The sequence below is a fragment of the Bacillus rossius genome (assembly GCF_032445375.1).
Source record: "Bacillus rossius redtenbacheri isolate Brsri chromosome 9 unlocalized genomic scaffold, Brsri_v3 Brsri_v3_scf9_2, whole genome shotgun sequence".
NCBI lineage: Eukaryota > Metazoa > Arthropoda > Insecta > Phasmatodea > Bacillidae > Bacillus > Bacillus rossius.
Genome location: NW_026962013.1, coordinates 13,705,813 through 13,777,901, shown reverse-complemented (window position 1 = coordinate 13,777,901; position 72,089 = coordinate 13,705,813). Strand labels below are relative to the sequence as shown.

Here is a 72,089-nt window from a genome sequence, read left to right as displayed (position 1 = left end):
GGCTTATAACTGAAACACAGGCTACTTACTAAAATATAAAAATGATTTCAAAGCCACTAATTTTTTTTTTAAGATTAATAGTTTTATTTTGAGATTATATGGCTACTATAACTTTGTTTGGTAAATATGTATTGTACGGATTAGCGTCAAAAAAAATCGTACAAATATGAAATAACTTTCATTATATGCTCTTTTACGTCCTCTTTTCAAAACCGCCTGCGGAGATTAAAAATTCCAATTACTTTTGGAGATATCGCCGTTCTTATTTTGCAATACAAGCCCTATGTAATCATTCAACAGACGCCATTTTATATTTTGCCGTGTGTGCATGAATGCCTAAATAACAGAAATTTTCCATTATGTAAGGTTAGTTACATGATAAATACTTCAAAATAAACGGAAATTAAAAATAATATCAATTAATTTTACTTGTATAGTTTTAAGTATTTATAATGTAACTGACCTGACCTAACAAAACGGGACAAAGGTAGATTAGGTCAGGTCAGCTACAGTATAAATACTTTAAAACTGAACGGACATTAAAAATAATAAAAATTAATTTTAATGGTTGTTTAGTTTTAAAGTATTTATAATGTAGCTGACCTGACCTAACAAACCGGGAAAAAGGATGAACAGTAGGAACTCACGTAATTTTCTTTTTACATGATGTAGTCGTTCAACTACGTGGCGAAAAAAATAAATAATAATACTTGTAAACAAGCAAAAATGAAACGCGGGAAGCCTACGATTCACTCATCCTTCTGGACATACCCGAATACTCACGTTGGCAAGCCTTCTTTCAACAGACGAGAGGCAAACGCCCGATCGTGCATCTTCGGTTTTTTTTTTTTTTTTTTTTTTTTAAATAAATATGCAACTCATGAAAACTAATGGTTAATTAGGTTATGTTAGCTACATTATAAATACTTCAAAACATTGTGGATGGTTGATTTGGTTAGGATAGCTACATTAAAAATACTGTGAAATCAAATAAACGGTTTCCTAGCGCTGGATAGCTACATATTAAAATGTTATTTGCTAAGCAACCATAAAATGATTTTACAGTTTTTTTAATGTAGCTATACTTACCTAATATAACCAACCATCTACAATGTTTTAAAGTATTTTTAATTACTTCTTGCTAATTTTAAGAAAAGAAGGCTTGCCAACATGAGTATTCGGGTATGTCCAGAAGGATGTGTGAATCGTAGGCTTCCCGCTGAACGCCGCATCAGTGCACAACATGAAAATTAAAAAATTCCATCTCTCCTAAAGTATTTGGAATTTCTGATCTCCGCCGGGTTTAATGAAAAGAGGAAGTTAAAGAGCACAGAATAAAGGTATTTTTGGATTTTTAAAAATTTTTTTTTAAAAAAATCACCAAAAAATGAATATTAAAAAATTCGATATCTCCAAAAGTAATTGGAATTTTTTTATCTCCGCAGGCGGTTCTGAAAAGAGGACGTAAGATAGCATATAATAAAAGTTATTTCATATTTGTACGATTTTTTTTGGCGCTAATCCGTACAATACATATTTACCCTTTGTTTAATTAGGTTGTACTATCTTATGTTTCGTAGCTCCCCATAACACTATAAATTGCTAATAAAGATATCAATGTTAGGCAAAAACCATTCAAACCACAAACATTTGTTACGATCTTGCTCTAGTCAAGACTGATACCTAATTTGCAAATAAAGCAAGCACCGGATATGTACATTTTCATGTGTTCATCAAAATACATGCATATATTTATTTGTGAATAGAAGCTAACGTAAAATTGCCAATTCATGAACTAATTGTGGCACATATGAATAAAACATATTAATAGGGACACCAATACATTCTGTCATATTAAATATAACATAACCAAAGAATAAAAAAGTAAATAATATGTGCTTGCAGCAACCCTCTTGTTTATACTCTCAAACATATTTTTAGCCATCCAAAATCTATGAGTGGGCATGTTTTAATAACTTCTGTAAATGTTTACAAACTTTGGTACTTATGCCTTTTTTCCCAACTTGTAACTTGCCACCTCTGCCCCCCCCCCCCCTCATTCCGTCCTTACATTTAATTTTTTAAACCCTTTGCAAGTTATTCCTTCTCAGTTCCTTGTCCTTCCATAAAAATCTAGCTAGCACGCAGAGAAATGAGGCTTGCTTCAGACTTAAAACAGAAAGAAATATCAAGAATTCAAAGACCAAATGCAGCAATACGTGCACATCTTGCGCAGTTGTGGGTGCAGTGTTAGTCATGAAATGTTTCAGCTACAAGCATAGGAAATAACATGAGAAAACAATGTTGTTAGGGTTTTGAAAACATGTTGTGATAGATGATAATTAATTGTCTTCACTCACATTGCTACTTCAAGGTCATTTACAGCAGCCAAAGAAGAAAAGTTAACACAATACTGCTCAACATAATATCGCACAAACCGATCACACACAAATTAGCCTATAGCTAGTTTTTTCAGATAATTTCTGTGTGCCTGCCTATAGTCATTCGCCAACTCAAACCCCTGCTGGGCGAATGGGCAGGCGGGAAGTTACATAATGGGGCACATGAAACAAGAAGAGACTGGAGACGTAGAACATCAGTCAGGACTACCCCCCCCCCCCCCCCCCCAACACCAAAGGTTTAAGTGTGACTACTAAGTTGGTGGGCGACACAAAGGGGAAGACGAAACAGCTTCCTGACACTGTAATGTGTGCACTGTAGTGATGCCGTCTATTTTTTATTCCTTCAGAATACACAAACTAATGATTAAAACAAAAAAAATTAAGCATGGATAACCTGAAAACGGATAATCCAAGCCTGGATACTTGTTTGCATAGCACCTAAACTAGGTCTTTTAACGAACTGCCGAACAAAAATTAAATTTACCAGCTAACATCAAATAGTTTCAATAAACCTAAAGTTGGATTCTCAATAATCTTTACTGTCCATCCGTCAATCACGTCATATGCAGTCAATCATAAAGACCCAAAAATTCCATTCATTCGTCAAAAGCCCCCAAGCTATTACTTTTGACGTAATGACGAAATTATAACCTCCGAAGTGTTTGCAAGGTATTGCCTACAACTTATATGACCTTAAAAAGTTTTAGTTTAATAGTTTTTTTACCATGTTGAAATTTATCTATTTTACCTATGTTTAAACTATACTGTTCACACAAAAGCGAAAACTAATTGCAATATTAAAAATTTGAACAAAGGAAATATAAATGAAAAAAAAAAGGAATTACTAAAACAACGTACTTAATAATTATAGTAACTATACATTTTATAAGAAAGAAAATCAGCCGGCTCAAAAGCTACCAAGACAATGAAAATATTGACATCATCTTACCCAATACTTTGTATATTGGTATGTTCCTTGCACTGTAATACTACAACTATATTAGGCGTTTCAAGAACAAGTATCTGTAACATCAACTATTGCCCCATTGTTTCTATGCAAGGCAAACACTACTGCCGACTCGAAGACGTCAAAAGGACGTTTGTTTTAATACAGAGAGAAAGCAATACAATACACATTAAAATTAAGCCGTAAAGTTAAAAAGGCAACACTTAAACTTTCAAAATAGTCTTAAAACATAAAAATACTGAATTCGTAGGTATTACCTTCGCACAAAGTACTACAACCGACAGACTGGAATCAAAATGGCCGATCGAAGGAGGGAAACAGTTTATCGAAGAATCATTCGTTAAGAGGAAGTTAAACTGTTTCCGGTGAACAAAGCAAGGATTTAATAAGAAATAAAGAGTTTGAATGAGTCATAAGAATAAACAATCATATATATAATATGTTTTATTTAGTAATTTTAAAGGAAGTACTAAAGTTAAAATTCTATTTTTTTAATATTATTTTCTAATGATGTGGTATATTTCAATTCATTGCATAAACTTAAGTATACCCTGACTGGAGATACGTTTTGGATATGTTGATAAAAAGGCCACTTGTATTACAAAGCATCCAAAGGAAAAACGATTAAACCAGAATGTAAAGTAAATCATTAGAATATATTTTTTAAAAAACATTATTAAAATTTATTGAGATACATTTACACTCTTAACGTTTCTGTCAAAATATTTTTATAAAAATGTGATTTTAATCATTCCAGCCTGCTTAAAATGGTAAGATACAAGACTAATGGTACTCTAATGTTCTCTACCAAGGTTAACAACATTCATGAATCGGTCATAACAGTTCTCTGAGGAATTGCAATTTTATGTCCACAAAACCTACTTGAGCATGCTCACAATGCTAACATTTCAACCCTGAATGCTGTGAGTATAGCAAACGACAGAAATAAATTGGTGCGAATTTTTAAAGGCCCTGTCATACTGACATGCTATCACTTTTGCATTTTCAACAAAGCTGTTAAGATATTTTTGGAGGATTATAACGACACCAAAGATGTCATTAACATAGCTATATCCATTCGGCAAGTTCGATGACTTGATTGAAACTAAATTCATAGACATGCCATTATTGTTTTCACAGGTTGGCATAGCAGAAACTGACAGGGTATAAAATTTCTAAAACTTGACTTGAACATCCTCCATGCCGGCAAAGAGTCGACTGCTGCGAATGCGCGCTAACCCTGACGTCTTCCCGACCATGGCCTCTAGGCCCGTGCTCCGCACCGATAGTACCAGATCCTGTTTTCGGAGCGCACCCCTAGCCCAGCGGGAATGAGTCAGGCGAGCGCCTCGGGCGTGACCTCCTTAGACTCATAAACTTAAGGGCATGAAACCCCAGGGGCTCGACCCTATAAAACAATTAAGGGACAAGACACTATGATGCAATTATTAATTCACAGGCATTAAACAAGTGCGTCGTAGCCACTCCGTGCGAGCACCGCACGCACAGAGAAAACAACGACCCTCATTAACAGTCACCGCGGCCACTGTCCTTAATTAAAGTGCCCGTGACAATGATCAAGTCGGATTAGGAGAAATCCCACTAATACAGTTCGCAGGGAGACAATATGTTAATAAATTTACAGTCGCCAACTTGATGCCCCAATTCAAATAATTAAATACTCTAAAACAATTGTTAAGTCTTAAGCACCCAATTACCAGGTGCTACCTTTTAATTGGGCACCTGCAATGTGTTTTTAGCTTATAATAGAGCAAATTAAGTTAATGCAAGTTTTTGGCGCCGACTCACAAAATAGGTTAAAGTTTCCCTCCCTTGCGAGGCAGCCATGTTCTGCAGTCTCCAACCACTCCGCGCCGGGTCAAGACGTGTGTCCGTGAGCAGCCTTCCACTTAGTTCCACCGATCGTTCATTCTGTAGTCACTTTAATATTTAAACCTTTTCTTGTACTTCATTGCTGCTCACATCGACTCGGCGTGTTGCGGACCTGGACTTATCCCGACCGCTTTCTTTAGTGGTTCCGCACCGCGTCGCGAACCACGCCATTTACGGCACTGGCCGACTGCCGCCAACACGATTTCGCTAGACCGCTGCGCATATGCCTGCCGGCTGCAACCTCAAGTAAGTGTAAAGTGTAATTTAGGATCACGCTCACCAGAACCCCCCTAAGACAGTTAACTTTCGGTACTGGCCATCTGCAGAGCACTAGTAACCGCGCCCCGCCAGACTGCCACGGCAAATTCATAGTGTTATGTTAGTGTCGTGTTTTGTTCTGTAATCAGCGTGTGTTAATGTAACTGTACAAGGGCTCAGATGCTGCATAGCACATTCGTATATTTTTTGTAGCGGTTCTGCCACCACGTAGTGTGTGTATAGGGAGTACCGCGTACCCATGCGCACCACTGAAGAAGTCTGCGAATTAAACGCAAATTAACATAAACGGTGTCGCTTACGCGATTATTTCGCACCACCCCATCCTCCACATGGCCGAGCAGCCTCACAAACAAGTAGGGAAGTTCAGGATAGATTTCAAGCCACGTACCTGGCGGGGCACGCAGGGGCAGAGTACCCACGACCCATCACCAATGGCCTAGTGTGCTACTAGCCTGCCCCCCTCCCCCGGACAACAGCAGCACCGCGACGCCCGTAGCGCCCATCAGGTACTTCCCGGGCATTCTACAGAGGCCGAGTGACGGCAACCCCTACACCTGTAGTACGCTCAACTTGTAAAAAACACAAACAAACGAAAATGGGGCAGAGCGAACATTTGTAAAAAAAAACTATGATACTTCAACATACTAATCAACATAACTAAAACTGTGTACATGCAATCTTAACTAACTAAAACCTAATTATAATGTAACAACACAAATTCAAGCAGGAACTGTTAACTGCATACCCTAACTTACATTACACATGTTCATGTGAGTGGTGATGTTCCATAGAGGTCTCAAAGGTTGACACTGCTCCGTCTGCCTCCCTGTAGTAAATTGCGAGTCCGTAAGGAAAATCAGTGGGTCTCAGGGTTCGATTCGGCCATGTGACCAGAGGCAGAGGCATGCCAACTGAAAGACTCTCTGGGTTGCAGTGGCGGATTCATAGGGGGGGGGGGGGGCGCAGGGCAGCCCAGCACCAAGCATGGTTCCTGGCAAGGGGAGGGCGCGCACCCGGCCGCCGATGTTATACAATACACATTCATACACTTACCTTTAACGACTTCATGTCTTGGAAACAGTTTGAATAAAGTTTTATTAAGCTTTGCATGTGACTAGAATCTTTAGTTTTTCTGTAGTGATTTTGACATTTGTATACTGCACAATTGGCCATTTCAACTACATATAGCACACAATTATGCACCAACAACAGCATATATTCGGGCGAGACGTAAATGAAACAGATAGAACTTGGAAAAAGATCTCTGGCTGCATTTAAGCAACCAAGGTGATGTAACAAGGGAGTGTGTGGAAGAGGTAGACCTGCGGCCCCCCCCCCCCCCCCCCCTTGAGATTTTTCTGTTTCCGCCACTGCTGGGTTGTTAGGGCTACCGAGGAAGCCGTATTAAATGAAATAAATACACGGATAAATTATAGTCTTTTATTAGCTCTGGCACAAGGTACTCTGTGCTATCATACTCCTAGAAATTTCTGTTATTGGATAGATGTTTGTACTAACGCGGTCCCTTCCAGTGGCGGCACTGATTACATTGCTAGTGAAGGTCTCTTCGCGATGGGTGATGCGGTGGATATTTCCACGTTGAACAAAGTCTCTAAAGCTAATACTAATGTACGTACGTGGAATCCTAACACTTTACTAGAGACATTAACACTTTCGTACTGACTGTACATGTGGTGTGCGCATTGGCGTAGCTGTGTTCATAAAGTTGGGGGGGACAAATAATGATTTTGATGTCATGTAAACCCATTCCCCTCCTACTAAGAACGGGGGGGGGGGGGGGGGGGTGTCCTCCACCGGAAAATTTTATTTTTAAAGTGCAAAATAGTGCTTTTTTAGCATTTTTTTGTATCTAACCATTGGATACATCGATGTTAAAATTATTGTTTCCTTAAGATAAAATTTGATGAGTGAAGAATTTACAAATAAAGTTGGGCAGAAGGCAGGGAGGGCAAAAGATCTCTTCTTTTGTACTCGAATGGAATTAAATAGTAACATTTTACAATCATAATGATATTTTTATAAATTATTTTCTACAAATAATTCATTTACGATATTTTCAATCTAAATTAAAAAACATGTACACTTGGAAACATAAAAAAAATTGGTTGTCTGTAAAGTCGGTTTATGGACGATAGTTTAACGTGACAATGTCATAACCAAACAGTGGCGGATCCAGGGGGGGGGGGCACCAGGGGCACGTGCCCCCCCCCCCCCCTCCCGAAAATCCAGTAGTCTGCTATATTGATATTGCCGATAAAAATGAATGTTTCTGCAAACTGCACTGCAAGTAAAGTCTTTGCTGTAGAATTATGTTCCTATAACAGAAACCAAAAATACATTCCGTTTAAAAAAGCGGCGGCGGTAGTCTGCGTCGTAAGAGCGCACGGGAAACCCCGTCTGGCGCCGGCACCCATCAGGCTGGCGGGCGGCAGCGAGACGTCGTATGGCTGTCCTCTTCCTCCCCTCTTTCCATTCTACACAACCTTTTAAAAGTCTATCCTTCCCTCCTCTTGTGCAACCTTCAGCATGAGAAAGTGTCAACATACTCCTCCACCCGAAACCACGTGGTAGGGTACAGTAAATGAATATGTTTAAGCCCTACACGATGTCTATTTATCGTTATTAAAACTTTATAAGTTATGGCAAAATATACAATTTACAAAAACAATGACTAGTTATATTTTAATCACATATCTACTACATTTTCGAAATTTCTTAGACGAAAAAATCTAGCAGGGCTGTAAAAATATTTATTTTACAGCCTCTCCTTTCCACTCCCTCCATATTCTAACATTCCTGGCGCGTGACGCATAGCAACCATAAGCCTTGCAGCGTGAGAGAAGAAAAAATAAATCGAGTAGCGCCCGACTACCTCCCCTGGCTAATCACCTGGCTGTCAACTCGTCAGTTGTCACATGCTTCACATCTACAGGTGGGTGAGGTTCGCTCATAAATGGTATAAGTGACGCAATGTGTTAAGGGGAACGAGGGTACACCACCTATGTCACTGGAGCGGAAGTTTATCCCTTCCACCACGCACCAGGCTACCTGCTTACACGTCTCGACAACACACCACGACGGTACGACATTGTTGAAGCAGACGGACTTGCAGCCTTGTGAGAGTGTTCTACGCCTGTGCTTCGTTTAGACAATTTATGATGTATTTATTCTGTGGTTATTGAAATTCTTTATGGAGAGATTATAGTACGTAATTAGAATTTATATGTATTTTTTTTGTTTATACTTAATTAGTTTGTTATTTAATAAAAATGTTCAGAGCCAAGTATTACTAGTTAGTACATGTAAAGTAAATGAAAATTAAGTTATATGTTGATGATAGTGCTAGTGCATGGATTGACCTGTAGCCATTTTTATACTTTACCCATAATGTGCATTATGTATTACTGTATTATGTGACACGAAATTATTTTTTTACAGGATTTACCAAAAAAAAACAAGCGGACGAACATAAATAAGATCGACTCGTACTTTCAACTGATTCAAAAAAAGAGTAGACGACATCAGTCACAAGAGGACAACTCTCAGCATCATCATGATGAATGCCTTCATGCTGTCACTAAACACGGTAATAACGAAAATACAAGTTTGTTTAATTCTATCTTGTCACTCATGGTTCTCATACGAGAGTGTAAAATTAACATTATAAAACTCTGCATTGATAAAGCCAGTGAACTGTAATTGTTACACCACCATAACTTACTTCTTATAGTTATTATTTTCCTTTGACAGTTTGACATAATGGGCATATATTAAATTAATAATTAATAATGCTGGGATGCTGTAAGAATTTAAATTAACATTCCAATGTGGCCTAATTACACTCATTTCTAAAGAAAAGATCAACAAATTTGTACATAATAATCTATATAAATATTAATTTATTGTTTCAGGACCAGTTACGAGTGAAACAGTCATCTGTGAGCCTTCTACATCTAAGGTGTTCACGACAGACAGCAGTGCACACAGTGAGTCCACAACCTTCGAAGCAAATCCAAAGGATGTTCTTACAGAGTCAGCACCAAAGAACCTGAATGATATAGCTGATATAGGACTCCATGCTGGGAAAAAAGTAGATGATTTCACCAAGTGTCTGCTCCTTGATAAGCCTTGGCATCCTACAGATGACTATTGCTACCCGTACTCAGTACACTCAAAAGGTGAGGGGAAAACTGTTAGACGGTATCTTTCTAAATCGCACATTGATAAATACCATTGGCTGGTATACTCTGATGTCAGTAAAGGTTTATTTTGTAAATACTGTGCTCTTTTTGCACAAGAAAAAGTAGGACACAACAAAGGTGTAAAAGTTAACAGACTTGTAACGGAGGCTCTTACAACTTTCAAAGACCTCACAGCAAAAGATGGCTACTTAGAAACGCACGAAAGAAGTAACTACCACCGAGCTTGTGTTGCATCAGGCAAGGATTTCCTCAGGACATACAAAGCTCCTGAAAAAGAAATTCTAAATCAAATTAGTTCTCAGCGACTACTTTTAGTTGAAGAAAATCGTGCCAGGCTACGCCCAATAATAGAGACGGTAATATTTATGGGGCGTCAAAATATATCTTTTAGAGGTCACAGGGACGATGGGGAACTGTGTTTAGATTCCGAATCAAGGTCTGTCACCAACGAAGGTAATTTTAGGGCATTGCTTAACTTTCTAATTCAGGCTGGGGATACAAAACTAAGGGAACATTTAGAGAATGCTTCTTCTCGTGCTACTTACATCAGTAAGACTACCCAAAATGTCATAATCAAGTACTGTGCAGAAGAAATTTCTAATGTGATTATTGAAAGAATCAAGAATGCTAAATACTCGTCAATCATTTTTGACGAAACAACAGACAGAGCACATGCCGAGCAAATGACGCTTATAGTTAGATATGTATATAACAGCACTGTAAGGGAAGATTTCCTATTCTTTGTAGATGCATTTAAATCATTGCAAAATCCACATGTAGATAATCAAGGTCCAGATGTAGTACGAAAAGAAGTAAGGTTAACAGGAAATGCTTTAGCCCGGATAGTTATTGACTACACAAAGGGCCTTGGTCTTGATCTCAACTACTGTGTTGGTGTTGGTACAGACGGATGTGCAGTTATGACTTCCGAGAAATGTGGTGCTGTGTCAGAACTTCTCCGGGTTGCTACGAATGCCAAGCATGTATCGTGCTACAATCATGCATTAAATAATTCTATCTCAAAATCATCAAAGATTCAGAGTGTAAGGAATGCTACAGCTGTTATGAAAAAAGTTATTGCTTTCTTCAGTCAGTCTGCTAAGAAAAATGCTGTCTTGAAAGCTCATGTAGGCTCCCAACTTATACGCTTGTGTGAAACTCGCTGGGTTGAAAGGCATGATGCTGTTATCCTTTTTTTTAATGCCTTGCCAAAAATTGTAGAAGCCTTGGCAGAAATCAGCGAGTGGTCCGAATCTGAGTCTGCAAAAAAAGCTGTGCTCTATGCCAACTCTGTATCCAGCACAGAATTCATTTTTTCATTAATTAGCTTGATTGATGTACTTAAGCATACTCTGCCACTTAGTCGTCACTTACAGTCACCTTCGCTTGATTTGAGAGGAGCCTCTGCTGCTGTACAGGATACACTGGCTACACTGCGTACACTGAGACATGATAGTGAGAAATGTTTTTCAGTAGTGCACAAAGATGCCACATGTACAGCTACTCAGCTAGGAGTTGACCTCACAATGCCACGCCTTGCTGCAAGACAAATGCACAGAGCAAACTACGACACCAACAGCACCGAGGAATTCTACAGGAAATCCATTTACATTCCACTGTTGGACAATGTTATAACTGACCTGGAGCAACGATTCTCACAGAAATCATTACAATGTTATGATTTGCGCCTTTTTTTGCCTATTTTCATATTGAAGGATGGTGACCGTGACTTCGAGTCAAGAATAGGAGCTCTTGTTGATTTTTACAGCCCTCTTCTTCAAGAAGGTGTCCGAGATGGCAGAACTGTTGCTACTGTTCTAGATGGTGAAATGTGTATTTGGAAGGAAAAGTGGAAGAGAGAGAGCAAACAAGGCCACCCATTTCCAGAAACTGTGCTTGATGTGATTGACTCTTGTGACATTGATTTATTTCCAACTATTCGACGCTTCTTGGAAATACTTCTCACTTTGCCTGTTAATGTTGCAAGTGCAGAGAGATCTTTCAGCAGCCTACAACTTGTTAAATCATGGCTACGAACGCGAATGACAGAGGAAAGGTTGAATGGCTTGTGTATGTTATTTGTTCATCGTGATATAAATGTTGACGTTGATAGAGTTCTATAATGTTTCTCTAAAGTGGGTAAACGAAGGATCGCTTTGGATTTTATTTTGTAATAGGCATGCATTTTGCCTAGAATGGTTACCAAACAGATTCCTAATCAGTATTCAATAAAATTGTTTTTTGTATTTATATTTATATTACTAGTAGTGACTCAGTGACTGAAAGTGATGTATTATGTACATATTAGATTGTTTAATGTGCTTTAAAATGTGTAAATGTACTATTCTGTAAAATTAACTTTTTTTACATAATGAAAATAACTTGTCATTGAAACTGAAACTAATAAAACATATTAATATAATGAATTTCTTGTATAATTATAAAATCTGTTGATTGGATGTTATGTGTAGTGTCTGTAGATTAAACATTTTTAGTATTTTTTTTACATATATTCTCTAGCTACTCAGAAATCCTAGAGTGCCCCCTCCGAGGTGACCTTCTGGATCCGCCACTGTAACCAAACATTGATGAAATGATTGATCCAGAAGAAAATGAAATATCAGATTCGGCCTGAGACTGAGCCGTAATAGGTTTTTGCAACCAAACCATTTAGATGATAAAAATATTATATTCTTTGAGGAATAATTATTTAAAAATTTGCTATCTTTTGTATGATAAAAACTACCTCTGCATACTTTTATGAATAAAATTGAATCATTTTTATTGAATTATCACTATTTTGTATGGATACAGAGAAGTGAAAAGAAATCTACAATTTAATTAATAAATTTACTTTTATTTGCATTCATTAATTCAAAATATATATTACTTTTGAAGTGTCGTGCGCGCCGTATTTATTTTTACAAGTACAAAAAAAATTCAGCCGCCGGGATATGATCTGTCAACCTATTGATTGGTATTCAGCGATGCTAACCGCAAAGCCACGAGGCCATATTGGAAACCATTGTTTCAGATGTTATAAATCAATAATATTCCACGCACGATATTTGTTTGAATATCTTTTAATTAGCATATTCTCTGTTGGACTCGAAATATTTACACGCTCGTAAGCTCATAACTATAATACGGTGTGTGATTTAGTTGATCAAATAATAACTCATGACAAATAATTACCAATGTCAAACTAAAGCGTGAAAAGTATCATACCAGCAATAAATATTTAGTTACACAGCTAAAACAATACCCATACAACACTGTTTAAATATACTTATTTACACTAGTAATTAAAATAATACATACTTGTAATAATGCCATTTGCATGCGAATATACTCCCGTGGCGCGGTGCACAACACTAACCTCGAACCCCGCTATGTTGTCGTCTGCCCCGCCCCCAAGCCGTGTGTGGCGATATGCGCAGGCGTGATCCAACCGGCGCGACCCGTCTATCCCTGCAGCATGGCGGGGTGAAACCTGAGCAGTACGCCGCCACGTGCCGCCCGAGTTCTCTGTACCGTCCGCAACATACCAGAGAGATGCCACGCATGCGTAAACAGGACACATCCGTAGTTGGACATCCGTAGTGGGACAATTTTTCGTGCGTGCGCCAGCGTTCATCGATTTATTAGACGTCACGTCAAAAATTGTTTATAATTCATCAAATTTGCCTTGTCCACATAATAGGCTACATATTATGTCACGACTACTTTGACTTATTAACCCTACACATTTAAAATCTCCAGCACACGTCACTATTCGATACCTTAAATAACACTGCACATTTTTTTGTATTAAAGTCTTCACTCACTTTATAACAATGTAAAGATTTAATCAGGGTACAATCTCCTGCAGAAACTATGGTCACAGGGGTGACTTGGACTTGGTGAGAGGCGAAAGCTCTAAGCGCTCGGCCACCGCGCGGCACACAAATTTTTTGTTTTGTACTTTTGTGTGTAATTGTTACGCTTGCGGTTTCTATGTTAGTTTCCTTACTCATTTTTGAACACATGCACCTGTGGCATTGCTGTCATAATTCAATGTTATACTATCCATCCTGTTAATGAGCGACACTATTTATCTTATGACAACTATTTATATTAAGTAGGTACTTAAGTGGAGAGATCCCTTTTGAAGGACTGTATCTAGGCGGAAAAAAAGTGAGAGGGTGTTTTAAATGAGGTGAACGGTGTGCCGCGCCGAAAATAAAAGTCAGGGAAAAGGGAAAACAGGAAATCCCTGAGAATACCAGCTTTCCGAAGCATCATCCCGGCATAATTTCCACATCCGAAATTCGGATGACCCCACTGAGAAACGAACTAGGTAACTTAAAATAACTGCATTTCTAAGAAAAGGACAACTTTTTATGTACATGAATACTTGTTCCATGTTTAGTAGAATTTTTTATCTATGCATAGCCGTTAAATAGGTTATTAAATTTGTGTGAACTTTCTAAAAAGAAATATTTTTATTTCAATGTTTACAAATCCTTAAGTTAACCTTTTAACTTTCTTATCTCTTTTATGTTTAAGGATGAGTTACTACCAGCAAGGGACAGAAACTTAAGACTACAAATTATAAAATTACAGTTAAGAGTTAAGTGTTAAATGTAATGGTTTAATGGTAATTAAAAACCGCCTCCTACCCCCCCCCTCCAAACACAAACTTTATCTTGTCACTTTATTACAAAGAGAATAATTAATAATCAAACTTATAATGTGTTGTACCGCCAGAATTTTTCTCATGATATATTGTTACTCACCTCAGTTCCACACTTATTACTGGTTCACTTCCGTTCGATGAAGTTTCAGCATGAGCACCTTCACACTGTCTTTTGGCTATTGAAAAATATGCTAAAACAGTTTTTTGTCTTATCATTGTCGATAAAATGAAATGCTAATGCACACGTAAGTAGTTTGACTCTACATCTACAACTCTCTGGTCTACTGCTCAACACATGTTTCTACACCACTACTTCTAACACCCAACACGACAGCAAAATAGCGAAATACTTAAGGTTATTCAAGGAATGTGCAAGTACACTCACAGACGATATGTATAGGTGTATGATACACGAGGAGGGAGGGAGCTAAGCTGCCTAATGACAGCCGACATTAGGTCTGGTAGCAAAGTGGAAGGGGCGTAGTCCTGCAGGTATACTCTATTTCAAATAACATCGGTACATTTTGACAGTTTAAAGTAGTCACTTTACTATTTGTTTTTGAATTTTATAATTTCGATGCTGGACATATTTCTTGCATATGAACCTTAGGCCTAATACATGGTTCCCGATTCGCTTGAAATTGCTAAGATTATTGATTTATTCAAATAGCATAACAGTAATGCGGAATAATATTATAAAATAAAAATATCACGGTCTAGAAAGTTGGGGGGGACAGTCCCCTCCGCCCAAAAAGTTCAGGGGGACACGTTCCCCCTGCCCCCCCCCCCCCCTCCGGTTCCAACGCCCCTGGGTGTGCGGCACTATACTGGACATTTCCATGTTGAACAAAGTCTCTGAAGCTAATACTAAAATACGTACATGAACTCCGTCTCTTTCTTAAGGCGTATATGACATTGTGTTGACTGTGCGTGTGATATGCAGTAATATACTGCCGACATGGCGGACGTCTCCACTAACATGCTCGTTTGCACGTAAAAGTCCCGTTTCCACGTGGCGAGGAGGCTGCCGGCCTCTGTAAGCTCCCGACCATTACTGACTCGTCTCTCCAGCGCCGGGCCAGAGGGAGACGCTAACTCCAGCCAAAAGTGCAGAGCGCGGTAAAACAGAAACTGTCAGTTTTACGACATAGTCGCAAATTAAGCAATTTTTATTTATGAGATAATTCTTTGAAAGCAGTTACAAGTTTTAGTTTGTCCCTGAAAAGAAATACATAAACCCTTTTGCCTAGTTCAGCGGAAGCGTCTTGCCACACCCGGCGGAGTGATATCGCCTACTTGGCCGGTAGCGGCGTTAACAAAGCCGAGCGCTAAGCGTAATGGACATGAGGCCAGCTGGCCAACAGGCAAGCCCTAATTAATTTAATGAAAGTAATGTATGTCAACGACAAGTTTTGCAGTTATTATATAACTTAGCCCAATCAAACATTATCCAGAAGCTTGGCCTATACCCCTGACATTGGATATGAAGGCCTCTTGGTGTGAAGATGCTAGGTTTATATGCTTATCATTGTTTTGTTTTTTTACTTGAACATATTGCAAACTTAGTAGTGACAAAGACCTAATGATTTTGAGACACTTGACCTATATATTTGTACTTGACACTCTAGTAATCATAATTTTGCCTAATATAGCCTCCATGGTAGGCATGATGATATGTTTGATATGTTTATTCAGTTGTGCAGTTATATTGTATAGAGTGCTTGGTTTTAGTAATGAATATTAATAAACTCGTAACAATTAATTTAAATAATGATTTTAAGCTTAAATACTTTCAGAACTGACAATGGGTCAAACCAAGGATGTAAATCAATTTAATAATTCAATATAGTAATAGGTAAATTTATTGATAATTTGTAAGTTAATAACAACAGAATGTCAAGATGGTGGAGAAAATGACCTCAGTGGCTTACTGGAATCTAGTAGATGGGTGAATTCAAGCCTGTTTGGGGAGATTTCATTATATTAATTAAGGGTGGTATTCCAAGACGTTTGATTGAGGTAGCGAATATGCACTGCCTTGTTGGGCAACTGCTGTACCCTAACTCTCGGATCATATTCCAAAACGTGTCCTAACTGAACCCCTGTAAGGTATCAGATCGGCAGCCGTTTTAATAAACGAGGACTTGTGCGAGGCTATAAACAGTTGTACTTCGTGGAATCCATCGTAATTTTAGCTTATTTTTTAAAACTATGGAATTATAATGTGAAATAAAATTTTTAATTTTGGTTTTACAAGAATAAACTATGAATTTGTGGCCGTATTTAAGTTTGCTATTTTTTAATATATTAGGGGGGGAATTGTAATCGTAAAAGTTCCGTTAAAGTTCATTAAAAAGGAAAATATATATACAGTTATGGATCAAATCGGCAACAGATAGGACACCAAAAATCAGTGCCCTAAAAATAAGGGACTGGCCGTGTCCTATCGTGCACTTGGAATATGGTTAGGGTACAGGTATTGCATATTCAACACCTAAACCCTTATATTTGTGTCTTGGAATACGGCCCTAAATAACAATTTTTTTAGCAAAAAAAGGTTCTGGCCCCCCAGCCAAGGATCGAACCGAGGATAGGAATCGATCGAATCAATTAATATATATATAAATAGGTATTCTAAAAATGATATTTGTAATTATTTCCTAATTTTTTGGTTGATATTTATACATTTTCAATATGACAGCCAAGTTGACCAACAATATGGCGAATGTTAGGACATTCTGGTGATTAAAACTACTACACTTAAATAAATATAAAATTAAACCAAGATGGTGGCAGGGCACTCTAGCAGACGATGGATGTTATTTGCGACACTAGTGTTTTTAGTAGTAAGTGTTAAAAACATAAGATATCGGCAGCACACATTGGTGCATGATGTGTACAATAAGCGACACTAGCACTTCTAGTAGCAAGTTTTATAAACCAAGATAGCATTTCGTATTCCAACAGGTAGGTTACTGCTTTTTTCCTTCATATTAAAAACATCACGAGGCAGTATGTGTTATTTTTGTATATACCTTATTTAATTATATAATACTGGTATAAGTATAGATGGAAGCGAGGTCTAAGGTGTAAGTTTCCCATGCCTGAGGTCCGAACTGTATGGTTGAAATTTCCTGGTTTCTAATTTATTTTGCATTAAAAATTAAATTAAAGATGTATATAAGGGTCGAACCAAAACTGGTAAGTATTTGGAACATCGAACTTATGTGCACTCTAGGAACAAACAGCAGAAACAAATATGGCAGACTTTACATCATCCAATATGGTAATCTCCAGCAGACAAAAACAGTACGATGGCCTCCAGCAGACGAAAACTTTACAGCAGCCTCTAGTGGACTAAAACAATAGGGCGATGTGATGTCATAATCTTATATGGCGCAAATTCTCGAAAGCAAAGTGGTGGAAGGTTCTAGAATACAAGATGGCGGCCGGGGTCAAGTTCATTCAAGATAGCTGCAGTTATGTCACTATCCAAGATGTCAGACACCCTGCGCTAGGCACCTGAACTACAACTACATATTGTACACTATTATTATATATTATACTTAATAATGTAATGGCATGTTGCTCTAACATGGTGTGGTTCCCGCACACAGAATTATATATGTATAATGATAGTCTAACCTACCTATTTATTTTACTGTTTACCGGATTGGTTGGAGAGGATTATTGACCATGATTTGCGCGATCCCTCGATATTGGCGCTATGTTGCATGTTCCGGTATCGATTCATCGCATTAAATAAGCAGAAAGAACATCAATATTTTGTAAATATATTCAAATATTATCCAATAGCTCTGCTGAAAGAAAAATAGTATGTAAAACTATCTTTATACAGTTGTATATTTCTTACCTTTGTTTTAATTTTACTCTATATTATTATTTTTTTTCCTTCGTATTTCATGCATTTTCAAAACCACACACTATTATTGATTTTATTGCCTTTTTTATGGTCAATGTAATTGTGATAATTTTTAAAAGGGTTTATGTGTGCATTTGTAGTCTTTTTTTGTATATCACTTTGGTAACATCCACATCCAAACACACCATACACTATCATATTATTTAGGGGTAGGTAACTGTGGTTGAGTGATCAGACTACACGCCTCCCACCACCTGATTCGATTCCCAACGAGGTAGAATATCGAATTTTCGCAAGCAGTTACATGGCCGTATGCCATGGGTTCTCTCGAGGTACTCCCATTGTCTCCACCTATTAATTCAGTCAATGCATAATCCTCATTTCATCGCCCCTCATTTCCTCTATTGCTTATAGCATATTTTCAAATAAAAGTATATATACATTCACTTTTTTTGGCCTGTCACAACAATATCGTGTACCAGCTGATTTTAATTTTAATTTTTCGCAACATCCATTTCAATTTAAAGAAAATGCAGTACCATTGCTATTATTTTCCACATAAATCACCTCGACTATATTATGTATGTTCATAATATGTAGTAATAAATGTGTTTCAAAATAGTGTGCACAGTGTTTCATAATTAAACTCAACTTATTAGACATATATTTAAAATGTTTTATTTTATTTTTGTTTCTCATCGCTCATACATAAATCTATTACATAGTAAATAATATATGGATAATGTGAAACTATTTACACTAGCTGTCTAAAACGGGTATTTATATACATACATATAAAAACCAAAGCATTCATGAACTTTAGCTTACACAATGAATAAATAATATTAATGTACGAAAAATATATGTTTTTTTTTTTGGTATTTTATCAGTCATAATTATGAAACATAGTCATTAAACACTTATGTCAACTCTCTGAAAAGAAGATATCATCGACCTCGATCTAAATCAACAAACAATTAATAGTGTTTTTTTAAATATATATTTTTTAAACAATTTTAAAAGAATGATGATCAGTAAAAAAGTTTAAAAACTGACTAGAACATGAACTTGAAGCACATGACCCACATGGCAGGAGTGAATGTGGAATGAACTGAAGCAAGGCGCAGGGCCGCGCGGCTGGCGGGGGCTCACACGGCCTCGTCGCTCAGCAGGCGAGGCAGCAGCACGTGGTTCTGCTTGGGGCTGCCGCAGCACTTGGGAGACCGCCTCGCCGGCAGGATGACGTCCTCGCCGTGGTCGTCGAAGGCCAGCTCCGTCTCCAGGATGCGCAGGGAGTCGCTGCCCTTCTTGTGCATGCGCGGGGAGCGGTGCGCGGCGCGCGGGGACCGGGGTAGGCGCGGCGCCCTCTTGCCCATCTCCTTCTCGATCCAGCGCAGCATGGTGAGCACTGCGTCGGGCCCCGCCAGCCGGAAGTTGGCGGCCGTGCGCACCACCGGCGACGAGTCGACGCGGAAGGTGCAGGCGATGCCCTGCAGCGCCATCATGGCGCCCTCGTTGCCGGCGTACACGACGCGCACGCGCTCCGACCAGTCGGCGCCGAACGTGGTGCGCAGGATGTGCAGGCAGGCGCGGCCCTGGTCCCAGCGGACCGGCGGCCGGGTCTCCAGCGCCATGTGCGACTGGTGCGGCTCGAAGCCCGCCTCGTCGAACAGCTGGCGGGCGCGCCGCACGATGGCCTCGCGCCGGTCGGGCGGCGTCTCGCGGTAGTGGAAGGTCAGCACCACGCCCTTCTGCTCCACCCACGCGCCGTCGCGGCCCACCTCGCGCGCCAGCACCTGCGCCAGCTCCTTCAGCTTCTCCGAGTACTCGAACGGCACCGGGTGCACGAAGCGCGTGCCGTCCGGGTGCAGGATCTCGATGCCGTGGCTGCCCGCGTACGTCACGTTCTCGATGGCCGCCATCTTCTTGACGTTCTCCAGGCCGCGGCCCGAGATGATGGCCACGCTCACGTCGTGCATGCTGGACAGGCGCTCGAGCACGCGCCGCGTCTCCGCCGGCATGATGGCGAGGTCCGGGTGCGAGGTGAGGTGCGCCAGCGTGCCGTCGTAGTCCAGGATCAGGCTCAGCTTGCACTCGTCGTCGATGTGGCTGCTGAGGTACAGGTCGAAGTCGTCGAGCGTGAGGCTCATCTGGTTGGAGAGCGGGTCGTCGTCGTCGGGCGACTCGATGGCGCCCATGGTGGCGAGGAACGAGTTCATCCAGCAGTTCACGTCCATGAGCTTCTCGCGCTGGCGCAGGTGCTTCATGCGCAGCTGCCGCTCGTCCAGGGGCATCTGCAGCGCGCGGTGCAGCGTGTTGGCCACCTCGTTCAGCTCGTAGGGGTTGATGAGCAGCGCCTCGTGCATCATGCCGCCGGCGCCGGCGAACGGCGAGAGCACCAGCACGCCCGGCTCGCCGATCTGGCACGCCACGTACTCCTTGGCCACGAGGTTCATGCCGTCGCGCAGGGGCGTCACCAGCGCCACGGCCGAGTCGCGGTAGAAGGCGGCGAGCTGCTGCTGGCTCACGTTGCCGTAGATGTAGCGGATGGGCGACCAGTTGGGCCGCGAGAAGCGGCCGTTGACGCGCCCCACCAGCTGGTCCATGTCCTCCTTGAGCTGCTGGTACTCGCGCACGTCGGTGCGCGACGGCACGCAGATCTGCAGCAGGGTGAGCTTCTCCACGTACTCCGGGTGTCGCTCCAGCAGCCGCTCGAAGGCCAGCACGCGGTGCACCAGGCCTGCGCACGACACGACACGACACGCCTCTGTACCCTCACACTCCTCCACTACCTCCACTGCCTCCTCACACTACTCCTTACACTCCTCCACTACCTCCTCACACTCTTCCACTACCTCCACTACCTCCTCACACTACTCCTCACACTCCTCCACTACCTCCTCCACTACCTCCTCCACTACCTCCTCACACTCTTCCACTACCTCCACTACCTCCTCACACTACTCCTCACACTCCTCCACTACCTCCTCCACTACCTCCTCACACTCTTCCACTACCTCCACTACCTCCTCACACTACTCCTCACACTCCTCCACTACCTCCTCCACTACCTCCTCACACTCTTCCACTACCTCCACTACCTCCTCACACTACTCCTCACACTCCTCCACTACCTCCTCCACTACCTCCTCACACTCTTCCACTACCTCCACTACCTCCTCACACTACTCCTCACACTCCTCCACTACCTCCTCCACTACCTCCTCACACTCTTCCACTACCTCCACTACCTCCTCACACTACTCCTCACACTCCTCCACTACCTCCTCCACTACCTCCTCACACTCTTCCACTACCTCCACTACCTCCTCACACTACTCCTCACACTCCTCCACTACCTCCTCCACTACCTCCTCACACTCTTCCACTACCTCCACTACCTCCTCACACTCCTCCACTACCTCCTCCACTACCTCCTCACACTCTTCCACTACCTCCACTACCTCCTCACACTCCTCCACTACCTCCTCCACTACCTCCTCACACTCTTCCACTACCTCCACTACCTCCTCACACTACTCCTCACACTCCTCCACTACCTCCTCCACTACCTCCTCACACTCTTCCACTACCTCCACTACCTCCTCACACTCCTCCACTACCTCCTCCACTACCTCCTCACACTCTTCCACTACCTCCTCCACTACCTCCTCACACTCAACAGCTCAACACAGAGGCTACATGCACACGGCCAACCCTAAAGTCTGCACCACACGAACTCAAGCTAGACTTACGTTAACAGGCTGTCAAGTATCTACTTTTAGGGTCCAACATTTGCCAACAGAACCGCCAAAACCCGTGACATGGTGAACGAAGTTGAGAGACAGTTATTGGAAGTATCATTTGCCACTTTGTTATGTGCGTTATTCAATACAGCGTTTAAGTGGTCAGATCACTCGCATCTCACACGAAGCCGGGACACGGGTTCTATTCCCCAAGTGTGCAGATCAAGTAATAGATGCAGAGAAGAAACAGTGAAATTGACGCATTTATTATCGAATTTCTTCATATTTGTATCATCTGTTTTCGACTGAAGAGACACTAGTGTATTTCGACGTGAACGGTGGTTATTTATAAGTGTACTGATAAAAATAAGATTTCATTACATTTTTTAAAACTTAATTACGACCATTTACTAAAAAACAGGCAAAAACAGATGATTACGCTTTGTTGGCATGCGAATAACAGGATATAAAACGTGGCTCATAAAGCGGCTTCAATTTAGACATCTAATGCTCCGTGTTTTTGTACTTCCCTGATATCTGGTAAAGCTCGGTCATCCATTCGTTCATGCTTCAGCGGTACAAATATTGTAGGGATTCTGTTGTGGAACAGTTTTTAAATGAATCTTGCAATTGTAAAGATTTATTAAACACGATTTTATTGACATACACCATCGCTGGTTACACTGGATGTCACAGAGAAACCTTAATAACGGACACAGAAATATGAGTACACAAACACACAGAACACAAGCCAAAATCAGCTAATGACACATGTTAAATTCATAAACAGTTGCTGGCTGTGTTATCCAAGGTTGTTGTTTGGAACTACCGTTATTTTTGCAACTGTGTCGTCGTTGTCAACTCACCAAGTCCATCTGTGTTGTGATATTTTTGTGATTAATTAAATCCACGGAATTCTCTGTGCTGTACATATACTTAACTTTTGCATCAGCTGATTTTGGCTTGTGTTAGTTGTGTCTGTGTATTCATACTTTTTGTCTGTCCTTGAGGTTTCTCTATGACGTACCTACAGTGTAAACCAGCAATGGTCTGAGGTATCTCAAACATTTCCATTTTTTTTCTCTCGATTTTGAAATTGAGTCACAGTGCTGAACGGAATTTTTAACTTGTTATTATGATTTTGCATTTTTAAAATTTTTGAACATGAATAAATTTAAATCACAATAATATTCGTTATATAATCGAACAGCTTTTCAGTTTTTTTTTAAGTTATAGAAACATAATTTCATTTTTTACGCATAAAATATTTTCGATTACGGCATTCATATTATTATTATTTTAGTTATTTAACTTTTTTTAAAAACCTATTTAATCGGGCATGAGCTCTTCGCCATTTTGAGGAATCCGTTGAGACGGAAACGGATGTCGTTTTCGTTAGGCACGAATTTTAATGGCCGATCGCATGCAACGTCCTGTATGCAAAGTATCCGATGGAAACTTGGTCAAACAGCACACGGCTGCGTTAGTGTGAGGTTTTCCGGTGACGTCACGGCCATCCAACTTCATGCGACACAGCGCGCTGGGAGCTGCCGGGCTCCCGAGTTTAACTAGGCCACTTTGCAATTTCAGCGCACTTGCACGCCTTCTAATGCTCACCGACTTGACACTACACATCACGCCAGTTAGCCCCGCCGACGACAGGCTCACCTAAATTTCCTCAGCATCACACAACCTACCAGCGCGCACACACAGGCCCGTGTGACCAAACTTATCCGACAAGACACGCGCCTCCGCCCGTTGATCCAAAGTGATTCTACGAAAAGTGCGGGGTGCATCTTGGGCGAGTCATAGAAACCTACTACTGGCTCGCTGTAGGAAAGGTTTTGATGGAGATTAAAAACTGACGAAAACTAGCTTCTACTGCGCAACTTAGGCCCCCCCCCTCCCCCAAATTCCTTCTTTGCGATAGAGAGGGGAGTGACGGAAATTCTCTGTCTCGCTAAGAAGGAGGGAGGGGGGGAACCAAAGCTGCGCAGTAGAAGCTAGTTTTCGTCAGGTTTTTAATCTCCATCAAAACCTTTCCTACAGCGAGCCAGTAGTAGGTTCCTGGACTTGCACACACACACACTAGATGCCCCGGTTGGCGAGACAGGGTGGATTGGGGGGGGGGGGGGGGGGGGGGGGCTCACCCTTGGTGTAGTCGAGCCGGTCCACTCCCAGGACGATCTTCTCCTGGTCGGAGATCTTGAGGAACTTGGGCGTGGTCTCGGCCAGCTCCTGGAAGCGGTCGAAGGGGATGCCGATGGGCAGCGCCTTCACGTGCACCGTGCGGCCGGCGATCTCCACCAGCATCTTGCTGCGGTCCACGCGGCAGCCCAGCCGCCGCGAGCAGCAGTCGATGAAGTTGAGGCAGTAGTCCTCCACGTGGAAGCCCACCATGTCGCAGGCTGGAAGGCAGGCCCGCTCACGTGACTACCCTTCGGGACACGGGTCCTGTTCCCCAAGTGTGCAAGATCGAGTAGTAGAGGGAAGCCTGCGATTCACGCCGAGTATTCCACGTGCCCGAACATTACCGAATAGGTACTTGCCATCGGGTGTCTTCGGAATTCTTTTGTTTAGGTGAAAAAAAAGTCTGTTTTAAATGCCGGACATAAACAAATAACAGTAGGAAGTTTCGTAACAATAATACAAACTAAGCCATTAAAACTAAGACTAATATTTGAGTAAATATACGAACATTCTTATCTTTTACATTCGTCTTGCGATTTCATCGAATTAAAATGCGATGTAATTAACTTAAAATTTATTTGTTGTTTGGATATTGGTGTGCAAGAAATAGGTAAAAAAAAAAAAATCCGTGAGTTCCTACGGTTCATCCTTTGTCCCGGTTTGTTATGCCAGGTCAGTTACATTATAAAAACTTTAAAACACGGCAAAATAAAAAAAATGCGTTTTTTCACCTAAACAAAAGAATTCCGAAGTCACCCGAAGGCAGGTATTCGGTAATGTTCGGGCATGTCGAATACTCGGCGTGAATCGTAGGCTTCCCAGTAATAGATGCCTAGGTACGCAGAGAAGAAACTGTGAAATTTACGCATTTATCTTCGAATTTCTTCTAATTTGTATCATCTGTTTTCGACTGCAGAGACACTAGTGTATCTCGACGTGAACGATGTTTATTTATGAGTGTACTGATAAAAATAAGATTTCATTACATTTTTTTAAAACTTGATTACGACCATTTACTAAAAAACAGGCAAAAACAAATTTTTACTCTTTGTTGGCATGCGAGTAACAGGAAATAAAACAGTGGCTCATAAAGAGGCTTCAATCTAGACGTCTAGTGTTCTCTCTGTGTGCGCACTTCCCTGATCTTGAAAATTCGTTCATGCTACAGCGGTTCAAAAATTGTAGGGATACTATTACTGAGGGATCTTCGGGCTATGTTGAACGAAGGGTCGTAGGGATACCACGAGTGAAAAACAGATACTATAAACATGGGATCGTAAGGACGGATTACTATTTTCACTTCTACCTCGTCCCTCACCGCACTGCCACGCCCAAAAACAACTTCGGAAATGGCGTCTGACCACGCCTAGTTTTTTTTTCCCAGTGTTATTGCTCTTAAAACTACTTTTTTCAAATAAATCCTATCAAATTTTAGAACAAAAACTGAAACGCCTGGCATCTGTGCAAAACGCACACTTTTTTTTTTTTTTTTTTAAGTTTTAAGTTTTACCGTTGATTAGAAGTTTTCTTTTAAGTACCTTCAATGGCGTGTACCTCACACAACAATCACAGCCCCTGACAACAAGCAGCTCCTGAATACTTAAGTGTTTAGCGTATTGCATAAGTACCAAGCGCAGCAGTTTTTTTTTTCGTTCTAAATTTTATGATGGAATTTCTCGATAGAATTTCTCGAAAGATGTAAGTTTAGGAGCAATTACACTGGGCAACCTTTTCTATCATTTTTTACACGAGTAATAATAATTCACATTCGAAAAACCACATTAGTCTTTCACGTCACAGAAAAAAATGCATGGAAATATATGTTGTACGTCAGCAACAAGTTTTGCATTTATTGTATAACTTTGTCAAATTAAATATTTGCCAGATGCTTCGCGTTCCATCGTGAATACTTGGCCTTTTATTTGCATTAAAAATAGTTGTTGAGCTTCAACTTCAAAGGCGTATATCAGCCTTGGGGAGCGAAGCACTAGACATAAGTCGTGTACAAGTTTTCAACATAATTATTCATGTTGAACGTGCAGCCAAAGTTTGTCGAATTCAGACTCTCTCTCTCTCTCTCTCTCTCTCTATATATATATATATATATATATATATATATATATATAATTTAGCTCCCAATGTTACTTTTTTAACGTTTTTGGATCATAAAAGTAAAAAAAAATGGATTACAATAATTAATATTTCAAGGTTGGAATTTAATGCTCCTGGCTATACAATGAAAGTTTTCTTTCTTTTTTTTCTTCAAGAAAATTCCTTTAATTACTTTGCCTCTCAAATATTCTCACAATTAAGAGTATATCGACATCTAAGTAAAATTAAATACATTTTCCTTACAAAAATTTAAACATTCTTTTTAGTATCCAGTGCCATCGCTTTAAACTTATATGTGCGGCAGTTATTTATGCAACAAGTATGCCATATTTATAAATTATATGTGTTGAGAGATGGAGAAAGAGGGAGAGAGAGAAGGAGAGAGAGAAATCTAAGCCACTCAAAAGTCTAAGAGTTAAGCCGTGTTTAAAATTTTGTACAAAATAATTATCTGGCGCGGAGACTACAACCACCCCCCCCCCCCCCCCAAAAAAAAAGAAAGAATAATTATGAATAAATGGACTTGCGCACTTTTTTTTCACAGGTTACATTATCAAAGTACTTAGTTTGACAGCTGAATATTTTCTCACAATATCTGAGAAAAGAAACCCTTCAAGGCTAGGTCAGTACTTTAGCAAGTAAACTATTCTACTTTATTTAGCAGTTTAATTTATGTTCACATGAATCTGCCACCACGGTGCACTCGTTCGTGGTAAAGATTTTACCCTTTTTTTCCTTGATATCCAAAGGGGTTCTAGAAAGCCTTATACATATTTGAACTGTGGCCCTCGCATTCTTAAGTATTAAACTGTTAAAATTACCACAAATCAGCTCTGAAACTTCTCCACTTTTGAATCTGCGTAAAGCAGTACAACAAATTATTAGTGAAATTCCACTGATTCGCAGTAGTTTTACCAGTTTAATTTTTGTAGTGCAAGGTAAAAATAAATATCTTGAAAAATAACTCAATCCCACAAGTTATCTCTGGTGTACGGTAACATCAAGCCAACTCGCCTCTCAAACGTGCCCACGACATCAAGACTATACGAACCGAAATAGAAAATGATTTATTATTGTTAGCTATTATTCGCTTGGCAGTCGATAAACAAACTTAATGAGTCTACGCAAGATACTTAAGTACGTCACGGTACACAATGAAGTTATGACTATGTTATGTCATAGGTATTTTTTTCTAACTGTTTGATGTTCTAAGTTCAAGGCTCGATTAATACAGGCAGATAACATTCACGTATGGTTAAACAAAAATATGTTTGCTCGGGCGTCTTGTCGGATGCATGAAACGGGATAATGTTAAATGTAATTAACTCACGGCGACGGTGTATAATGTAGAAGTATAGCATGTCTCATCCTTAAATTGCAGAGTGCATTTTAATGTCCAATGCACAATTCCTGCCATTAGCGGTGTCCATGTTTCGGCGTGCTCTGTTGCCAGATGTACGCCATAGTGCACAAAAGTTTTAGAAAACTTTATAATGTGACGAAAATTCATCAAAAAATATATCCGAACAAGTTAATTTTTTAAAGGGAAATTTTGGATGAGAATTTTGGAAATACAATTTTTTTTTATCAAGAGCATCATCTGATAATATTCAACGTAACCGAAAGTCTCGCCATCTTGGTTTCAACAGTTTTCAATTTTTTTAAAAACCATTAATTTAACTAGGTAATATAAAGTTTGGCTCCGTTTGAGCACAGCATAAAATTCAACGGAAAGCCTTGTTATTTATCGTGACCGACTGATGAAAATAATTTTTCCTGTGAAATAATAATTGGTGTTTATTTTAGCATGGCAACTGTAATAATAGTGTTAATCGACAATATGTTATGGTACTCCCAAACTTAGTTAATAGTAAAAATGTAAAATATATTAAAACTTATAATGAACAATCCGCCGCTTTTCATCACTGGGGCGAAGCCCCTCAGCGCGGGGGAGGTACAAGCCTTTTGAGGGGCTCTTGTCCTCCCTTTTGGTCCTCATACAGTTGCGTGAGGGTTAGAGAGGGAAAAGCCCCCTCCTCATCTCGTCTGTCAGTGGTCTTTCTGAGCTTGCAGCGCAAACCCAGCGGATAACTTGGAGGGAAAGAGTGTCGCCACTCCCTCCCTTGGCACCCTTTTGATTTACACGCCCTCCCACTCACAGTGGGAGAGAGTGTAGGCAGGCGTCCCCACCTGCACAATGGTGTGCAATTAAGATTTTCATTGTTAACGAGCCGGGTAGTAACAATCTGGCAACAGAGCTGTACTGCAAGCTGTGTGCGAGACCACGATCACTCAGATACTTTGCCTCGGCGACCTCCGTAGCGTAGTCGGATGCACACCGGCTTACGGTGCGAAGGGTCCTGGGTTCGAGTCCCGGGTAAGGCATGGGTGTTAATTTACATACAGAGAATTGATTGCTGACGATATGATATGATTTCTGATAAGGACAAATTACCCTCTGGCTGTTGGTTCAACTCCGTAGGCCACCCTAATTCAATAAAAAAAAAAAAAAAAGGTACTTTGCCTCGGCGTGTCTCGGCACCTTAGTGAAGCTCGCGGTGGCCTGCGAACTAACTGCGCTAGTAGTAGGTGTCCCCTTCATTAACATTGTGTTTGATGGGAGCTTCGTATATACTATGACATTATTCCTCATTCCGTTTCATTTTTTGAATTTTTTTTCCAGATTAATATGTTGTCATTCTTTTGGGTGCTGGGTAAATGCCTAAACTGCATCAATGCCTTAACATGTTTCCGCATTTATGTCAGTTAATTTGAAGTGGTGAGAGAGAATGCCTCGCTCTTGTATTGCGCCTGACTGTAATGAATGTTAGGGCTTAAAATAGTCACTTTTTTTTCGTTTTAATACCTACCCGGTTAAAAGATTTTATTTTGTCGTTTTTATACCTACCTGGTTAAAAGAAAAAAAATGTTTTCGTTTTTATACCTAACCGGTTAAAATAATTTTTTTGTCGTTTTTATACCCACCCGGTTAAGAAAAAAAATGGCAAGCTGAAATACCGGGAAAAATAAAGAGTAGATATCTTACTTATAAAAAATAAGAATTGCTGACTTCAAAATCATATTTGAAATATAGACACTTGTTTGATGATTAAAACGTATTTATAGCAAACGAATATTCTTGATTTTAAATTCGCAATTAACATTTCAAGCAATCTTTTTGATGGCAGATCCCGGTTTGTTTGTGTTCTGTATTCTCAACACTCCAACTTTTAGCTGACAATTGCAGCAAAGTTACAAGTTATTGCTGTGCATTTAACCCCTAAAAAAGCTCCAAAATAAATTAAAATGCTAAATTGTAACCAAAGTTTAAAAACCAAACATACTTTCAAAAAAAATTCCCACTCTTATACGAAACTACCATCAAACGCAATGTTAATGATGGGTTCAACTACTACTAGCGCCGTTAGTTCGCGGACCGCCCGTGAGCTTCACTAAGTGGACGGAGAACGAAGGCAACTTGCCAGACCTCATTACATGACAACAGCAAACGGGCGCGATGCGTAAAGGTGGGTTAACGATTGAAGATTGAAAATTAAGAATTAAGACTTAGTCGTGTACTTACCATATGACTCTATGTAAACTAGTGGAATGCTTTATGATTGTCGTGTGTGAATTTTGACGGGTCGTGTGCGAACCATACGATGACTTAAGACTTAACAGAAATGGTTATATTTTATATTTTTCGTTAAGACTTAAGGGAACCGACCAATCACAACAAACCGGAACCTTTCAGCCGGAAGTTGGTTGGTTGATACTGGACCGAGCGAGGCAGTATTTTTTGGTTAGAATTCGTATATTTGTAATTACGAATTAATTTAGACATGAGTGAACATTCTTATGAAACAGAATTTGACATTTAAGTAGAAGATGATCTAACGATGGAAGAAAAACAGATATCCCATTTGTCAATAACCTATTTCAAACCTGCTTCTCCATTTCGAACAATAGCCGACCATGTGTTTTGTGCTGTGATTGGTTGGAATTAACGACTTCTATGTCGATCATAAACTGGAAAATGTAGTTTTGACTTAATCGTGTGCTCGATGTTAAGTTATAATTCTTAAGGAAATCAATCGTAAACCCATCTTAAGAGGGAACTTGGAGGGGAATGGTGGAGGGGAAGGGGGTTTCTCCAGCCTCGCTCACCCAGCATGCCTTGCAGGATCTCGTCGTCCCACGGGAACAGCCGCATGATGTCCCATGACGGGAAGGGAATGTGCAGGAAGAAGGACAGCTTGGCTCGCAGCTTCTCCTCCTCCAGCACCTGCGCACCGAGGACACACAGTTGACGTGTGCTGTGCGTGTACAGCGAGCGGTAAAGGCGCTCGTCATTAGAGGGTCAAGCTTAAAATAACTTTCGCTAGGTTTTACGTTAGTTTAAATTTTAGACACGCAAAAAATTTCTCAATAAGTTGTTCTAACTTGGGAAAGTCGGCAAGCTTGACCGCGTGCAACAATGACCCGGAAGAAATGCTAATATCATTAAAATCATAGGCGTGCGCACGGTAGGTGCCACAGGTGCCTTGAACCACCATGAGGGTTAACGCTATTTTATTTTTTACAAGTAGAAATAATACACACTTACAAAAAACCGTATTATTTCCAAAAAAATATGTTTCCAATCGTGTCGAGTTACAGATATGTGCTCATAACACTATCAGTATATCAATTATCAATCGAACCAACTATACACACGGAAACAAGCCAGGTGCAATTTATTACTTGTGTTGTACACGCGGGCCGCGGCGACGAAACTTCTGAAATGTAAATACTTCTCCTAGTTGTCCTCGAATTACATGGAATGCGCGCTCGGTGTCCACTGTTCACTCCACTCGGCAGGCGCACGGAATAATAGCCGCCGTCCGCCAGGTAGCACTACTGTGTAGTGTTTACTCTTACTGTTTACTCATCAGTTTACTGTTCTAATGAGTACCTACACGAGTACAGCCTGTGTTTGTTACGTGGATCACTCATTAATTAATTATTTTATTTTCACTAGTTGACAGATGTTATGGTTCGTTAATTGCTGTATATATCTGTCTGTATGATGTATAAATGGGTGATTAAAATTAAAAAGCCGGGTCCCGAAAAGGATTACTCAATGACTTATATGACAAAACATTTTTGTTGTATTCCAAAAGTTAAAACTTTTGCCCACTCTTATTTGTGTATTTTTATTATTTTAATATTTTACATATTTGATGTATGTTACAAAAACTCCCTTGATTTGTTGATTTTAAAACTTAACATTTGAGAATGTTTTTTCTAGCATTTATTTGGCGTCTTCAGAAAACATGTAAGTACGGTTTTTCAAAGCCACCAGCATGAATTCCGTGCAAACAATTTGTGCAATTTACTTTATGGCTCAACAAAGCTTAAAACTGTAAATAGTTTAGTAGTTTTCCTGGCGATAAAAACGTTCAAAGCCATAATTTGTCATAAAAAATGTTAAAATTTTTACATCTGCATATTTAATGTTTTTGTTCGGAAACACCTTAAATAGCACCATTTTGCGTTTTCAAATCAAAATTTTTCCGGGGGAGAGCCCCCGGACCCCACGCTTTAGGCTCGGGTCCGTGAATGATAGAGCTGTTGTGTAATCTGGCACCACCACTACTGAAGTCCTGCGCACGCATATGATTAAAACGTATCTTTGATAAACAAAGTTACATTAAATTCCTAAAGGCTACTTTTTTTGGAATTTTTTTCTCAACACCACGTGCTACACACCTACTCACTCACTGATGTATATAAATTCTAATTCACTGCTAGATGAGCTAGAAAGTTGAACAATAACCCGACGAATACATTATAAAAATAAATAACTAATATTTGAAATTTGTAACATCCAAAAATATATTTTAAAAATGCAAACCACCTACGTAATGCGCGCAAAACTTTCTTTAGAGGTCTATTGTAACTAAACATTCCAACGCACAACGAAACGGAACGGGAGGTTGGCAGCCGTGACGGCCACGCACCTGGCGGATGGTGGTGGCGGCGACGAACAGTTGGTAGTCGTGGATCCAGACGACCGGGTGCGTGTCGTACTTGCCGCACGCGTCCAGGTCCTTCACCACCGCTCGCAGCGCCTGCAGCGTGTGGGTCGCGAACTGCGCGTTCACGTCGCAGTACGCCTGCGCACACACACACAGCCCCACCCAGAGCTTAGAGAAAGTTACAGATGGAGCATAAGCTCTGAGCACTGTGGCCAGTTTGTTCACGTAAGAAGATGGCGGCCATTTGTTTATATAGCATATAGAAATGTAGGTAGTTTACTACATACTCTTGTATACAATCATTTTTCTCGAGTCAACCGTCTTTATTTGTTTAATATTCATGCACTTTTCCACCACCATACATACATCACTTATGAGAAAATGCGATTTTCTTCATGGAACAATATGGCGGTGACCTGCTTCCCCCTTACGTCCCCTGGCTTCAGCAGAGATACCTACAAACTGTGTTTATGCTCCATCTGTAACTTTCTCTAATCTCTGGTCTCACCTCCATGCCAGGATCTCGAACAAGCCCAGCTTGGCTACACGAGGTTACAGAGAGATTGTTTTAGAAGGACTATTGTAATCCCTATTGGGCTACTTACTACGTGTAATCATTAGGGACGAGATTATATGGTGAATTGCGATAAAACCTTAAATCATGTCAAAACACCACATAAAACCGATTTTTTAAATTCAAGGAATATCGTTATTTCCTGGAAAAAAATGGTACCAAAGTGCAGGGATCATAAAAAAAATAATATAATTATTTTTATTGTACATATTTCATTGAATTACTTTGAAACCACAAATTCTCGCTAGTTTATTTTTATTATACTGAATGTATTTGAAATTTGAATTTATTACAAATTTTTTATCGTTAAAATGCAACACACAAATTTTACCACTATTTTGGCGGAGTATTACAAAACAGTTTTTATAAAAATAAAAAAATACTAACACAGAAATCCTCTGTTTTAAAAACTAAATTGGACTAAAAATAAAACCATAAAATCTTGTCTCTAACAATCATGGTCGATGCCCTCTAGTGAAATAAAAAATTAAAGAGTTTTTTTAAGGACACCTTTAACACTACCAGGAGGTAGAAAACCACGTGTAGTGTCACAAAATACAAGAAAATAGTGTTAGATATATAGTTAATTTTGTTGGTTAGTTCAATTCTTAAAGATAAGCTCATAATGTCCAGAGTTATCTCTGGAACACACATCTAACCCAAGCATAGTGACCATTCGAAATTTATAAAACTAACATTTAATTTGCACTAATTACATTTACTTCATAAGTTAATAGTAAGACAGCAAAAGGCGCCTTTTTGGACTAAAGACACTTCTGACGAATTCTCCACAGCCCAGATCGCCATGTAAATGTTATCAAATGAATTATAATTCACAGACCAGTTCGGGAGGGTAGTCATTCACTCTGAAATTAAATTTCATATGCAAATATTACGTAATTAAATATTTTATTTCAATTATTTTAATATAATCTTGTTTCAAACGATTTAAAGAGATTTAAAGTTCCAACAATCTGTCTATAAAGCACATCAGCTTATTTTGTGGAAATCAAAATTGGCCGGGCAGTGCGCTTTGTTATTTCAAGGCGTGAACACGCTAGGTCTTACCCTCCCCTTGTGCTGTCCGTATCTTAGGAATGTGGACTTCGACGTGGTTAAGTAGGCCAATGATATCAGTGCTATGAAACAAAGTGAAGGCGAGTTACTTTACTGCCTTTCTTTTTCTTTTTTTCTCCCTCGGACTTTAATACACGCGTAGTTGGGAGAAAGAAACGGAGGGGCTGACCGGACAAACATTTATTTAGTAAAGAAGACAACGAGATAAAGCACACTCGCTTCACGTGCATCGAGTACGTTTTCAAACGTAGGAATTGAAATTTTCACGAATTATAAACGAAGAATAATGTAACGGGAAAAAAGGGTGGTTGTCTGTAAAGTCGGTTTACGGACGATAATTTTACGTGATAACGTCATATGAAAAAATTGATGAAAAATTGCATACAAACCACATTAACTTTTCACTTCACTTTATAAGCAGTTGACAAAACAGTTCAACGTGTAGGTTGTGTGCTGCCGCTGTCTCTCTTCTACTCGGACGCATCGGCCGATGGAGTGGAAGAGAGATAGATGCGTCACAAGTCGATCGTGCCTCTCTATCGCTTGTTCCGCGCTGTCGCTTGCACGCTCGGCTCAGGCGGAACGTGACAATGAGTCATGCTTTTTCGTGCGTGCAATCGGCGTTCATCAATTTATAAGACGTTATAACGTCAAAAATAAAAGACAGATGTTCGCTCGTATTGTTTTATTTTGCAATATTTGGAAAAAAATAAAAATTTCCCCACACTTTTCTCAGTTATTCGAACAACTCATCTCACAAACTTAAGCATCATGCGAATCGGAATCGTAACCAATGTCACGTTAAGTGTTATACAGTGGTTTCTGAAATATGAACGTTCTATGCTTTCTGTCACAATGCGAAGAAACACATTGCCCGTTTCAGATTAATTTATTCTATTTTTATTTTAGATAGTCAACTCTACAGTAATAGTAAACATTTACTGAAGACTGTTTAGATTCTGAAATGAGTTTCTTCCGTGTTTTCCGTATTCCGTGATTGGCGGGGAAAACTAGGGAAACTACGTTCTTTAAATGTTTCATCAATTGGTCATTTCAATTTAATACATTTTTTTTTTGGACACACGCCTATGGAGTTTTGCACTGTTTGTCATGGGAAGAAAAATATTCGAGAATGCAAAATAGAAAAATATAAATGAAAACAGAGAACAAGCCTAAATCATAAATCAGCTTATGTAAAACAGCTGATGAAACTATTTTAAGTTTGAAAGTGTTCGTCTGTGCTTTCATCTTTGTGTTGTCCATAATGCATGTCTAGCTTCATCGTTGGGTCCAATTGTTCGACATCAGCTGATTTAGGCTCGTTCTCTGTGGGTTTATGTTTTCATATTTATTTTCTTTACTTTGAATTCTTGAACAATTTTTCCATGACAAACAGCGCAAAACTGCAATTGCGCATGTCCAAAAAAAATTGTATCAAATAAAAATTCCGCACTGCATGAATCATTTAAAGAACGTAAAGACTAACATTGCTTATATATATATATAAATATATATATATATATATATATAAATGTATATATAGTTCAAAAACGAAATGCTGAAATAAAACTACTCATTTTACATCAGCGTATGATTTTCGTAAACAAGAAAACACTCGGATATCTTGAGCAGGGGCGACTGAAATGCTGCCCCTTGGAAGGGCGGCCCTTCAGGATATTTCAGGCAATGGTTTGTTTGTACAGCGACTGGAAGGGCAGCCCATCCAATTTCTGAAAACATGTTTAAGTGTTTAAATAATCCTGAAAACTTGCCCCTTGGAAGGGCAGCCCATCAGGATTTTTCGGACAGTAGTGTTTTTGAAAGGTTGTCTGAATTGTTGCATCTTGGATGGGCAGTCCTTTAGGATTTTTCTGACAGTGGTTAATTTAGGTTAGGTTAGGTTAGGTCACTTTAGAAACTAACCACTGTCAGAAAAATCCTGAAGGGCTGCCCTTCCAAGGGGCAACAATTCAGCTCCCCCCTTGAGCAAGTTTCAAATCACATGGGTTTTCTCTCTCTCTCTCTCTCCCCCCTCCTTGTGTGTTTGCTCAGCGTATGTGTGCCCGGAAGGCAGGGGCCAAAACCCCAGTTCTCAAAAAAAAAAAAAATAAACTTTACGTAGCCATAACTGTTAAAGTGATCTGTGCATGTCACATTACTTGCAATGTTTCTTATCAATTATAGTATGAACAACAGACTAGTTGTCTTTGAAAGATTTGTGCAATGGGAGTGCATGACTTGATGTAAGCAATGGCGTATGTCCAAAAGCTTACATCAAGTCAACAGACTAGTAATTACCGTCATATCAGGAAGGGAGAAAAACAAGGGTTTTAAAAAAAAAATCTGGAAACACGGTTGCATTTGCTCTCCTACAGTGTTTTGAATTTAAAATCCGCGGGGAAAAAAAGAACTAAAACAGTAAAAACCTAGATGAAGTACTAGCAGAGGAGAGACCGCTGGCTTCCAGCCACGGCCTTCGGGAAGTCCCCGCGGAGAGTTCCCCCCCCCCCCCCTTCCCGGCGTGGCAGCGTCAACAGCCGAGAGTTTCGAGAGTTGCGAGAGTTACGAGAGAGAGGCCCTAACGCGAGCGCAAACAAGCTCGCGTCAGCTCGGCGCGACAACAAGTGTGCCCGACACTATGGGCACGCATCAGGCACGCCGGCGGTCCACACGGCTGGTCGGCACGTCCACGCCACACCACCGTCCACGCCACACCACACTTCGCGTAAAGGCCGGTCCGCACGCAACGTTTTCAGCAAACGATTTACCTGCGCAGGTCACATCGTTGTAGACAAGAGACGTAGCGCGTAGACAGGAAAACTGCGCAGTTTTGTGAACTGCGCGGAGACGGAACACGGAGAAGGAAAACTGTGGCCAAGAGTATTAATTTATGTCCGCGCAGTTTAGTCGACCTGCACAGACTTGTCGTAGCGTGTGGACACTTCCTCCGTCTTCTCCGTACACGGGGCTCAGTTCTCCCTCGGTATTTGTGCCGGAACAGTGTAATATGTTCAACGATGACCGATTTTCGACAGTGTTCACGTGAATGTCTAACAGAGTTCATTGGTCTGTACAATTCCTTTCCGTGTTTGTGGCGGGTCAAATCAAAAGAATATAGCGATAGGGACAAAAAAAGTCAAGAGTATGAAGCACTTGTGCAAAAATACAAAGAGGTGAACATCGCGGTTAACACATATAAAATCACAACAACAAAAATTAATTCTTCGAGGTCTTTGGCCAAAGTAAGGAATTCTCGCAACTGATAGGATAAAACTTGGTTGCAAACTGTGTTGTGTGGACACGGCTAAACTACAACCTTTTGTTTGCACAGTTTTACCTTTGCAGTCAAAACTGTGTACAAAACGTTGCGTGTGGACCGGCCTTTACGCTGGACTCTGAACACACGCACCTTCGTATCGCTTCCGTGACCGTCTCCCAGTTCATCAACAGAACTCTCGAGCCAACAAAGAACTCTCAACCGAAGAAACCACAAGCATCCCAGCCGACAGGTCTCGCAAATCACACTGTTCAAAAATTTTCACCTTCAATTCACGAATAACGCTGGTTACAAATTTTCCAAGGATCTTGGCTATCTTCGTGAATTTACGGAAACTAAGTTTACTTACTTTGAACATGGATATCCTTGGTATATCAACAAACAATGTTCGCAGGCTTTCGCGGCCATTGTATGAAGTAGCTTGGCTTCTGGGTTGTAGCTGCATCCTTGGTGAATAATTCACACCGACGTTTCGGTCGACATTGCAGTCGCCATCTTCAGGTAACAGTACAATAGGTAACTGCTCCCTGATGACGGCGACTGCAATGTCAGCCGAAACGTTTGTGAATTATTCGCCAGGGACGCGGCTACAACCCAGAAGCCAAGCTACTTCGTATGAACAAATAATTCTAAAACTGGTTTGATCTACAGCAACAACTATCTTCTTTTGTCCAAGTGTGTGTTCACCTTTTATTTCAGAACGAAACATGCAAATCGGAAGTTGAAATACGGCGTAGTTTCTACGAAAATTCAGTTATTTGTCATTACGAAGAACTTGTCGTTTATTTGAGTTCAAATCTTCGTAGAATAGTCCGTAAATATACTTTGATTTCTAACAGTGCAGTAGCCAATGAGCGGGTGGCATTTGCCCGAGTGTGTAGGGGATTGTGGAGTCTATCCTAGAGGTCACTGAAACCGAGAATTTTTTCCAGTCCCTACTCCACACATCTTATACATAGAGACTGGAAAAATTCGCGAGTTCAATGACCTCCAGGATAGACTCCATGATCCTCTGCCTACTTGGACAAACGGCGCCTGTTCATTGGGTGCTGAATTTTGAGGCGTCTCAAGTGATAACTTGTGATTGGATACTTTTTTTTTATTGATTGTCTCTAATTGGCCAAGAGTCCTACATATTAACAGTGCACCAATAGCAGAAGCAGCACAACAGTATAAATATTTGAATTTTAGCATATCACGAAATGAACCCGCGATTTTTTTTTTTGGTCTTTTCTTATACACACACAGAAAAACATTCGGATTTATTATTCGGATAGAGGCTGGGATGCATACCACTATACTGTTCGAACAGCTTTTCTCATCGGACCAAAGGTAGTTCTGACGCGTCCCGAAGGACAAGAAACCAACGTCAAACCGGCCGGCACTGTTGGCGTCTGCGGGGCGGGACCTACCTTCCACGTCTCGGACTTGAACACGGCCCTGTCAGGCATGGAGTGGAACAAGGGCCAGAAGGTGCCGTTGCAGCAGCCGTTGTAGTAGTCGTCGAACATCTTCTCCTCGATGTTCACGGCGACGATCTGCGGAAACACCGGCGATCAATTGGGGAGGACGTTTCGCAAAACCCGTTCTGGGTCGCATACCGCGTCCGAGGCGAGTATGTCACCGGCGTCTCGGTCGACGTTGCAGTCGCCATCATCAGGGTTGAGGTACCTATCAGGTAACTGATGATGGTAACCCTGATGACGGCGACGGTAACGTCGACCGAAACGTCGAAAACAAGCAAATCATTTAAAAACTGATTAAGATTGTTTTGCAAAACAACAATTGTTTCTTTCACAAGTGTTTATACCGAAAATCAGTTACTTGGAAGTCCAAACACGGCGTAGTTTCTACGAAGTTTTCAACTATCTTGGAAATTAACGGACACCGCTTTATTTATTTTCAAGCGAATTCTTGGTTTCGAAATATCCCTTTAATTGACTGCAACTTCTATAAGATCTGAAATAGGGTTGAGGTACCTATTAGGTAACTGATGATGGTAACCCTGATGACGGCGACGGTAACGTCGACCGAAACGTCGGTGATATACTCGCCTTGGACGCGGCTACAACACAGAAGCCAAGCTACTTCATGTACAATGTAGTCATGGGCGTAGATCATTTTGAGGGGGGGCGGGGGGATAGATCGGAATTAATAAGCGCCTCACTGGGGGCTTGCACTTGCAAACGGGGTGGATAAATGCAAACGTCGAAACTACTTTTTTTATGGAGACATTTGTGTACATTATAGGTAAAGTTTTCTGCTTATTGCACGCATGCAGGCTAACGTAACGGGCAGTGTACAGCAGACAAGCAGTGTCCAGAGATGACGTGTGTCGGTTAACTACGCGCCCCTTCCCCCCTTGATCTTCCCTTGAGATTTGCGCCCTGGTCATATATAGTACTACGTACTCGGAGGAATACAGGAGCTAGGCGAGGAAGATGATATGCCTTGCGGGAAGCAGGAGAGGGGGGGGGGGGAACTCAGACGCTGCCAAGAGTCCAGTAAACAAGGCCCCGGATCGACGCGATGATAACAGATCTGTGCACCGTGGGTAGGGCGTGCGTCGACAGATGGTGTCACGCCAGCTGGGGTCACAGGTCACTTTACCCCCCCCCCCCTCCCTCCCCAGACAGACCAACTCCCTCGCGCTGTTGACAAAAAAACTCAGCCCTGGAGTACGTAAGTTCAAGTTCAGCGAAACACACGGCTCTCCCACGAGTGCCCACGGCCTTGGCTGCGACGCACTTGTAGTAGACTTCGCCCCCTCTCTCTTTCAACAAGCCTGGAAACCACGCTTTCTATCTGACGTGCCGTTGACATGCTGCTACTACTACTGTTATTGAACCTTGTGCGCCGTTCAACGTGATGGAACAGACAATGGTACACAAATATATATCATTATTTTACTGCGAGGCCTCGAATAAATGACACCTGTCCAGCGAAACGCACTAACAGAATTCCCTGATTTTTCAAGACCTTCTACAATTTTTTTCCCCCTGGATAAAACATGCAAGATGCAATGTTTCTATGGAAAACAAAATCAAAATCAATTTTCTCACTGCCTTTTTTCAACAAAGAAAGATTAAACACTGATACAATGTGCATGATATATTTCATGGTTTAGTGAGACACAATGAGCCTTTGACTAAAAATTTTCATTTAAATTCCCCGACTTGACTATTTCCTGATTTTTTCCAAAAATTAAAATCCCCCTTATAATTCAAGGTTTTGTCTGTTTTTCGTGTCTGGACATCATAAATAAAATTAATATTTTCTAGTGATGCAAGTATTTTTTCTTCAATTACACACTTTTATTAGAAAAATATTACTGTTATAAGTTGCGCCGTTGTAGGAACGGACTTGGCTCCGCCTGCAACAGTGAGCGAGAGAGACAGAGTGACGCGTGCAAGAGCCAACCGGCGACGACCCGCTGGCTGGCCGCGGCGCGGTGTTGCCACGTCCAGCAGTAACGCTCCATGCAGTGTCGTGGGCGTACGGCCAGTTGCTGTGTGCTGACACACAAGGATGGAAGGTGGTAGAAAACGGTGCGTTTTGCGGTTGCAAAGCAGAGAGGAGGTAACTCGAGTGCGCGAGTTATTTCGAGCGTGAGAAAGCAAACAATGGGCCGTTGTTACCTGCTTCGCAAGCAGTAAACAGAACCTCAGAAGCAGTTGGAATTGCAAAGACAACTGTTATACGGATCTGCAACGAGAAAGATTATGCCGATACTCAAAACCAAAGACTGTCGACGCCACGGAAACATCGCAATAGACGCAAGCCTGTGAACAGCATTGACAACTTCGATCAAGATGCTATTCGACGGCACATATATCAGTACTACACACGTGGAGAGATACCAACCATAACGAAACTACTTGCATCGTTGGCTGAGGCAGGTTTATTTTCTGGAGGAAAGATATCATTAAAGATGATAATAATACATTTGTTGGGGTTCAAGTACAAGAAATACAACAGAACTAAGATATTAATGGAAAAAACAGACGTAATTGCATTGCGATGCAGGTTTCTGCGGGCAATGTCAAATTTTGACTTTGAAAAAGTGATATTCATCGACGAAACGTGGGTAAACATGGTGTCTCGAAGCTATGGACCGATGACTCGTCATCCGCACTGCTGCGACAGCCGACAGGCAAGGGTAGTTGTGTTATAGTGTGTCATGCAGGTTCCGTTCATGGATTCGCTAATGGTGCACTGTGGGCGCTCCACTCAAAGAAAACGGGGGACTATCACGAAGAGCTGGATTCCGCCGGTTTCATGTCGTGGTTTGAAGGCAAACTGTTGCTAAATATACCCGCCGCGTCTATAATTGTCATGAATAACGCCTCCTATAATTCGGTCCAGGTCGATAAAACTCCAACAACATGCAACAGAAAAGATGACATTATCCAGTGGCTACATCGCCACAATGTTCCCTGTACCAGTGATTTGAAGAAAGCTGAGCTACTACAATTAGTAAAACATCACAAACCGCAACACACTGTTTACAAAGTAGATGAAGTGGCTCGCATTGCGGGGCACCAAGTCATCAGGTTGCCACCGTACCACCCTGTTTACAATGCCATAGAACTTATCTGGGCTCACGTCAAAGGGCTCGTTGCAACACGTAATACTTTGCCGCCATTTTCCCAAGAAAAAGTATTGAAACTTCTACAAGAAGCTGTTAATGAAATCACTCCGGACAAGTGGCGTAAAGCTGTCGAACACACCCAACAGACTATTCTTCACGACTGGGAGCAAGAAGGAGCGAGGGACATTGCTGTTGAGGTGATTATTGTGAACCTCGGGCAGCAAGACAGCAGTAGCGAAAGCGACAGTGACTTCAGTTCTGTTGACGAATCTCCTACAGCTGGTACCAGTTCGCAGTACGACGATCTTGGTGTGTCGCTACTGTGTGACTGAATGTTCACTATGAGCACGAATTGATCCGGTTACGCATATGTGTTATCATAACAATGCACGACAACAATTTTAGTTGTTATTTTTTCTTTTACATGAAATATGCAAATTTGTTGGTATAAGTCGCCACCAACGCGTATAAATGGCCAGGATATTGGTTCATATATTAATACAAATTGTTTTTTTGTGAATAAACATTTAACTTGTTTGGCCATAATGTGTGTCATGCAATTATTTAAAACACAATATAAATATTATTTGTCAATAAACTACGGAAACGCCTTGCTTGTTTTGTTTTTAGTAGTAAATAGTGGTTCATGATGAACGTTATGCAGACTAAGGCGCGTTCTACAATCACACGTATACGGAAACGGATCATATTCCCGGAAACGCAACAAACTCTGTTTTCTTTAAACTATACCCCAGACGGGAAGGCTAACCTCGGCAATGTTGAACTATTACGTGTCACTTGATGTAGGCTTTTGGACATACGCCATTGCATAGGTTAGTGCTAAGCAATGGCGTATGTCCAAAAGCCTACATCAAGTCATGCACTCCCATTGCACAAATCTTTAAAAGATAATATTACGAGTCAGTCAATACGTTCGTTATATTACCAGCTGCGTGTTCGTGTCCGCATCCGTGAATGTGATTGTAGAACGTGCCCGAGAACAGTGGCGGCTCAGGGTGTGATGTCACGTCGGGGTGGCACAAAGACGTGGCAACGCTGCCTGTTGTGTCCAACGACTACCTGGACTGCCTCCCACCCTTCTTGACCTCGCCGACCAATCATTAAACTTCTTCGCGCGAAGTGCGTCGTTGTTGGCAGGTCTTGCAGGGAGGGGCCAAGTCCTTTCCTACAACGGCGCGACTATAGTATTTTAGTACGTACAGCCCATGTTAACGAAATATTTTCTTCATTTTTCTCACGTAATACGTACTGAAAGAAAAAATTTTATATCTTTTTTAAAATTTATATTTGATACCAATAATATAATTTTTTGACGATTGTTTGAGAGGTAATGGAAATGAAATAGAATTCTGAAATGTATCATTATTTTGAGCTAGCGTATTTTGAATGGTGTACCATGATATTACTGCCGAAAATAAATACATTATATTTTTTTAACTCCCCCCCCCCCCCCTTTTTCTAGTACAGCCACAGTTGATACATTTTGTAAACAAACGGCCGCCATATTAGTACGTGTAGTACATTGAAATCCCCCTATGGGTCTCACAACCCTCGCTCGATCTGTTTATTTCCCTAATATCTGATGAGAGCCACACCCTAATAGTTTTTAAGCTCTCTGAAGTTTTCTATCGCTCGTAAAAAAAAATTAAAAATGAAAAAAAAACACATTGCAAGTATTTACATATTTTACAGTTATGGAGTATTTTAAATAACGCTGACCTACCCTGATATTCCATTCATTTTTAGTTAATATAACCCCCGGCCACCACATTCGATTACGGGTCCTGGACCCAGGATAGGAGACGCCGCCCCCCCCCCCCCCCAACATAATTTTACAGCCACGCGCTACATTATAATTGCATGGTTATTTCTTACCTACATCCTTTTTAGAATGTTATTTAACCTGAAAATACAGGGGGTATAATTATGGTTACTATTTTTACAAGTTCAAACTAAGCTTTCATTATAAAATATTCAATATTTTTTTCTAGTTTGTAAAAAAAATTATAATATGTATTTAAACATTTAAAAATAAACAGGGCTGCGCCCAGGGGTCCACCCAGCCCCATCCTTGTGGGAACTATGATATAACCTAACCTAACCTAACCTAACCTAACCTAACCTAACCTACGCTCGTCGAGACGGAACGCCAGGTAAGCTACGGGGACAGGAGGTTGAAGGGGGGAGGGGGGACGCACCACAACTCCGAAATACCACAAGGGCCGAACGTACAAAAACGCCGAAAACCGTAACGCCGAAATGCCAAATTGACCACAACGCCGACAGCTAGAAAACTGCTGTGTACCACAACGCCGAAATACATTAACGCCGAAAAATGTCATTGCGGGACTGCCTCAAAGGTTAGGTTAGGTTAGGTAATGTTAGCACACAAATTCATTCTATTGTTTTTCATTTTGCTCCAGTGCGCCCCCCCCCCCCCCCCCCCCAACAACATTTTTCGGCGTTACTGTATTTCGGCGTTGTGGTACACATCAGTCTTCTAGCTGTCGGCGTTGCGGTAAATTTGGCATTTGGCGTTATTGTAGGATCGGCGTTGTGGTAAGGACCCGAAGGGGAGGAGGGCCGGCTCACCTGCTCGGACTTGAGGCCGGCGGTGGGCGCCTTGTCGCCGGGGTCGGACTCATGGATGGAGGTGAGCTACGAGGACGGGTGGTCGGAGGGGAGGAGGGACGGCTCACCTGCTCGGACTTGAGGCCGGCGGTGTGCGCCTTGTCGCCGGGGTCGGACTCATGGATGGAGGTGAGCTACGAGGACGGGTGGTCGGAGGGGAGGAGGGCCGGCTCACCTGCTCGGACTTGAGGCCGGCGGTGGGCGCCTTGTCGCCGGGGTCGGACTCATGGATGGAGGTGAGCTACGAGGACGGCTGGTCGGAGGGGAGGAGGGACGGCTCACCTGCTCGGACTTGAGGCCGGCGGTGGGCGCCTTGTCGCCGGGGTCGGACTCATGGATGGAGGTGAGCTACGAGGACGGGTGGTCGGAGGGGAGGAGGGCCGGCTCACCTGCTCGGACTTGAGGCCGGCGGTGGGCGCCTTATCGCCGGGGTCGGACTCATGGATGGAGGTGAGCTACGAGGACGGGTGGTCGGAGGGGAGGAGGGCCGGCTCACCTGCTCGGACTTGAGGCCGGCGGTGGGCGCCTTGTCGCCGGGGTCGGACTCATGGATGGAGGTGAGCTACGAGGACGGGTGGTCGGAGGGGAGGAGGGCCGGCTCACCTGCTCGGACTTGAGGCCGGCGGTGGGCGCCTTGTCGCCGGGGTCGGACTCATGGATGGAGGTGAGCTACGAGGACGGCTGGTCGGAGGGGAGGAGGGCCGGCTCACCTGCTCGGACTTGAGGCCGGCGGTGTGCGCCTTGTCGCCGGGGTCGGACTCATGGATGGAGGTGAGCTACGAGGACGGGTGGTCGGAGGGGAGGAGGGATGGCTCACCTGCTCGGACTTGAGGCCGGCGGTGGGCGCCTTGTCGCCGGGGTCGGACTCATGGATGGAGGTGAGCTACGAGGACGGGTGGTCGGAGGGGAGGAGGGATGGCTCACCTGCTCGGACTTGAGGCCGGCGGTGGGCGCCTTGTCGCCGGGGTCGGACTCATGGATGGAGGTGAGCTACGAGGACGGGTGGTCGGAGGGGAGGAGGGATGGCTCACCTGCTCGGACTTGAGGCCGGCGGTGGGCGCCTTGTCGCCGGGGTCGGACTCATGGATGGAGGTGAGCTACGAGGACGGGTGGTCGGAGGGGAGGAGGGATGGCTCACCTGCTCGGACTTGAGGCCGGCGGTGGGCGCCTTGTCGCCGGGGTCGGACTCATGGATGGAGGTGAGCTACGAGGACGGGTGGTCGGAGGGGAGGAGGGATGGCTCACCTGCTCGGACTTGAGGCCGGCGGTGGGCGCCTTGTCGCCGGGGTCGGACTCATGGATGGAGGTGAGCTACGAGGACGGGTGGTCGGAGGGGAGGAGGGATGGCTCACCTGCTCGGACTTGAGGCCGGCGGTGGGCGCCTTGTCGCCGGGGTCGGACTCATGGATGGAGGTGAGCTACGAGGACGGGTGGTCGGAGGGGAGGAGGGCCGGCTCACCTGCTCGGACTTGAGGCCGGCGGTGTGCGCCTTGTCGCCGGGGTCGGACTCATGGATGGAGGTGAGCTACGAGGACGGGTGGTCGGAGGGGAGGAGGGACGGCTCACCTGCTCGGACTTGAGGCCGGCGGTGGGCGCCTTGTCGCCGGGGTCGGACTCATGGATGGAGGTGAGCTACGAGGACGGGTGGTCGGAGGGGAGGAGGGATGGCTCACCTGCTCGGACTTGAGGCCGGCGGTGGGCGCCTTGTCGCCGGGGTCGGACTCATGGATGGAGGTGAGCTACGAGGACGGGTGGTCGGAGGGGAGGAGGGATGGCTCACCTGCTCGGACTTGAGGCCGGCGGTGGGCGCCTTGTCGCCGGGGTCGGACTCATGGATGGAGGTGAGCTACGAGGACGGCAGGTCGGAGGGGAGGAGGGCCGGCTCACCTGCTCGACTTGAGGCCGGCGGTGGGCGCCTTGTCGCCGGGGTCGGACTCATGGATGGAGGTGAGCTACGAGGACGGCTGGTCGGAGGGGAGGACGGACGGCTCACCTGCTCGGACTTGAGGCCGGCGGTGGGCGCCTTGTCGCCGGGGTCGGACTCGGGGATGGAGGTGAGCTACGAGGACGGGTGGTCGGAGGGTGGAGGGACGGCTCACCTGCTCGGACTTGAGGCCGGCGGTGGGCGCCTTGTCGCCGGGGTCGGACTCATGGATGGAGGTGAGCTACGAGGACGGCTGGTCGGAGGGGAGGAGGGACGGCTCACCTGCTCGGACTTGAGGCCGGCGGTGGGCGCCTTGTCGCCGGGGTCGGACTCGGGGATGGAGGTGAGCTACGAGGACGGCTGGTCGGAGGGGAGGAGGGACGGCTCACCTGCTCGGACTTGAGGCCGGCGGTGGGCGCCTTGTCGCCGGGGTCGGACTCGGGGATGGGCTCGGCGGGGTCCATGCCGTGCAGGCCCGACCAGCCCACCCACAGCCCGTGGCAGTCCACGACCACCGGGGCGACGGCCGTCACCAGTCCGCCGGCGCTAAGGGGGAGAACCACACACGCTCAGTACGTCATGCACACTGCCGCGTCAACATCATTAGGCGTCCCGAGTATTTAGCGCCAGTCAGGGGCGTAGCCAGGGGCGGGGAGGGTTTAGTGGTTCAACCCCCCCCCCCTTAGCACAAATCTTTAATTAATTTCTTATTAATAACTCAAACAAATATCATATTAAAATTAATAAAAAATATACCATTACAATATTTAAATTTAAGTACCGAAAACTGCTAAAATAGCACTATTTTACACCTTAAAATCCAAATTTTCCCGGGGGAGGACCCCCGGGCCCCCCGCTTTAATACTGGGGGGGGGGGGCATGCTTTTTAACACCCCCCTTACATAAATCCTGGCTACGCCACTGGCGCCAGTAACAACAGCCAGACCAAAAAATATTCCACGGTATATCTTACTTCCAGCCTTTTCTTTAAAACACTGTTTACGTATAATCCTTTGAGTGTCATATCGAACTACTCGGCGAGTAAACTGCACGACAAGCTGCCTCGAAATCTAAATGAAACGTTTTTATCGAATGGACAGCTATTTAAAGAACAAATTAAATACTTCGTAAGGCTCAGTTTTTTTTTCTCCGTCATTTCTATTTTGAGAGCTTTTCCTAAAATTTTAACTCGATGCTTTCGTGCATTTTTTTTTGTTCTGACGCGCAAGTTTTCGTAATTATCACCACCTGCGCAACTTTTTACACCCATGACATTAATTAGAACTAAGTTAATATCTGTTGAAATTTTTGTGGCAGAAAAACAAGTGCAAGGGATGTATCGAGTTAAAATTTGAGATATAAGCCATTAAATGAAAGTAATGAAGAAAAAACGAAAACAAAAATCAACATGGCGTGTCAGACCGAGCCTTAAGTGGCAATTATTTCCATCCTGTCCGTGAATATTAATGTTATGATCAATAAAATATTATTAAAATGTAATTTTTGACTGTTTTCGATGCATTTTTCTTTCTTCTTTTGCACACAGAGTTTCTGACTAGTTATACTTACTGCAGAACCAATGATAGAAGATTATAAGAAATGTTTATTTGTATGCTTAACTAATAGGTTGTCGTATTATAGTATTTTTTTATAAAATGATGTGTTCAATATATATTACCAACCTGTTTGCACAAAAATATCTAATGGAGGAAAGATACAGAACTACCCTAAACTAAAATATTATCGATTAAGAGCCCCACCCTAGAAGACAGTTATAAACATTCAGCTATCGGGTGTACGAATTTCATGTGGTTCGAGTCAAATATGACATGTTGCACAAACGGCAGCCAATGAGAAGTGTACTTTTTTCTTTTGTTAGTACGAGTAAAACTGTGTAGTCCAGTGCGATGGTCCCAACTTGCCGTGAAACTGCAACGTCTGTAGCTATTGTGCATTCCAGCTGATCTGAAAGTTCTGGAATCGACTTTACATATGTTGGAATCGATTTAGTTTTATACCTAGCACCGAGACGTCCCTCACTATATTTTACCATTGGTGTAAGAAAACCCAGTAAAATAAAATGTAAGAACTAATTTTGGCTGAAAGTGTAAACATTTCAATAGAGAAGATGTGTTGATGTGTTTGGCTCAAATGGGTTCAAAAATATATAAATCGCTGCTCATGTAGGTATCATGAAAACCACTCTGATTGCTCACATCCTCGTGTGAAGCTTGAGACACGTGGACACCGAGTGTTGCTGCGTGTTGTTTCCACTCGCCGATCTTCCCAGAGGGGATCATAGCAGCGTCACCCGAGCAATTCTCGGCAGTTAGCTCCCCGTGGCTAAACTGTCTTGGCCCAATAAGCAGTGAAGACCCAAACAGCGCGCTCACGAGGCGGCTAGAGAAGCTGGCGGTAACGAGGCGTGAAAACATCGCGTTCAATTCCCACAGGCATGCCACAAGTGCATCCGCGATCGACGATGGTTCAGACACTTTCGAAGAATCGCTCTTCCTCACGCAGCCGTTGACTGTAGCAAGAAGTAGTACCCAGGGATCCCTCCTTGCGGACTTATCCTCCAAGATAACAGTTTCTCAAAGCCCTGCAGTTGATATTGTTTACTATGAAGCTACCCGCACGTTCCCTCAGCTATTGGTGAACTATTTGCAGGGGAGTTTGTAGGAAGAGGAAACTGAGAGAATATATCCACCCCCTCCCCCCGAAATCCTAACAAATACATCATTACCACCAACAATAGGGAAAAAAAAATTGAAAGTAAACAAATAGCAGATAAAAAGGTACTATACCCGCTGAAATGAAATTCCGCGTACGCTCTTGACTAGTGGAGAAAATCGTGTTGAACAAAATAAGGTCACATTGAAGCTGTGCCCTTTCGTAAAGTTGTTGAGCGCAGGTACCGTCGTTAACACTGTGGACTCTAAGCATCAAACATCCGTAACGTTCACGTGATCACAAATTTTACAGTTTCACCAGTGATGCTTACATGACGCAATAGCAAAAGTGTAAGATGAGATGCGGCGTGACATCAAAATAACAAATCAGACTAGCATTTTACATGGCCACTTTCGAATAGCGAAGACCGTATAGAACGCGGTTACTTATACTACTTGAAAGACTATTCTGTTTTCCAAAAGTTTATACGTATACATATATAATCACTTAAGCTCAATAGCTACTTGTTTGGCATATCGAATTCGGTATCAATAAATACTTTAATGAGGTTTATTGCTGTCGTCGGTGTATCATGTTAAATGTCTGGCAATCAATGGATAAGAAGTCTGCACGTAGGAAGGTTTGTTACGTCACAACGTACGTTCAGTGTATCCAGGGATGTGTATGGTTTTATCAAATGTGCGTTCTGGTGCCTTCCGGAGATTCCTATGTTCCAGTTACGAGACAGGCACAACTGTCGACTACTGTCGACAACTGTCGACAACTATCGACAACTGTCGTCGAGAAAGGGGAAGAGGAGTGGAGGGAGAAGGTCATCCTGAGTTCGAACTGAGACCACGAGGCATGTTTGTCCTTGATAAGAAGTGCGTGCGCGCGCGCTCGTGTGTGATAAAGTAAACCACAGTAAGCCAGTACTACGGGTGAACCGTCAGGATCTGACACTTGCATCGTGCACGTCCCACGACTGGGAAACAAGTTTTTTTTTTTTTTTAAACTGATAAGTAATCATAAATAATTTTACGCTGGTTTTCTTCCGACCCTGACTTTGGGATGTAATAGCACCGCCCGATAGACGTGGAGTTAATGCAAACCGCCATTAAATATAGACATAGACGTCTTATAAAAATACAATTCCTGCCGCTTCTGGGTATGAGGCATGTCGGGCTATAGTGGTTAAATGGGGAGGAAATCCATTATTGTAGCCCACTAAGGTTTAAAATAATCCTTCCAAAATAATATCTCTGTAACCTTATGTAGCAAAATTTGCTGAAATTATCTTATTCTGTCTTTGATTCTTTTTTTTTTTCTCTTTTAAGCTTGGAAGGGAGGAGTATTGTAGCCAAAGCCAATCTTCATAGGGCTTGACCACAATGTGAACATCCAGCCTGAAGCAGCACTAATAAGTATGCGCACAAATTTACTTAAATTTTCCCAACTCCGCGCAATACATAACCTGGATTTAAGATATTTATGTATTTATATAGTGATATATTTAAAATCACGATGTAATTTAATGTAATATTTAGGCGCCAAACCTGAATTTTATAATAGGAGGTTTCTAAAGTAAAGGTAGATTTTATTGCCTTTTTTTAAAATTTTCATCTCGTAAAGAAACTTTAAATAGGGCAATTAAAATTATGTATAGTATTTTGGCTTTGTGTTTCTGAACGATTTGTTTTCACGTAGCTTTGCCATGCTTAAGCTTAAAGAGTAGGTAGACCTAATTATAAAAATCTAAAGGTAAATAAAAATAACTTTGAAGAACTGTAAGATATTTCAACTTGTCTCCTACAATTTTTTTGTGTCTCTGCTGAATCTAAGTTTGGGAACATCCAGTGTGGTAGGGAACAACGCGGAGTTGGGAAAATTTAAGCAAAGCGCGCATACTTATTAGTGCTGCTGCTGGCTGGGTGTTCACATTGTGGTCAAGCCCTATGAAGGATGGCTTGGCTACAGTCCCTGGCTACGTCCCTGGTTACAGTCTTCAGCTACGTCTCTGGCTACAGTCTTCAGCTACGTCCCTGGCTACAGTCTTCAGCTACGTCCCTGGCTACAGTCTTCAGCTACGTCCCTGGCTACAATCTTCAGCTACGTCTCTGGCTACAGTCTTCAGCTACGTCCCTGGCTACAGTCTTCAGCTACGTCCCTGGCTACAGTCTTCAGCTACGTCTCTGGCTACAGTCTTCAGCTACGTCCCTGGCTACAGTCTTCAGCTACGTCCCTGGCTACAGTCTTCAGCTACGTCCCTGGCTACAGTCTTCAGCTACGTCCCTGGCTACAGTCTTCAGCTACGTCCCTGGCTACAGTCTTCAGCTACGTCTCTGGCTACAGTCTTCAGCTACGTCCCTGGCTACAGTCTTCAGCTACGTCCCTGGCTACAGTCTTCAGCTACGTCTCTGGCTACAGTCTTCAGCTACGTCATTGACTACGTCCCTGGCTACGTCCCTGGTTACGTCCCCGGCACGCACCAACTCCCGAACTGCCTAACTGCTTCTACTCCCGACACCCGCACACGTGCGTGAAGCGTGGAGCATGGCGGCTCCTATAATAGCATCTGGCACGCGCGCGAAGGTCGGGCTTATCACGAGCTCGCTCTCCGCGGCGGCGAGTGGAAGACGGGACTGTTCCGAAAACAAGGGACGCGACCAGGCGCGACGAACAATCCACTCCGTAGTTGACGGCGCCGAGCGAGCCAAGGTGCTGTTTGGCCGTCATTCTCAGTCGGTGTTTACCGGGCGATGCTGGTGATTTGTAGTCCGGCGTCTAAGTGACGCCAACTGACACCAATGGCGTTGTGCTAATCAACAACCATGTTCGTTCTAGGATGTTTTTATGACAGCTACTAGCCACCTCGCAAGGATGCCATCTACAAGAGTGGCGTAATTTGTATTTAACAACTAAGGACTTATAATTGTCAAAAGCTAAAATCATGGATTGATGGACCGCGTATGAGGTGGAGGTATTTATTTTTTTTATCTAAATCAAATTCCCTGGTAACCAATATTGGTTGGCGCATTATTTTATATTTTAAATTACATTTTATTCAATTTTTTAAACCAAGGTAAAGATAATAGACTTTCGACTTTATTTGGTTTTATTATGCTTTTTAATGTGCGCAGTTAATACTGAAAAGTAATTCAGGGAACAGTTTACAAATAACTTTAACCCTCGAAGGTAATTAGACAACACAAAGCTTAAATTTCCGGGTAAGAATACGAAACCAGTATTACTTCAAGTTCAAGCACTATTTTGCAATGATACAGTTGTTTTCATTATATATATATATATATATATATATATATATATATATATATATATAAAATTTTGTATGGATATTTCTGTTCCATTACATTTACACACAAAAAAATAGCGCGTGTAACTCAGTAGGGTAAAGTAAGGTAATTTCGTGACACAGGTAATTTCGTGACATTTTTTATGACGTTTGTAACGAAAATACCAGCGGTTTTTTGGAGCTGCATTTTGGTCTGGTAGTTTCAGCGTTCTCCATTAGATAATGTGGTATGTATCGTTCGTGTCTTGGAATGCGTCAACGTCACAAAACAAAAGTTTTCGTAAAAGTGAGCAAAGTGTCGTTACATTTGAGTACTCTTTTGCAGGTTTAACTTCGAATATTCATAAAAGGATCCATGTACATGGTATGTTAGCATTTAATACACAGTTTTGTAGAGAATCTAAACCTCTTACAGTGTGAATAATTTTATGATTTTCCACGTCTGTATACAGTTGTTATTGCTTATGTTGTTCATGGCGTTTCTTAGCATTTTTGTCCTTGTTAAAGATACATTTTCAAAGCCTTTAATATGAATTGATCTTGTAAGTTTTCTAAGCTTGTTAGAACAAAATTATTATGAGAGTTTGTGTTGTAAATTAAGTTCACAATAACTTAGTTTCACTTAGAAAGCTAATTATAGTGTGTCACGAAATTACCTATATCACGAAATTACCTATATCACGAAATTACTTATTGGCTACCACAAAAATATATTGGCTCTTATTTTATTTTTCAGTTGAATGATGAATAAAACAAGAAGTAAATACAGAAAATATGACTCAAGACAGTTAATTGCAGCTGCTGAATTCGTTAAACAACAAAATTGTTCACTTTATAAAGCCTCCAAGGAAATGGGTGTGCCATGGAGTACACTAAGAGACTGTCTAAAAAATAGCACCTGTGAAAACAGAAATGAACCTCTGCCAAAACTAGGAAGACCATTCGCTCTCACTTCAAACCTATAAATTAGTCTGTATAATTACATCATAGAGATGCAAGAGTTAGGATTTGGTTTAACTGTTTCTACAGTAAGGAAATTAGCACATGAACTCGCAAAAAATGCCGGCCGTGAAAATTTATTAAATTCCGACAGTGAAAGTGCAAGCAAATGGTGGTGGACATATTTCAAGAGTAGGTACAATCACTCATTAAGATCTCCAGAAAAACCTTGCAGCATACAGGGCTTCTATGGCAAATGAAGAAATCATTGGGGATTTTTATATTAAATTAGAGGAATTACTGGACAGATTGGATATCAAAGAAGCACCTGATAGGCTATGGAACTGTGACGAAACAGGTCTTTCGTATGTCGTGAAAGCAAACAAAGTTGTAACAGCAGTGGGAAAGCGATATGTTTATAAGAGAGTTTATGCAGACAGGGGAGAATAACATACACTTTTGGGATGTGCGTGCACAAATGGGACATGTATTCCGCCTATGATTATTTTCAAAGGTGTCAGGTGGAACGATAACCTAAAGAGAGATTGTTTGCCTAATGCAATAGGGAAGTTGTCTCCAAAAGGGTGGATTAACAGTGATCTGTACTTTGAATGGTTCCAGTTCTTTGTAGCCTCCATTCCTCCTGCTCGACCAGCCATCCTCTTCATGGATTCACACGCATCGCATATTAACCCTGAAGTTATTTCGTTTGCGAAAGAAAATCATATTTTCTTATTTACTTTCCCAGCCCATACAACTCATTTGTTGCAACCGTTAGTTGTATGAGTTTACAAATCCCTAAAATCACATTGGGGTCAACATTTAACTCCTACATGAAGGGAAATCCAACGGAAAAACCAAATAGAACAAATTTTCATACTATTATGAATACTGCCTTTATTGAGAGCTTCTGCACTAAGAACATTACAAATTCTTTCAAGAAAACGGGAATTCATCCATTCAACAAGTGTGCTATTCCTAAGGAAGCTTTTGAACCCTCCAAACTAACAAACAAGCCTCTACCTCAAGAACAGCCGGAAAAGGATCAGATATTGGTAGCTGACAAGATCTTGGTCCTGCAATCAATGTCAAGAGACACCCTCATTAACAAAGGAAAGAGAAAGCGAGACTCAAGTGCAAGATGCCTTACTCCAGTAGGAGAAATTACCACCTTGGGGTCAATAAAATACGCATCATTGAGACCTGCCACTTCAACTTTAAATGCTGCCCTACCAACATCGAATCCTGTAATGTCATCATCGAAGGATATCTTATCAACATCCAAGGCTACCCCATCAACATCCAAGGCTACCCCATCAACATCCAAGGCTGTCCCATCAACTACTAAGGCTACCCCATCAACTTCCAAGATTGTCCCATCAATTTCCAAGGCTACCCCATCAACTTCCAAGACTGTCCCATCAACTTCCAAGACTGTCCCATCAACTACTAAGGCTACCCCATCAACTTCCAAGGCTGTCCCATCAACTACTAAGGTTACCCCATCAACTTCCAAGGCTGTCCCATCAACTTCCAAGATTGTCCCATCAACTTCCAAGGCTGTCCCATCAACTACTAAGGCTACCCCATCAACTTCCAAGGCTGTCCCATCAACTTCCAAGGCTGTCCCATCAACTTCCAAGATTGTCCCATCAACTTCCAAGGCTGTCCCATCAACTTCCAAGGCTGTCCCATCAACTTCCAAGGCTGTCCCATCAACTTCAAAAGCTTCGACACCAACATTAGAACCGTTCATATCTGGTCCAGAACTTCGCGAATGCAAGACAAAATCAAAGGAAGTCCAAATTCTTTATGAAGATTGGATCTGTGGTATGTGCGGGAACAGTTATTTCAGAGACGTTCAAATAAGAAATGGCGCTTAATGGGTGCAATGCTGTTATTGCTTGATGCCTTATCATGAAGAGTGCCAACCTGCTGATTCTGAGGAACTAGTTTTCATGTGTGATAATTGTGCTAATGCTGAAAGTGAGTTGAGCGAGGTAAGCATCTAAAAAAAAACTAGACTAAACCTAATTTTTCGAAGGTTATTTGAACATTTTTTTGAAGAAATGAAGAAAACAGCAATTAGAATGCATGTTACAAGTTAAAATTATATTATTTGTTATTATAGTTGGTATTTGTTTGAAAATATTTGCATTGTTATTGTATCACGAAATTGCCTAACCCCTATCACGAAATTAGATACCCATATCACGAAATTACCTGTCAAACCATTTAAAATTTGAAATTAAATTTTGTGTTGAAAATATGTATATAATTGCAAGTTTATTACTTATAATGTTAGTATTACACAGAAGTTAAACAATTTTGGCCAAATACGACAGTAATGGTTGAATAAAACAATATTTATTAGCGAAAAATTAATTTTATCACGAAATTACCTTACTTTACCCTACATGTGACAGAAGTGAAACTTCTTTGGCAAGTCAAACCTCGACTCGTAAGTATATCGTACGGGAAGCCTAAGATGTACATCAAGTTCTGTCCCTGCCCGAACACGCCCGAATATTCACCTTCGGCCAACCTCGGGTTCATTTATATTTCTCTGTTTATTTTAATGTAGCTATACTAACCTAACTAACCGTCCATAGTGTTTTAAAGTGTTTTAATGTAGCTAACCTAACCGACCACTTATAATATTTGAATTCATTTTTCCTGCGCTAAAATAAAACAAATCCCGAGGTTGGCCGAAGGTGAATATTCGGGCGTGTTCGGGCAGGGACAGAACTTGATGTACATCTTAGGCTTCTCATAACGTAAGGGGTAAAACTGCATAGAGAAAGAATACACTTTTCTAATAATTATCAATTAACAATAAATATTACTCACTGTTGAAATACTCACACCATAAAGAAAAACTGCACGTGTTACTGTTTCTTCAAACAATTCTGCTATTTGAAAAACGCCAAATCTCTGAATGAAATATGAAATTCATAACAGTTAGCGTAAAATTAAGTAATGTCTCAACAGTGCTCTCTACGCTGTTTGTTGACAAGGAGGAACGCGAGCGCGCTGATAGCAAATATAAAAATTCAAGGCACTCACATCTGACTGTATGGGATACCTATATCTATTTTCTGAAACAAGAGCATAAACACACTCTGTCTTATTCTCTCGTGCATCTATCTCTCTCTCGGTTATATATTTTTTTTCTGCGGACGGTGACGAATCATTGCACAAAGAGGAGAACGAAAACAAGCCCAGCAACGTATATAGCATAATGCTCTCTTTATATCTCTTTGGTAAAGTACCTTTTGGCGTTAGGAACGTTTCAAAACAATGTTTCACGGAAACGTTGCATTAAAATTCGGCCTTGAAATTTTTTTACTCTCATCGCGCCCAAAGAAGTTTCACTTGAAAAAACAAAACAAAAACAAATGAGTGTACTCGGGTTGAACGGCAGGACGCCAGACGGCTGTACTCACTTGGGCTTCCTCTGCAGCTTGCCGTCCGCGCCCCTGATCAGCACGAAGGGCAGGCGGTTGGAGACCACGATGAGAGGCGATGTCACTTCGTGCACCATGTTGCTCGCCCTGCGCACAAGGCCACGCATCCCTTTCACCGTCGGCCGCCATGTTCCGTTCACACGTGAAGTCTAGGGAGGCCGGCCGGCTGTGGGCGCGAGCTCTCAAAGCGCAAGAGCGCTAAGGGTGACATTGGCTCGCGCATCACTCGCCTCTCTGCCCCTACACCGTTCAAAATTTACACCTTATTTTTACGAAGAACGCTGGTTACAAATTATTCAGGGATCTTCGTGAATTTACGGCTATATTCGTGAATTTACGGCCATCTTCGTGAATTTACGGCCATCTTCGTAAATTTAGTGCTGACGAGCGGCGGAGTGAGTGGTTAGTGTAACCACTCACCACCAGGTCACCACCAGGTCCCTAAATCCAGTCCTGGATAAAAAGCAAAGCGGACCACGAGTCCAAGTGCCCAACCCCCGCATGGTAGATTCTTTTCTACTCTGACCAACACTTCATCCAGACCATCCTCTGTCTCCTGTAAATTCCTACACGTAATGCATGCCAATTTGCATCCCGCGTGAATGTGCCCAGGGTTTTCCCTGTGTCTATGCAGGTTTGACCTGGGCCCAACCTATCTCTAGTTATAGTCTAGATTTAAGAGTGAGGGGAGTTAGTCATGGCGCCAATCGCTGCCATGGCTGGCCAATCCCCTCCTAGCACATGATGCATGCGACCCTCTCCTTGCATGGCTAATCCCAACATGACTAGGCGTATAGGCTTCGGCCTGAGGCGCACCTAGGTCCCTCCCTAACCCGGACCCCTCCAAAATACACTTAGTTTTAGTTAGGTTAGAAAAAAAATTAACATTAATTCAAAAAACTGGTCAAGTCTACAGTAAGAACTCTCTTCATTTGTCCGCATATGTGTTTTACCTTTGTTTGGAACGTAAGAATTCAACTCGGAAGTCGAAATACTGTGTAGTTTCTATGAAGATTTGATTATTTGAAATTACGAAGAATTATTCGTTTATTTGAGGTTAATTATTCGTTGAAAAGTCCGTAAGTTCACTGTGATTTCTAACAGCGTACGCGCCAGGCACAGAACTGGTGTGCAGTTTCCTCGCCTGTAACGCATCTCTATGGGACTTACATCTATGACCCTAGGATTATATTATGGAATATTAAAGTTAAAGTCTCCCTGCACGTCTCTAAACTATATTAGGTTTAGAATTTTTAATTCCTAAAATGCCCGTGAAAACACCCGTTCTTACCTTTTCCACAGTAAAAAAAAAAAATGTTAAAGACAAAACCACGAAACTAAACTTGTACATACAAGTTCAATAGCTCTTGGATGTTGTTCGTAATCAAACACTTTGATCAAATCTTGAATGGCTTGTAAATGGAGATCTGCATACCGCTTGGTGACCCAGCAAGGCGCCCTCCTAAACGAAGAAGTCTTGGGTACAAATCATCAAGATATCACAGGATCATCCAGATTTAACAGTATCAGCCAGATATCACAAGAAACGAACGGGAACCAGTGGCGGATAAGGAATTTTTTTAAGGGGGGGGGGGGAATAAAATAAATAAACAAATCTAGACACAGCACCTGGTTCGTCGTCCCCGTGTTATCAGTTGATTTATTTTGACGTGACGTCTAATAAATCGATTAACGCCGGCTGCACGCACGAAAAAGTGTCCCGTTACGTACATTGTCCCGTTACGCTGTGTCCCGTGATGCTCATTGTACGCTTGCACCGCCTCTATCTCTCTTCCTCTCGATTGGAACAACTATCGATTTGACTTTTTCGAGGCACATTAAACTTGAAACACTCCCATTCGTTTCCTACTTTTCCTATCATCGTCCTATCCTTAACAGAATAACACAGATTGGAAGAAGTTAAATAGGAAACATGTATAAAAGTTGTAGTTAAAATAATCTCTTCGTTAAAGTAATAAACATATTTGAATTAATGAGTGCAAATAAAAGTAAATTTATCAATTAAATTGTAGATTTCATTTCACTCCTTCTTTGTATCCATACAAAATAGTGATAATTCAATAAAAATGATTCAATTTTATTCATAAAAGTATGCAATCATTTCATCAATGTTTTGTTATGACGTTGTCACGTTAAACTATCGTCCGTAAACCGACTTTACAAACAATTTTTTTTTTGTATTTTCGCTGTTCTTGTTGAAACTGACTCCTCGTTGTCAGCCTACTGTATCTGCCTGTGCTGTCACTTTTGAGGACTAAATTCATCCACGGTTTTTTGTACGTTGTCTAAGCATACGCCCATTTTACATAATAATATTGGCTTGTTTTCCGTGTGTTTATAAATTCATCGTCACCCGTGTGGTTTTTTTTCTAAGACAAACAGCGTGTGTCCAACATAAAATGTTAACCTTAAATATAATTCACGCAGGATTTGAACTGTGCGCCATTTGTGTGATTAATGAAAAAAGAAGAAGAAGAAGACAGCGTGACAACTGATAAGTTCAGTGTTAGTACAAATTAGAGATGCAAATATCGGCGGAAAATATCGAATATGAATATATCGATTACTTTTAAAACTATTCAAATATTCACCACGAATATTTAGGAAAAAATATCGATATTTCGATATATCGACATGAATATTTTACGATAAATGTTTCTACTACATAAATAAATGCACAAATATGCTGTATTACTCAGTTTTATTCAGTAATTTCCAAAAATAATAAATTCTTCATCTTTGATGACTAAAATAAGTATCGATGTTTTACTTAAAGGTAAAGTAAAAATATTTGAACAGTGAAACTAACTTTCTCATGTTCAGTTGGTGCTGTAATAAATGATTTTAGCATCATTTCTGATTGATGAAATATTTTCAATTAAAATGCATTATTTATATCAGGTGCAGGAAGTAAACAAAACACCATAAAATGCTATCTATGCATTTTGATTAAACTATATGACGATAGTAATGATTTTTTTAAGGATCTGAAAATACGCTGTAAAATAAACATAAATCAAACTTTTCCTCATGGTTGTACCGGGTTAGGCCTAAGTCACAGAAAATGCGTAAAGAACAATGTGTATTATGTCTAAGAATGAAGAGGTGATTTTTCTATATACTGTAATACAATGAAAAATTTAATCATAGTAAAAAGCATTTATTTTAGGCAACTGTACTAGGTACGCTAAATAACTGAAGTAACACATCCCAGGTACATATTTGTAAATTTGTAATAAATTATGTGCATGCAAAACTCATTCTAATCAATGACAAATTATTATTTTAAAAAATTTAACAATGCAAGGTTGATGTATAAATCAGTTGTTCGGCGCAATATTAAACAAACAATAATCTGAAAACTTACCTCTGTTAAAAGAACAGTTTGCTTCAGCTTCTTACTCTCCAGCACACATTCATTATAAGCATTAATATGCTTACTTTTAAGATGTGCAAATAAGTTTGTAGTTGTTCCTGAGCTGCGATATGTTTTAAAACATAAATTGCACTTCACACTTTTACTGTCTTTTTCCAGTTTTCTGAAATATTTCCACACTCTACTGGTGCTCATGATGCACACACAATTCACATTAGATTATACAGCACACCACAACACAGCACTAGCAGGAGATGAACACAGCAGAGTAAAGGCCAGCCCAGGACTCAGGAACCAGGAGTGATGCATCGAGGCTTTTGGCGAGAAACTTAGAAAAAAACCATAAGAAAAGGTTTTTCCCCTTGTGCTTCACATAAAGTGGCAGTTCCCACTTCCCAGTGAAGTCATAAACACATATAGTTAGTGTTGCTAACCTTAAAAATCTAAAATAAAAAAAATTAAAAAAATATTTACATGAATATGAATACTTTTATAATATCGTTTGAATATATCGTAGTTACAAAAATATTTACTCGTTTCGATAATATCAAGAGAAAATATCGAATAGTTCGATATATTCGATATATATTTGCATCTCTAGTACAAATGGAGCGCTACACGATAGAACAACGCGTTTACATTGTTGAGCAATAATTTAAAGCTAATGAAGGTTTTTCTGTTGCAGTTCGTAATTACCTCTTGCGTGAATTTTGGTGCATCCTATATATACCCGTTAATTTCCCCCACCCCCTTCCATAGAATATCGTTTCACACTGTGCGATTGAACCGGAGCGGTTGCCAGTTTATAGATCAGTTGTTTACATGTTCGATTTTGATACATATACCTGGTGCATTCTCGAGAGACCTGCATTGTGCACTGTTAAGAAAAGCGGTAGAAAGAATTTCCAGCTAAAAAAAAAAAAAAAAACGCTGCGGAAGTTCTATCCACGGCGGGAGAAACGCATCGTGTGACACCGACCTAAGAAGGAAGTGGTCTTGCTCAAAACCGGGAATACCTTTGACACAGAACAGCGAGTTCGTAGAGACGGTGACAAAACTACACCGAGCAGGGATATTGAGAATGGATTGAGCCATATTGTCTGTGCACTGTATGAAATTACAGTAAATTTGCGGAATTTTCAAACGAATAATTAACCTGAAATAAAAGAATCATTCTTCGTAATCTCTGATAACTATATATTCTTAGAAACTACAACTGATTTCGACTTCGAGCTGAAGTGTTTCGTTGTAAACATGGTAAATACGTTTTTTTTGCTTTAAATTTAACAAGGTTCTGAATGTTTTGTTGATATAATAAAATTAATGCGATTATCTTTGAAAAATTTGTGCAATGGGAGTGCATGACTTGATGTATGCTTTTGGACATACGCCATTGCTAAGCACATGTATGTCTGTAGAAGAAAACTACAAAAAACACAAAAGACAAAAACACAAATTAAGCAAAAAAATTGCTGTTGTCAACAGGATATAAACACCACATAATATTCCATAACAGGAATATGGTCAACAAACAAAGACCATATTCCTGTTATGGAATATTATGTGGTGTTTATATCCTGTTGACAACAGAAATTTTTTTCTTAATTTGTGTTTTTGTCTTTTGTGTTTTTTGTAGTTTTCTTCTACAGACATACATGTGCTTAGCAATGGCGTATGTCCAAAAGCATACATCAAGTTAATATTATTGCGGTTGATTCTTGTTAAAAATACGTTAACTTAGTACCGCCAATTTTCGAAGATAAACAGTAAATTTACGAAGAGCGTCCTTCGTAAATTTAAGGTGAAAGTTTCTGACGGTGTGATAACGGACTTTCAACTTCCACCTCTCCCTCCCTCTGATTTGCCTGCGGCGTGATATCAGGGAAGCCGGACCGGAATGTTCATTGTTGCAGGAACTGGACGCAGCGCGCTGGTTGGTCAACGCGGCCCCCGGCAGGGCGGGGCAGACTCACCGTCCAAGACCTCCGGAGGCTTCCAAGTCTCCCGTCGCGAACCACCACCCTGTCCGTCACCCGTCAACTTCGGCGAGTGGACTTATATCCCGCCTGTTTTTCTTCGCTCCCGGACCGATCGGAAATAAGAACAAAAAGATCAACATATATGACGCCAATGATACGGGGGGGAGTTTATCAGATCGCGGGGTCACTGCTGAGGCACAGATGACGGGTCCAGCCGGAGATCATTATGCTTCCACGTGATGATCCGCCCCTTAGATCTTCCCCTTCTCCTCTTTTCTCTCTCTCTCCCCCCCCCCCCCCCCCCCCCAATTCCCCTCTCCAATAACACCGAAGCAGGACCGAAGAAACGCGAGACGCGAACATTCCTTGAACTATTGTTGAACGATTCTTGCACATCTATTAAGTTTACTCCTCGCAATTTGCGAACATCCTGTTTGTCTGAGGCTTTCGAGGCTTGGAAAGCGGCGCGCCACACTAAAAAGGGCATCACTTCTCGACTGCTAAACTAATTTGAAAGTTTAATTCATACCGTCTTTGTTTGCACATAGGTACTGTACAATAAGGAGTCGGAAAACCTTTCTTTTTTAGGAAGCCATAATATTCTCACAGAAATATAGAAAACTATTGAAGTTATCTTCTTTAGGCGCATTATGAAAAAAAAAAAAATTTGAAAGGAATTTTTACAATGCGAACGCAACATTCAACAAAAATTGACAGGTTGAAAAAAAAATTGATTGTCTGTAAAGTCGGTTTACGGACGATAGTTTAACGTGACGACGTCATAACAAACCATTGATGAAATGATTGATCCAGAAGAAAAGGAAATATCATATTCGGCCTGAGCCTGAGCCGTAATAGGCTTCTGCAACCAAACCATTTAGGCATTAAAAATATTATATTCTTTGAGAAATAATTTTTTTTTAAATTTGAAATATATTTATTGACTTATCACTATTTTGTATGGATACAAAGGAGTGAAATGAAATGTACAATTTTTAGTTGCATTCATTCATTAATTCAAATATATTTATTACTATTGAAATGTTGCGTGCGCCGTATTTATTTTTAGAAGTACAACAAAATTTTAACACCTGCCAGGATTCGAACCGACATCTTTTGGAATGAAAGTTTGAGACGCTGACCACAAGACCACGAGGCCACAAATGAAAATTAATTGTTTCAAATGATATATATATATTTATTTATAAACTTTTTTTCAGGGTAGGGGAATAATATTATTTCGTTTTTATAACACGATTTGATAACAAATACGCATCCCAAATACACCAAACTTAATTATAATGTGTTACAATATTTTTTAAAACATTGTGCAAAAGATCCCGGGTGCAATTTGAATTATCATGTGTAACTGTAAAACTCCATTGTTGGTTCAAAACGTATTTGATTATTCAACATTACTTTTAAATAACCGTACCGATTGTGCTGAAAATCGGTGGACGATCGTTAAATTACATAATATTAATAATTCAAACGACGAAAATATGATTGAAAAGTCAAATCGATGGTTGTTCCAATCGAGTGGAAGAGAGATACCACGCATGCGTACAATGAGCACGAAGAGAGATGCCACGCATGCGTACAATGAGCAAACAGGACACATCCGTAGTGGGACATCCGTAGTGGGACACTTTTTCGTGCGTGCAGCCGGCGTTCATCGATTTATTAGACGCTGTCACGTCAAAAAAGGTTGTATATCTATGTGTGTCCTTTCAAATCATGTACTTTAGTGATTGATACTGAATACTGGTCCATGTAATCGAAAACATTTATTTATTGTGAATATTAGTGATAGAGATTATGTTTATAAACTTTTTCAAGTGAATTTATATAAGTGAGGTTATGTTCCCGTATGTATAACATTGTCAGGTTGCTTGTAAGCTTCCGTTTTCGCTGGCAGGGAGTGTCTGTGGAAGGTTTAGTAATCTCCTGGCCGTTTTCATGGGAGTGTTTGTGAGGTTATATTCCCGTGTATTTTGTAGTATAAACTATAAATTACTACATTAGTATTTAATAAATAATTAAAATTAATAAATTTGAATAAATATTCAGCTTATTTATTGCTTTTCAATAGTAATATTTTTATCTCGATCATTTTACCAAATTTAACGTTTAATTTTATACACGCGTTTGTATTGATAGTGAATACCGAGTTTTTATTTGTTTAATTCAATTGAATTTATACTTTACCAACCGTATTTATAATATCACTCTAGTCGTTTTAATATTTTATTTCTATTAACTATTTGCATGCGAGGTTAAAAGTTAATTTTTTATAACGCCAAGTAAGTACAACTTCTAACGCATGTACGTAAGTACGCGCACCCATGTTTCCATCTCGATTATTCATGAAAATATCTCGGATTCATTTGATATTGTTATAAAATATTTAATTTCCTAATTTCCCGTCACAATATCGGTACTCGTTCCAAGAGCAACTTGTCTTTGTTGGTTCCAATGCATCACTCCAGCGCTTGTTCTGAATCTTTCACTGTGGCTGCAGTGCACGCTTTGAGTGCGCTTGAAGACCCAATAAGCCAACAAATGTCACGTTCATCTTTCAGAAAGTCTGCTATAAAATAGCTCAACAAACAATAAAATATTTCAAAGTGGAATAAGTAGTGGATGTGATCCTTAGTATACTGAGCTTTTTACACAAGTGTGTTGTGTGTAGGTGTGTGTGCGCTTATATAAATTGTTTTTAGTTTCCAATGTATTTGACATGAGATTTATTTTCAATATTTTTGTACATATTACTGTCCTGTATTTTCTACTGAAGTAAAAGTATTAATTGTGATATCAGTAACAAGTAGCTTAATCTGCGTGAACCATGATTCATTACTTGTTAGTTATTGTTTTTTTTATTTATTTTGTATTTCGTTTTGTAAGTTGTTTATCACGTTCTTGTTTATTGTCTTCTATTTAGGTAATCTTAGTTATGTACGTTTTGTTTTGCTATAACTTTACATTTAATTTTTACTAAATGTATGTGCTTAAGGCGGTGCCCCTTAACAATGCTACGCAAAATAAGTCGATGAATAAATATTAATTCATAGTGATCTCAGACATGTTTGAAAATTAGAACATCTGGTCCTCGAAAAGAACGAAGTTGAGTCGGCCACCGCCGGCCTAAAATAAACACGTATCCGTCGTTTTTCATACCGTCTTTTCCGCTCCCGGTTCGAACACCCGGCGGGGTCAGACCAGAATTTTCCCGCCAAGTTGGAAACGTGGCGGACGTGAGGTTTTCTCGGGGTTATGCCGTTCCTTTCACACCCCGACATCCCCGATATCGCCCTGATACAGTCACATCGTAGCCGGGATCCTGTGAACGAGGTGGTTCATTATATCCGCTATATCATTTTTATGAGACTTTTTTTTTAATTAAACTTAAAAAGAAAATTGTCACACTAAAATCTCAGGGAACGGTAGACTTTTCTAGAAGTCCAACGTTTACACATAAGAATTTAAGTAACGATTTTGTTTGAGAAAAACAATCCTGAACATTTTAAATTTTGGTTTTCATTAAATTGTTTTGAAAACTATATTTTTGAGTCAATTTTTTGATGATTTAATTTAATAAGTTCATATATAAATGTTATTTATTAAATGAAGGACACATTTAAAGTTTGTACGAAATACATGCTTACAGGTAACGCGTGTACAAAACTGGCATACTTGGAAACACAATTCCTGCTTCTTCTGTGTGTAAGGAATCCTGGGCTGGATGGCGAAGGAAACATTTTATTGCAGTCCGCCGAGGATTACAATAATCGCTCCAAATTAATGTCTCGGTAACCTTGCGTAGCTGAGTTGCTATAAAATTCTCATTCAGTCTTCACTATTTTTTTTTTTTTTTTCTCCAGGAAGGTGAGGGGTCCAGACCCCACAAACAAGCTACTTCTCCTGCTGCACGGAATCTCAAAAAGGTTACGTTTAAATACCAGGAACTCCTGTATCTTTGTTGTTGATCACGCAGACGCGGTCTCGTCAACAAAGATAGCGGCTCCGCGCGCCAGTTCGGGACGATAAGGTGCGTGTTCCTTATCTCCGCGGTTGGCTTGCAGATCAACAGCAATCGAAATACCTATCTCCCAAAACAAGCCACTTCAACACGGACGAATGTTCCCCGAGCATTCGGCGAGTCGGGCGCAACTCTCTCTCTCTCCCAGACGCCGTGGTGGTGTTTCGAGTCCAGGCCACTGCTCCGCGGGAAACGTGGCGGACGTTGTCACTCGTCGACGGGCTGTTCCTGTTCCACAATTGTGTCCACACGAATCACTAGTACCTAACCGTCCCTGACCAAAATTTTCAAATTTTCTTCAGTGATATTTTAAAACCATTGCCTTGCATAAATAAACGATATGTGGTTTAAGGGGCGTATTTCTCTGGACAGGGGCGGCCCCAGGGCCGAGATAGCTGGGCGCCGCCCAGGGCTCTGAGCATAACGGGCCCCGCTCCTAACAAGCCCTGCGCCTAACGGACCCCGCGCCAAAATTTCCCCGCGTTTAACTGGTCTCACGACGGCCCTTTTTAATTTTTATTTTTCTTGTTTCTTTGGGTTTCTTTGAAAAGTACGTACATTAATGGAAAAGCGGAAGATTCAAATTGATACTATCATGTAATTTTAAAACTGCTGGTCAATCCCATTTGCTTTTGATTTCAACTGTATTTTTCACGATTTCTTACAAGAAAGGCCTTTCAGAGGTTTAATTGACTCCCTACACTCCGATTGTCAGCATTTATCAAACTACCCAGCAGCGCTCCTGACCCTCGCTGCGCTGCTAAAAAGTGAACGGCCAGGGCCACCGCTGTCCACCTGCGCGAGTGTCGGCGTGAACTACCTGCCACATGCACTAATGGGCTAACTACCCTTGCATGTTCTGTGTTCCCAGGGGTTCCCAGGAGCGGCTCGCACAGCTTTACACTACACGCCACACCCGAGTTTAACTAGGTTCACTTGAAATTACAGCACACCGACAAGCCTCTATTGCACACCAACACGACACTACATCACGCCAGTTAGCCGATCTAGCTGGTGGGGAGCTTCACTCCCCCGCCGAATTAGGTACACGTAACTTTTCTAGCATTACAACACAACCTACCAGCGCAAAACACAGGCCCGTGTGCCAAACTTATCCCACAAGACACGCACCCCTGCCGTCGATTCAAATGATTCTTCACCAGTGTAGGGTGCACCTGAATTACTATGCACTTGGCGAGTTATGGAAAACTTCGGTTTCTGGCCTCGCCCACGCTTACTGCCCCGGATGGCAATGTGATGAATCGGCGGCGGCCGCTGTCCAGTGCTTCACGAGCAGGCCACTGGACGCCGCCACGTCAGCCGCTCGGCAAACAAGGCTCCGCGGACAAACAGGTCGGCCGTGGTGACTCAAAGCACATTCCCGGAGGCCGACGCGACGGCGGAAGACGGGCGCCCGGGTCGTGTGGCAACGGAAACATTGTCTGGACGCGCGTCCGGCGGAACAAACCGCAACAATGAATCCGCGAAGCCTACCTGCAGGTCGCCGCCAGATAGTGCACACAATCATGCCACTCTTCGCCTTATCTCGATGTAAACACTATGTACTCCAAACCAGGAAAGAAAATAATTGATACCAGTAATCATTTTGGAATGATGCTCATTAATTACAATTGATAATAGCGAACTACGTATATGCCTGCTTAATGTATTTCTAACTAGCTAATGCCCAGCATGCGTTGCTAAACCTCTTTCAATTATTTTTTTGTAACCTGTTTGAAGAAGGTACACACAAACATAGCATCTCTCTCTCTATCCATCTCTATATGTCCCTCTATAAATCTCAAAATAGTTATCTCTGTATATAAAAGTCTATAAGTGTGTGTATATATATATATATATATATATATATATATATACACACACCTCCATATTACTTTATCTCTCTACATTTCTCTATGTATCTATGTTTATATCTAAACTCAATTTATCTCAATATCTATATCTCTATATACAACCCGCGATCTACCTATATCTCTCTATATATTTGTATAAATCCATCTCTCTGTCTCTGTATACCTCTATATACATATATATCACTCTGTGTCTTTATCTTAATCTTTACAAAAGAGAATACAAACACTAACATTAATTTTTTTAAATATATATATATATATCGTTTTATCTGTTACATAGGTAAATAAAAACACGCCCGTATTCTAATGCTAAGTTGTGTCAAAATTTCAAAGCAATCGGTGAAGAACTTTATGATCTTGAACGAACAATTACATTTTTTTTTATATAGATTGGTTCTTCATTCGTACTTGGACATTTATGATCTTTGTAGTGTTTTCTACTATTCAAAAACGAAATGTGTGTTCTGCAGTGTATCCTAATATTCGTCAGTCCTTACTTAAGAAAAAGAAAACATTTAATGTATATGCAACTTTGGAACTGCTTTCTGGAAAGCATAACGTAGAGGTCTAGTATTGTAACAGAAAACTAAAGGGTTAAGAATTTGTGAAAATTAAGGGCCTATGTATTGTAATTTTCCAAAAATAATATTTTATGTGTTGATTTTCATCAATCGGAAACAAGAAAAAATAATATCGCATTGAAGACAAAACTGTGTCTGTGTTTTTTTTTCTCCTTACCTAACTTAAAGCTATGAGAGTGTGGGAGAGATCTGGGTAGGGAAGACTAAGTGCGTCTCAGGCCGAAGCCTATACGCTCTAATCAAGCAGGTTGTGAACCGTGATCCATAAAGTATCTTTTTTGATACTTCAACAAATACTGCATCTCGCTTTTCATACCAAACAAACTTTTTTATTATAAAAACAATCAGTTTGCACTATCTCAACATTTTTATCTTCGTTTTACAACCTTTAATTTGTTTGTTTGTTTTTCCGGTAAATATGCAGTTGGGCGATGTGATATTTTTTTTTAATCCGAAAATACTTTTATTTTATGCTCTTTTCATTAAACCCGGTGGAGATAAGAAATTCCAAATACTTTAGGAGATATCGAATTTTTTTTAATTTTCTTCACAATACCTGTGCATTCATGCGTTCACCATTGTTTCTTGTTTACGAGTATGAAATTTTTTTTCTTGCGGTGTTCACCATTGTTTCTTGTTTACGAGTATCAATATTTTTATTGGAGAATGTTGTCACGTGATAGTTGCGTGATAACGCAAAAATATTCAAATGAAAAATTACGTGAGTTACTACTGTTCATCCTTTGTCCCGGTTTGTTATGTCAGGTCAGTTAAATTATAAATACTTTTAAACTAAACAACCATTAAAATTAATTCATATAATTTTTAATATCCGCTTAGTGTGAAAGAATTTATAATTTAACTGACCTGAACTAATCGACCATTTTAATTAATTAGGCATTCACGAACAAACGGCAAAATAAAAAATGTCGCCGGTCGAATGATTGCACAGGTCATGTATTGCAAAATAAGAACGGCGTCATCTCCTGAAGTATTTGTAATTTCTTATCTCCGCCGGGTTTTATGAAAAGAGGAAGTTAAAAAGCATAGAATAAAAATATTTTCGGTTTTTTTTTTTTTTTTTTTTTTTTTTTTTTTTTTTTTTTTTTTAACAAATATCGCCCAACTACATATTTACCGTTTTTCCCCTTGTTTTATTTACAAGCTTAATTCCTTCTGCGAATTTGTTTTTATCTTACAAGCGTCACATTTGTGTTGCGATGTCACAGAAAGTTCCAGTGTTTTTCCCTGCACGCTCGCTGTCAGCGACACACGCACATCCCGGCGAGACGGGCAGCTCGCGTGGTGAGGGTCGAGGGTTCGAACCCAACTCCTCGGGTCCGTACGACCGTGCCACGTGAAACCCGTGCGGAATAATGTTACGTCGGCCACGCGCGTGGCAAGTGGAACTTTACACTTCGCGATAAAAACATAACAATAAAGTTACGCAATGTAAGTTCGCAGATGTAAATAAAAAATATATTAAAAAAAAACTGCTTTGTGATTCACAGCTGCCAACAATCCATTTTTCTTTCTCTCTCTCTCTCTCTCGGAGATTTATGAACATGTTGTTTGCTAGTTATGTCGTGTTCGTGTACAAATTGTATTAGCATTTTCTCGGAAAATTTCAGAGTAAAAGTTACGTTGTTTGGACGTGAGTTTTATTAAGAAACGCAAAGTTAATATAAAAAATAAATAATTGAACGACAAATACAAACACCACGGGCCTTTAATTCTGGTAACAATTGACTGCCGCGGCCAAAACAGATATAATCCGTCCGTCCGTTGAAAGTTCGAGATTGTCAAGCTTTTGACGGACGGATGGATATAATTTTTTTCGGGACGTCACGTGACCGACGGGCTATTTGAATTCCGCCTTTACCCTACCGGCTGTTGAGGAAGTTTCACTTGAAAAAAGACAAAAAACAAATAATAAATGTCGGGTGGTCTGTTGCAAACGACAAGAGCGGGCCGCTGGTACCTGGATGCGTGCAGGTGGCGCTGGTAGCGCATGTTGCGACCGCCACCCATGGGACACCTGCTGCTCACTTGCCGAGTGTCGGCGGAGCACTGGTCCGCGCATGCGCAGGTTCGGCCTGCTCCGGCCGTGTTTGCCGCGGTTCAGGGGTCGTCGCGGGAGGGGGAGGGGGGTTCCGGTAAACACCCCCCCCCCCCCTCTTCGATCTACCGACGAGGTATGGGACGCCATCAACAGCTACCGGGGGACGCTTCCGAAACTATCCTGCCGATCAACCGTCCAGTCTTTGAATATATATATACTGTATAGAAGTCGCGAGTGGATAGGATTTACTCTACGTTTTTCAGGAGCGTATGATGAGCAGCTTGGGAACTTCACCGCTGCAGTGCGCTGCCGTAACGCCCTGTATCGTCTTAGTTGTTATTTACACGTTAGAGCGCAGCGCTGTCGTCCGCTGTCATTCCCCGCACCCCTCATCCATCATTCACTGCAGCTCAACGTCGTTCAACGGGAGGGGGAAGGGGTGTTTGAAGAGTTCGACACTTGTCCGCTAGGGACCACCACAAGTCGATGCCCTAGAGATGGTGGCGATTGCGGCGGTGAATTAACCAACTACCTCAAAACCGTATTAGAAATTTTAACCTGGGCTGGCGACTTCTATACAGTATATATATTCAAAGGTCCAGTGCTGCTTCCCTCCATCTGTGTCCGAACACGGGAAGCCTACAACTCACGTAGTTTCGGTTCACTACCACGTTCGTGCAACTTCGGATTTCTCTCAAAAATTGAAATTTTAAAAAAAAAATCGAAGGGTTAGGTTAGGTTAGGTCAGTCACAACATGCTTGTTTTCATTAGAAACTTCTGATTTAGCGGCTGAAGTGGCGTTAATACCAAAACGCCAAACTTCGGAAATCTTCGGAAATTCTTGCAGGGAACCGTAACTACGTGATTTGTAGGCTTCCCGTCCGAACACATAGAGATACATAGGTATGTGTCCACAGCACGCACAGCAAATGCAGTCACAATGTAGAGGACCCATGGCCCCTACAAGGGTGGGGCTGAGTGGACCCCTAGGCCCAGCCCTGTTTATTTTTAAACGTTCAACTATTATAATTTTTTACAAACTAAAATAAAAAAATTGAAAATTTTTTTTACCCAATGAAATTTGAGAAGATTTTAGCACGCCTACAGCTGATTTTATTTTTCTGTAACTATTTTCATTTTTTATCTTAGTGTATGAAATAAATATAAATACTTGCTGTGGTTATTTTAAAGTAAAATAATTCTATATAAATAAAGCTTAGTTTGGACTTATGAAAAAGTAACCATTATTATACCCTGTATTTTTTTAATGTTA

The 72,089-nt window shown here is 41.3% G+C and overlaps 1 protein-coding gene across 3 annotated transcripts; it reads right to left on the bottom strand.

Annotated features, from left to right (window-relative positions):
* Positions 1 to 18,980: 18,980 nt before the first annotated feature.
* LOC134542860 (uncharacterized) lies at positions 18,981 to 70,819 on the bottom strand. Of its 3 annotated transcripts, XM_063387428.1 has the most exons (8): positions 70,735 to 70,819; positions 56,860 to 56,967; positions 46,878 to 47,034; positions 38,734 to 38,859; positions 32,376 to 32,531; positions 30,541 to 30,658; positions 24,222 to 24,479; positions 18,981 to 21,065 (listed from the first exon to the last, which is right to left on the bottom strand). In XM_063387428.1, exons 1-8 carry the CDS (start codon positions 70,782 to 70,784, stop codon positions 19,474 to 19,476), a joined length of 2,565 nt encoding a protein of 854 aa, XP_063243498.1. In that variant the 5' UTR covers positions 70,785 to 70,819; the 3' UTR covers positions 18,981 to 19,473. The 3 variants fall into 3 exon arrangements, with proteins under 3 accessions (XP_063243498.1, XP_063243501.1, XP_063243499.1); XM_063387431.1 differs by lacking the exons at positions 46,878 to 47,034; positions 56,860 to 56,967; positions 70,735 to 70,819 and adding an exon at positions 46,558 to 46,608; XM_063387429.1 differs by lacking the exons at positions 46,878 to 47,034; positions 56,860 to 56,967; positions 70,735 to 70,819 and adding an exon at positions 44,526 to 44,579.
* Between the last annotated feature and the right edge of the window lie 1,270 nt (positions 70,820 to 72,089).

Excerpts from the sequence above, each read along its gene's own strand:
- LOC134542860 (XM_063387428.1), bottom strand. The coding sequence starts at position 70,784 with ATGGGTGGCGGTCGCAACATGCGCTACCAGCGCCACCTGCACGCATCC. Across the intron at positions 56,968-70,734 it reads CGCCACCTGCACGCATCCAG|GGCGAGCAACATGGTGCACG; the intron begins GTACCAGCGGCC and ends CCTTGTGCGCAG. Across the intron at positions 30,659-32,375 it reads CCGCCACCACCATCCGCCAG|GTGCTGGAGGAGGAGAAGCT; the intron begins GTGCGTGGCCGT and ends CTCGGTGCGCAG.